The sequence below is a fragment of the Hyperoodon ampullatus genome (assembly GCF_949752795.1).
Source record: "Hyperoodon ampullatus genome assembly, chromosome: 12".
NCBI lineage: Eukaryota > Metazoa > Chordata > Mammalia > Artiodactyla > Ziphiidae > Hyperoodon > Hyperoodon ampullatus.
The window spans coordinates 50642453-50714541 of NC_136925.1; positions in this window are offsets into that span (position 1 = coordinate 50642453).

Sequence of the window (72089 nt, forward strand, 5' to 3'; positions counted from 1 at the left end):
GTATTATTGTTTTTGGACTTTTTTGGGGTTTGAACTGGACTGTTTTTTTGGATTTGCATCACTGTTTGCTATATTATTAGTTGTATGACCTGAAGAAAGTTACTTAATCTCTGGGTATGAGTTTCTTCTCATGTAAAATGGGAAAGATAACGTCTTTCTCATAGTACTGTCCTGAAAATTAAACGAGAACATGCCTCTTGAAAACATATGGCATATAGTTATGACTTCAAAAAAAGTTAGTCCTCCCTTTCCACTAGAAAGCTCTAGAAAGGCATGCCTTTGAAAGGCAGATCATCCTGTTGTGAATTCTAGCTTCTTCTCATACTACTAGCTATATGGCTTTGGGTTTAACTCTCTAATCTTGTTTTCTTTTAATAAAAGAGAGATAATAGGGCTTCCCTGGTGGTGCAGTGGTTGAGAGTCCGCCTGCCGATTCAGGGGACGCGGGTTCGTGCCCCGGTCCGGGAAGATCCCACGTGCCATGGAGTGGCTGGGCCCGTGAGCCATGGCCGATGAGCCTGCGTGTCTGGAGCCTGTGCTCCGCAACGGGAGAGGCCACAGCAGTGAGAGGCCTGCATACCGCAAAAAAAAAAAAAAGATAATAAATCCAATCTCAGAAAGTTGTATCGATTAGATAAATGGCACCTCTTCCACTGCCTTGCAGTTATAGATTCTCCTCCCCTGAATATTCTCTCAGTACCTAAGAGTACGTGCTGATGACTGCATAAAGATGCTCACAGTCCTACTCTTAAGGTTACAGTCTAGTGGGAGGAAAGGAAGGATCCCATGTACCAAGTGCAATACACAGTACATAGTTTCTTTTATCTTTATAACAACCTTGGAAATAAAGTAGGTATCAGTATCCACATTATTATACAAGGCCAGCTGAGTTTCACAGTGGTTAAGAACTTGTCCAAGGACACCAAAAAATAGAGGTGGAGTAATCTTCAAATAATGTTTGTGTTTACTTCAGAAAATCAGTTGCGTGTTTCATCAGTCTGCAGCTCTTTCCTATGTAATAGCACTGTACATTTATATATGCTATACTGCACTGCCTCCAGCTTTAGGGATTGCTCATACTTCTTTGAGGAAACTATCTCATTATCTCCTGAACTGCATGGTTTAGCAACATGGCACAGAAATTCAGGCTAATCTACAGTGGAAAATCGTTTGTCTAGCTCCTGAAGTCAATTTAGGAGTATATTCAACATACGTATCTTATAATGATCAGAATAGCCTCTGAAGCAACTTTCAACCCCATAAAATGGAATCAGAGCTCTTTCCAGCCTTGAGTTCATCCCATCATTAATATTTCAGGATTTTACTAAACAGTGAGAATTCCAATACTCTAACAAGCCAACAAACTCTTTTGAAACCTTGTAGCAATATTCAAATAACCTACTTTACAAAAGAAACAAGCTTTAATCTTATGTCTGAACAACAACATAAAAAGTAAGTCTATGAATTAACAAGTCTCAGAATAACATACTTAAACATTACTGCAAAACACAGTGCTGTTCTTTTCTTTTTTTTTTTTTTTTTTTTTTATAAATTTATTTATTTATTTATTTATTTTAGGCTGTGTTGGGTTTTCATTTCTGTGCGAGGGCTTTCTCTAGTTGTGGCAAGCGGGGGCCACTCTTCATCGCGCTGCGCGGGCCTCTCAGTGTCGCGGCCTCTCGTTGCGGAACACAGGCTCCAGACGCGCAGGCTCAGTAGTTGTGGCTCACGGGCCCAGCCGCTCCGCGGCATGTGGGATCTTCCCAGAGCAGGGCTCGAACCGGTGTCCCCTGCATTGGCAGGCAGACTCCCAACCACTGTGCCACCAGGGAAGCCCCACAGTGCTGTTCTTGGCCATCAAAGTTTAAATAGAAGATTCTACATGCCATGATTATGTTACAAATGTTGATAAGGGGCATTTTATAGCATTGTTTTTTAGATAGAATACATTCATAAACATGGTATCAACTGAGAAATGACTAGTCATAAATCTATTTCTGAGCAGTGGGTAATTAAGAGAAACATATGAAATAAGTAGAATTATCCTCTTCATCTTTTTTTTTTCTGTGAAAGGCCCAAATCTGGTTCCGATCAATGGGAAGATCTTTGCAAACTCTACCTTTGCAAGACTGATTAGAAAATTTTTTTAAATCCCACAAAACAACAACAAAAGTGAAATCTGTTGAATAATATAAGTTTTTCTCCAAATTATTTTTCCAAATTCTCTGCCAAAGCAAACACATGGTACGTGTTAGTCAGCTAGGTCTGCATCAATTCATCAGTTGTATGAACTGCACTGATTTTGTTGCCAAACCTATTACACTAAATCCCACTGTTTTTAAAACCTGACTCCAAACATCCTCTAAGCTTGTAGAACATTCTAAATGTAGCTTAAATGTACACTATTTTTAAATTACTTTTTTAAAGCAAACTTTGGGAATATTCCTCTTGGATAGATCCCACATTATAAATTCTTTTTGTACCTGCTAACAGAAATGTACAATATAAACTTTTGTTCTTTTGGCACAAAGTATAGAGAAAGGGAAAAGTTTGTTTTCTCTATTTTTGTTAAGATTTTATTTAAACATTCCCAAAAGTAATAGAAGCTGTTAGAATAGTTTGACAAGAAATGTTATCAGATAGTTGGAATTGAGAATTTTAATATACAAATGTGTATTTTATTCTTTCTCCCACAGACTCATGTCACTGAAAAGGTCACTTACTCTATCACAAAATAGAAATTATTCATTCACCCTATGATGATCTTAACCCTCATGTAAAGAACATTATATTTATTGCTGTCCCTGATCTTCAAAGATAAGGTTGATAATGAGGATTACCATCTCCTTGTTTCTGAAGAAAAAAGACCTAGAAGAGAACAATAGCTCTTTCCATGAATAAGCATAAATTTTTATTATAGCAATAAAAAAGTAACTATTTAACAGACAATGTGAATCTGCTACAATTTTCAAAAGGTTTTATTCTCAGTTTATGCCACATTCTAGTCTTTAATTTTAATTTTTTTTTTTTTTTTTTTTTTGCGTTATGTGGGCCTCTCACTGTTGTGGCCTCTCCCGTTGCGGAGCACAGGCTCCGGACGCACAGGCCCAGCGGCCATGGCTCACGGGCCGAGCTGCTCCGCGGCATGTGGGATCTTCCCAGACCGGGGCACGAACCCGTGTCCCCTGCATCGGCAGGCGGACTCTCAACCACTGCGCCACCAGGGAAGCCCTTTAATTTTAAATTTTAAATTGAGTAAGTCTGCAATTCAAGATACCTGAGATTTATCTACCTAATCTGAATATTATATAATTTAAGGTAACATTATATGCCAACATCTCAGTGAGTAAAAAACTCAGAAGAAAACATCCACAAATCTTCACCACTTCATCCCTCAGATACTTGAATCTGTTCCCACCTACTCTTTCTTCCCACTGGTTAAAATGGATGAACTCTTTGTTCATCCCTTGCTCTTAGCAAATGCCAGCTCCTCCATTTGCTTTCTAATATCTACTCTCTCCAACACAAGAACACTGCTTCCACAATACTCACTTCTCTCTCCTACATCATCCATTTTCTCCCCCATCTGAATTGTTCCATCAACATATAAAAATGTTGTTCTCCTCACTAAAGAAAAGGCCTCTCGCCATCATTACTCATTTCCTCCTTCAGTAAACACTCCATATACTTCTTTCCCTTTAGAGGAAAACTCCTCAGAAGACTGTCTCTGCGAATTCTGTCTCAAATCCACTCTGTTCAAGATTTTCTCCCACTACCCGCTGAAGCTGTTGCTGTTGATAACCTTCATGCCGGTCAATTCAATGGCCACTTCTCAGTTCTTGTATTACTTGATCCCTCAGCAGCTTTCCACACAACTGGTCACACTCACTCTGCTTGTAAACATTTTCTTTGCTTCCAGGTCACTACAATCCCAGTTATCTTCCTTCTTTTTGGCCCTACTTTTTACTCTGAAGTTTCCTCTTCATCTCTCCAACAACTGCTGAATGTTGAAATACCCAAGGCTCAATCCTTGTATATCTTTTGTGTCCTCACTAATTCCCTTTCATCCAGTCTCTATTACAACTCATGTTTCCCAGTATGGCCTGAACTTCTCCCCTATGCCTCAGGTCCAACTACACAACATATCTCCACATGGATGTCTAAGAGACATTTCAGTTTACCATATTCAAAACTGACCTCCTCATCTCTATCCTCTCTGCAAACCTGCTCTTCCCATGTCTGTTAAGGGCAACTCCATAACTTGTAGTAGTTCAGAGAAAATGCTTTACAAAGTTTTCTCCCACAATTCATGCTGAAACCACAGCAAATACCATTAGCTCTACCTTCCAGATACATCTAGAATCAACTACTTCCCACTATTTCCCCCATTAGTCACTATTCCAAGGCCCCTGAATTATTGCCACTAGCCTCCTCTGGTTTCTCTGCTTCCACCCTTTCTCCCCTTTAGGTTCTTCTCAACACTGATAAAATATGTCAGATCATGCACAATTCTCAAAATCCTCCAGTAGCCCTTTATCTCACTCAGAGACAAGTCTAAGTAATTGCAACAGCTACAAGTTCCTATGAAGTTTGGCTCCCTGTGCTTTTGTGATCTTATCTTCTACAATCCCATGTATTTACTGGGCTCTAGTCACACTGGCCCCCTTTATGTGGCTTGAGTTTGCTAGGCATTCTCCCACTTCAGGGCCTTCATAATTGCTATTTTCTTTCCTGGAATCCTCATTTGCTACGTAACCCCATGGCAAGTTTCCTTCAGCTCCTCCCAGTTTTAACTCATATATTATTTTCTCAGAGTGTTCTTCCCTGAGCATCCTATTTAAAATTGCAATACTCCCCCTGAACACACTCTGTCCCCTTCCCTTGGTTTATTTCTCTTTAGCATCATTATAATTTAACATACTGCATAATTTACTTAGTTTAGTTTCATTTCTGTCTCCCACACTTCACTTTGCAAGTTCCAAGAGGGCGAGTTTCTTAGTGTTATTTACTCCTATCGACCTGATGCCCAGAGAGTTGTTTCAAATATTATAGGGGTTCAATAAATATTTGTGACATAATTATATAAGTAAGGAGTAGAGTCCATGGCGATTAAAAGCACAGATTTCAGCGTTAGGAAGACCTGGATATGAATTCCTGCTCTGCCTCTTACTAAGTAACTTACCTTGAACAAGTAATTTTTCTTAGCCCCAGTTTACTCATTATAAAATGGATATAATGATACTTAGCACTCAAAATTATTTTTATAAGCTTCAAAGGAAATAATACAATTTAAGCAAAATAAAAGAGAAAACATCACTTTTACAGTGATTCATAGTCACTATCAATAATGAGTAATAAAATGAGATTGTCCAAATATATATGATAAATTGTAATTGCTTTAATTGACCACTAAGTTAATTATTTTAATCATTTCAAATTTACTCAAAAATTATTTTTCACTTTATAGTGCCATTTGATACTCATTAAAAGATGATTAAGAAAATTACAGTACATTTCTCACAAGTTTTGAATTATAAAATGTAGTTTTATAAATAAAAGTTTTTTAGATATACTTTCCATAAAGAGTTCCATGTTCAATTTTAAAATGTAATTATAGTATTCAACAAGGACATTTTAAAATAATAAAATAAATGTAGATGTTAATCATTTTGGTTAGCTCCAAACTTACAATGAGCTTTATTTTATTTTATTTTATTTTATTTTATTTTTTGCGGTACGCGGGCCTCTCACTGTTGTGGCCTCTCCCGTTGCGGAGCACAGGCTCAGCGGCCATGGCTCACGGGTCCAGCCGCTCCACGGCACATGGGATCTTCCCGGACCGGGGCACGAACCCGTGTCCCCTGCATCGGCAGGCGGACTCTCAACCACTGCGCCACCAGGAAAGCCTACAGTGAGCTTTATTTTAAAGTTGGTCCTCATTTTGTCTGATGGTCCAAGGCTGTTGATCTTACAGCAGAAATTTCTCCCACCATTCTACTTACCCATAGGATTTTCCCACCAACCTACCTTCATTTCCATTATAAAGAGATTGCACTTGACAAAACCCAATACTGGCTCTGTTCCCAGATACATGGATTTCTACTTTTCTTAAATTTCTCTGTCTCCTTACCTCCCAGTATTCACAATTCACCAACTTAAGCTCCAGGAAACTCAAATAGAACTCTATTCCACAAAAACATTGAGGCCCCTTGATCTGGTCTACTCCTCTTATTAGATAATTGGAAAAATAAAGCACAGACATATCAAGTGGTTCAAGTTCACAAAGCTAGTCTATGAAAAAGTTGGACCTTGAATCCATTTTGCCCAATAGCCAACCACCTGCTTTGTTTGGAGATTTTTTTTTTTTTACTTTACTATATAGCCTCAACTATCTTCTCAGCTTTACTCTAAAGCCAAACATCTTAACTGTTATCTTAACACATATATGTATGGTTCTAACAAACATTTTACTGTTGTTGAATAAGGTGATTGGAACATTCCATGTGCGACTGAATATTGCTTTCTGGCTATCTATCTTATAGTTTTAAGTTATTGGTATGGAAAAAGCCTGGGAAATGTAAATGCGCTTCAGTTATTAAGCACTTTAACTTACATTTTAAATTGTAATGTAAAAATAAGTTGGATGTCCAACAATTAGTTGTTTGAATTTTTTAATAATTATTATTTTTATGGGGTATCTTATATTTGCCAACCAATGTTCTAAGAACAAAAATACATGCTCTGGACCAGATCCCAACAGAACATGAACTTGAATGGAGGTCTAACTCCAGCTCTTTCCATTTGCTGCAGTAATACTTAACTTGTTTACTTACCAGGAAGAACATTGTCTACTTTCTATGTGAAGAAGGATTTTAAGATGCAATCAAATATATTCATTCCTCTCTTCCCTTTGTGCCTCAAAATACTGAACTCATAGCTCACCTCTAAACAAACTTTTTCCAAGATTTCTGGTTCAGATTATGTTGGATGGTCTCACAATTTGAAAGAGAAGTCTTTTTAAAAAATACTATTGTAACTTTTACCCTAAAGTACATGATATTTGTGTCTAATTTTGACTCCAAGCAAAACAGTTTGTTCATAAGTAATGCTGCCAGTTATGTAAACTGTTAACTAGACATCAGAGGATCTGCGTATTCAGCAATAGTACCTTTGTGGAAGAGAAAGTAACCTTCCATCTCTTTTTGTACCAATACTGGTACAGTAAATATATTAAAATTGGCTGGTGTTGGTCTCTATTTCAAATAAAGTTTGTTATGCAGAAATGACTAGGTGGACATTACAAACAGCAATCATATCTTTCTGATTCTCTATTAAAATATGCAACTAAATAATATCATTGATTAGGTAATCCTCTGAGAGCAACATCAAAAGTTTTTTTTAAAGTTTGCATATTTAAAATATTAATGGAAATTTTAATATCCTTATGGGAAAAATAAGTCAGAAATGTAAATTTTAGTCACTGAGGAAGACCTTTCAGTGAGCATGCAGCTCTTAACTCCAAACGGAATGTGATACTTAATGCATGATTATATATCTGCTTAGGCAACATTGGAATAGATAAAAATAATCATAGAAGAATCTTAATAATGAAAAATAATGTCTTAACAGCTTAAATTTCTGAAATCCACCCCTCCTTGCCTATGTCAGAAATGTTCTACCTGCTTTTGGCTCACAGTTTAGGGTTACATATATGGAGAGTTCTGAGTTGTTCAGAATCTACCAGGAGTCATGAATTGATTTTGTCTTCACTTCTATCTTACCAACTGTGTAAGATGATTTTTTTCATCATATTTTAAGAACTTTATGGTTTCTTTGATAATAATTCAATAGCATTCCTCTTGTTAAACCACCTTGATTCAATTTTAATATTTTAATGTAAAACAAGATTTTTATCTCTTAATGAATTAATCATTTTTATCTCATGATTAATAGCATAATCAATGCTATTTATACAATGGATGGGATTAAATGTCCACAGTATGTTTATAGTCAGAGAGCATTTTGAGAAGAGAGTAAAGCAGGAAATGATACTAACTCATAGCAGTAGTAATGGCTAACAGAAGTTCATACTGTGTAGCAGGCAGTACACTTCATGTTTTTAATGTTTTAGTTAATGCAATCTGTTTCAGAATATTATGAAGTACATGCTTCATTGTATCCATTTTGGAGATAGGGAAACTCAAATACAGAGAGGTTAAACAACTGGCCCAAGTGGTAGAGAGACAATTAGAACCGAGGCAGTTGCAAACCAAAGACTGTTCTCTTAACTACCATGCTCTACTGCCTCTGGGGTCTTTGGAAAGAACATGAAACACAGATTCTTCTAAAATAGGAGAGAAGAAACTAATGGGTGATATCATAAGTGTGTACAGAAGTGGAGGGGAGAGAAGTTAAGTACTCACTTGATACCTTGCATTTTCTCTGTAAAGTAAAAGGCAATATCATCTGTGTATGATTAGGTATTTGGATGTACAGCAGAAAGTTTAAGGACCATAGTACACTCTTAGAGACACCAGACCAGGCAGCTTAAGTACAATTGTGACCATTAATTAGCAACCTATTCCCCAAATCACCTTCCCTACATTATCTTAAATCCTTACAGAAAACTTTACAAGGTAAGAATTAAATGGAAACTGAGGATCAAAGAGGTTAATAGTTTGTTCAAGATCGCTCAGATAGTAAGTGCTGAAGTTGGGTTATGAATCAAGGTCTGTCACCAATGTCCATGCTCTTCCACTCTGCCACACTGCTTCAGAAAATAACGGAAAAGGGGACCACTGGAGGCAAGTAGAAGTAATATTGAGAAGTACTGAGGGCACAGCTTAGAATGAAAGTCATAAACTGTTGTATAACATCAATATGCATATGTAAGCAATGTTCCACACCAACATGGGTAGTTTTTGAACCCAAATTGGAAACCGATGTAACTGCTTTCAATTGTGGCAGGAAAATAACTGGTTAGGTGAGGACAGTGAAAGCACGAGGAGTAGAAGAAAAAAGTAGAGCCAGGAAAGAACTGTTTAATTGAGAGAAAGTGGAGAGGTTGTGGCCATGAGGACAAATGTCAGGTTGAGAAGAAGAAACAATGGGAGACAAATGGAAGCAGAACAGGTATTGAAGAGAGAGTGAGATCTCTGAATCTAAGATATTTGCACATGGAGGAGTTCAATAAGGTTTGACTGGAAGCAGAGATATGCAAATTCTTAAGCAACCATTTAATGGTTTTCACACGTTTGTGCATACCTAGAGACTGTGGCTTGCTTACTTTAGTTCATTCTAGTGCCACTACTAAGACTTCATGAAAGATTATTTCAGTTTTTATAAGTTAAGAGCCTTATAGAATGATCGTTTGCTCTCCTTGAGTACTGATGTTTCAAACTATGAAATTTTTTTAAATTCCAACTTTTTGATGTTTTAGAACTTTATTAAAGGTGGGCAGTTCTTCATCTGCATTTGAAATTCTATCAAATATACTGAGCTTCCATTCAGTGGCTACAAAGTCCAAAGTGAAGGCAGTCAATCACCCTGTTTGGCTGGATCAATCATCATCACTGGACTTGGACAGTGTAGACCACAAACAGTAAGTTTCTACTGCTAGAACTTGGCTGACAACACAGCTTCTGGTAAAAAAATAATAATTCAAGATTACAAGTGTCATATTACAAATAATCATTTTTAACCCCATAATCCAAGTTGTTGCATCCAAGCAACTTCTTTGAGAACATCATTCTAATACCTATCTCAATTTACCAACAAATTAATGTGCAAAATTTATTCTAGTTAACTGTAACTGCCAATGAAATAGAGACACAGGTGTAGAGAACCAACGTATGGACACCAAGGGGGGAAAGCAGGGGGTGGGGATGTGTGATGAATTGGGAGATTGCAATTGACATATATACACTAATATGTATAAAATAGATAACTAATAAGAACCTGCCGTATAGCACAGGGGACTCCACTTCGCTGTACAGTAAAAATGAACGCAACATTGTAAAACAACTATACCCCAATTAAAACAGAAAACAAAAAACTGTAACTGGCAAGACCTAAATAGTTACTCAGTTGAAACTTCTGTCCTGATTACTTAAGGTCTCTGAAGCAATAGAAGATCTTGACATTACTGCTTGATTGACCTCCTGATCAGTTTATAGAGAACAACCTGTCTTGATTTGACTCAAAAAACGTAAGTACAGGGGCATAGCAGTTCCTTGTGGGTTTAAACTAAAACAAATCACTAGCAGGATTTTCCACTGAGTGTGTATTTTTTAAATGATTGTCTAAAATGATGTATCTATTCCAGAAAATGGTGTGTCATATAAGGAAATGTCATTAATGATTATCAGAAATGCACTCCCGTACAATGAGACAATGGTTCTATACCCAAGCTCTACTGTAAGAGGCAAACTTTTATACTGAAAAATATTTTAAGAGCTGTAGTTTTTCCTCACCTCCTTTCCTCTACAAGCATAATAAGCAGTAAAACTTGGTGAAGGCTAAAATAGGTATCTCAGGCTTTACGTTCCATATCCCTGAGTATACCAGATAATCTTTTAACACTGATTTCATAATGTTCTGCCTTGCCTGGTTTTTAAATATTATAAAGAAGTATGTTACTACTACTCTTCTTGGAAGATTAATTCTCCTTCAATCCTTAATGCTATATCCAATCCTTAAAACATCCATGTAAATTCTTTCTCACAGTGAAAATTTTACTTGTTGAACTTTCTTCTATTACAGTGTAATAGAACTTTATATCTTGAAATAAAAATATATACCCTCCACAACAGGGTTAACTACTTAACCTGGTAATATCTTACATACATGAGTACATGACTTCAGCTATTCAAAAAGCAATGGTAATTCATTACCACACCCTCCTTAACAACCGAAAAGATGAAGCAAAAATAATCTTTAAAAGTAAAATCACAGGTTTAAAAAATAGCAACTGTTTTTCGTGCTGTATAACATGGAGGTAAATGTGACCTATTTAGAAACTTTTTTAAAAAAACAGATTCTCGGGCTTCCCTGGTGGCGCAGTGGTTGAGAGTCCGCCTGCCGATGCAGGGCACACGGGTTCGTGCCCCGGTCCGGGAGGATCCCACATGCCGCAGAGTGGCTGCCCGTGAGCCATGGCCGCTGAGCCTGCGCGTCCGGAGCCTGTGCTCCGCAACGGGAGAGGCCACAACAGTGAGAGGCCCGCGTACCGGAAAAAAAAAAAAAAAAAAAAGACCAGCCCCCAGAACGTTTGCTTTGAAGGCCAGCCTTGCGTACTTTCAAGGGACGCAGAGAGCTATAGGAAACAGACTCCACTCTTAAAGGGTGCACGCAAAATCTCACATGCTCTGGGACCCAGGTCTGAAGCGGTAATTTGAAAGGAACCTGGGGCTTCCCTGGTGGCGCAGTGGTTGAGAGTCTGCCTGCCGATGCAGGGCACACGGGTTCGTGCCCCGGTCCGGGAAGATCCCACATGCCGCTGAGCCTGCGCGTCTGGAGCCTGCCTGTGCTCCACAACGGGAGAGGCCACAACAGTGAGAGGCCCGCGTACCGCAAAATAAATAAATAAATAAATAAAAGGAACCTGGGTCAGACCCACCTGCTGGTCTAGGAGAGTCTCCTGGATAGGCGAGAGGCAATTGGAGCTCACCCTGAGGCCACAGATGCTGACAGTAGCCATTTTGGGGAGCTCGTTGTACCACAAGCACACCGGCGCTGGCCAGCGCCATTTTGGAGTCCTCCCTAGAAGCGGGAACCTGGCCCCGCCCACCAGCCTGTAGGCGCCAGAACTGGGATACTTCAGGCCATGTCACTCACCCGACAGGCCACCTGCATTAGGAACCCCTGACCTCCCAGCCACCTGAGAACACAGCCACCACACGAGAGGGCCCGGGACCGGCCCCTCCCACCAGTGCACCGGCACTAGCCCCAGGACACCCGGAACCTTCAGGTAGCCGCCAGGATCTGCGTCCACCGCCAGCAGGGCAACTCCAATTCCAGGAACCCCAGGGAATTACAGCCAGAGACCTTGGGACCCTGCTCCACCCACCAGGGGGCCGGCACTAGGCCCTGGACCAGCCTCACCCACCAGCGGACCAGCACCAGCTCAGGAGCCCCGGGACCTGGCTCTGCCCACCACAAGGCTGGCACTCTCCTCAGGTTCCCGCCTTACTCACCAGTGTGTGGACCCCAGCCCAAGGATCCCTGGGCCCCATCCCCAACTTACCAGTAAGCAGGACCATGGCAGCTCTGTGGCCCGCCAGAGCTCGGTCCTGGAGTCTCTGACTACAGGGCCCTCAGGGTCCTGAGTCTGTGCACTGGCACGTGGGGCTGGGTCCTGGGCCCTCTGGTGGGTGGAGCCACGCCCAGGGGTGCCTGTGGGTTCTGAGGGTCTTAAGGCAGCCCATTCTGCTGGTGGATGGGGCTGCATCTCTGCCCAGTTAGTTGCCTGACAAGCATCCCAGTACTAGCACCGAAAGGCTGTTTGCTGGGGTGAGGCTGTGTCCCTGTGCTAATAGGCAGGAAACTCTCCAGATCAGCTAGGTCTGACCCAGTCTCCTTTCAAATTACTGTTTCGGACCTGGGTCTTAGAACATGTGAGGTTTTGTGTGCTACATTTAAGAGAGGAATCTCGATTTCCCCCAGCCCTCTGGGACTCCAGAAAGTAAGCGCTGCTGGCCTTTGCAGCCAAACGTTCTGGGGGCTCATCTTCTTGGTGCAGAAACCCCAGGCTGGGGCACCCGATGTGGGACTCAGACCCCTCACACCTTTGGGAGAACCTCTGTAATTTTAATTATTCTCCCGTTTATGGGTCACCCACTTGTGGTTATGGAACTTAACTATATCAAACTCTGCCACACCTACCCATGTCCCTGTGGTTCCTACTTTATATCCTCATTTTTCATCCATGGTTTTTCTGTAAATAGTTGTAAATTTGCTGTGACCATGCAAAGAGGTGAGCTTATGGTCTTTCATCCAGTTCAAAATAGGGTTTTAAGTTTTTCCGGGTACACATAGCATCACAGGCAAAATTTTGCCTTTAGTACAGAAAAAAAGTTAACTGTAGACAGTCATACATTCTCAATTTTATTTTCTCGTTAAATAAGTCAAGTTTTGAATGTTAACTATTATCTAGTTTCTCTGAAATATTTTAGGAAATACAAAGATGCATACAGTAGGGTTCCTGCCTTCAGAGACCTAACCAAACAGTTGAGGAGACTAAAAGATACGAAACAGAGAATAATAAAAGATAAAATAACAAAGTAGTAAATTAAGTTCAGTTAGTAGGACTTCAGTGAATGCCATATAAAATCTTTCCATTGATTTTATTAAGTAAATATATTTTATTAAGTATATTTTCTCCTATGAGATGAATATGTCTGAACCTTCAATCTATATGATGGGGGTTGTCTTTCAATCCTTATTTGCCTAGATTCTGTAGTTAGTATTATATTTCTCCATCAGTATATAAATATCACTGAATGACCTCAGGCCTGTTGAATTTTTTATTGCCCTCTTCCAGATCAGATTAAAAGGAAAAAAAATTCAAATAAATATTTTATCACTGTAAGCACTCTATTTAGTGTAATAAATTACATTCTGCATCTTGCTATCAAAACTCTATTTTCTGAAGTTTCTTTAAACTCAACTCTTGTATCCTCAAGCCATTTAAGAAAAGATGCAGGATTTAAACAAATATGAATAAAAATAAGCTCATTTCAAGTAGAGAATCTATAGAGTAATAAATTTTAATATTGTTTAAAATTTACAAGTGAGAGATGAAAGAATTAAATTCTCCAGTTTTCAAAGGAATGTAAGACCACGTAATAAGAATAAGATGGAGCTCTAAAATCTGGGCAGGTGTTGAAGAATACAACCCCAGACAGGAAAGCTGTTTGATATGGTACAGGTGATTGTGAAAATGCTTTCACACACACGCACACGCACACACACCCACTTATTTTCTGTGAATTACTGCAACTGATTCATTACAAACAACATCAATAGCTATGCATAACTACTCTGAAAAGTTTAAAACCACTGAAAAAGAGAAAGAGAATTAGCTGTCTGATCCCAAAAGCATTCATCTTCTGCTCCACTGCAAATAGCATACTTTGACAAGTCTGTGTGCTCTGTGGGCTAAAACACATGAAAGATTTTGAAAATGTAAATAATTAAAGAAACCCAAAATGTATTCTTATTAAATTATTTAAGGGTAAACATTCCAAGAGATCCAATTTCTCTCATATTACAAGTGTCTTTATAGAAACAGAAGATACATGCAGGCCATATTTGGGGTTTGAGGGAACCTCAAATTCTTTAAAAACCACTTTGAAACTTCAAATCAAACACAATCAGCCAAGCTAGAATCCAGGCACATCTCTAAAAGAGCAACCATTGTCAAATTCTCTCAGATGATTCTTGGAAATCACGTCAAAGGAAACTAAAACAAAGAAAAATTCAAAAGATGATTAAAATTAAGATCCAGCTGTTGAGCTGATCTTTTCCAAGTGGCAAAAACATAAAAAAAAAATCAAAACTGAATGGGAACACCCTAATCATTAGGATATTTTAATTCACTCTGAAAAAAAATCTTGCCCATCAGTAATGTATTAGGAGTCTAAGGGTATGATTTAAGGATACTAGAAACTGGTGAGAGAGAAAGAAAGAGAGAGGGAGAGAAAGCTGATGATTTTATTAAAAATTGGTTACATAAGCCAGTGGACATGAATCTCTTTAATGTAATTGAAATAGAGCAGAAAGGGATTAGCAGGCCAAACCGAAACCCACTAAAAAGACATCTGTAATTGTCTTTTAAAATCTGTTACAGGCAAGAAACAGAAAAACCACTTCTACTTCCTGGCCACTAAAGCATAGAAAGCTGCATCTGAAATACGTGAAAAAAGACAGAATCCTGAAAGTAGTTCCTATCTTAATTAGCCTTAAGTATCCTCTGTTATTATAGGAAAAAGTGAAATCATTAGTGTTTAACCAACATATATAAACACCCACTAACATTAAAAATTATCCCACTAATTGAGCTAACTCCCAATCTAGGTATGGAAAATTGCAATACTTTTTCATTTTACAAAGAGAAATTCAAAGATCAAGGTTCAAACTCCAATAGTTTAAGCAAATTTCATAAGGAACTGAAACATTTGTGTAAAATAAGGTAGGGTCTAAAGAACAATGAAAGAGTTGCATCATTTCAGTTGCTTAAAAATATTAAAATATATTTTTGGCAGGCTGTTTTGTTCCTTATTTAGTTTTAAAGGTTCTATAGATAATTTTGAAACTATCTCATCACTTGAAATATAAGAGTTTACTCTTGGTATTTAAATTGTTTTACTACAAAATGTAAGACGGGACATAGTTTCAACAGTTTAAAATACAAGACTGGAAAAGCTTACCAGTGATCTTGATAACTAAGATGTTATACTTTATTAACTAAGGGCAATATTGCCAATTATAAAATGTTTATTTGGTACCTGTGTAAGACAAGTCTGGAAAACCATACCTTTTAACTTCCCAAACCTTAGCATTCTAGTAAGGAAGACAGAACTGTACCTAAAGCATGAATCAACAGCCTTAACTGGCCCTCGCCCCTGGCCTGCCAAGGTGTTTTTCTAGTCAGATCATTATTCACGACCATTTTTAATTTCCTCTATTCTAATCAAGTCTCCAATTTTCTCCATAACCTGTACCAGGTTTCCCATTTAATTATCAACAAGTGACTGTGTCTCCTGCCTAGCAAAGAAGTACAAGCCCTGAGACATGGACTGCAACTCCCCACAAGGAATCTGGAAACCTGCTTCTATCTGTGCCCATCCTCTCCTCCTGGCCTACGGATAAAATAAGGAAAGGAAAGGGGCCTCACCTCTTATCAAGACCAATACCTAACCTGTGTGCTAAAGCCCCTTCTCTGCTGCTTTACCAAGAACTCTTACTTTTTGTATTCTCCACTTGCCCCATTTTTCTATCAGTATTATAAACAGTCTTAAATGTCTCTCATCTTCACAACCTTCCCTCAAGTCCCCTTTAGCTACTGTCCTATTTCCCTTCACGGCAAAATTTCCCAGGAGTGTGGCTTTATATTCATTATTACCCTTCTGCAGTCTGAGTTCTATTCCCAAATATTCCCTTATATCAAACATCCACTAGAGTAATCAGTGTACTCCATATTGCTAAATACAGTAGCTACTTTTCCGTTTTCATTCTGTTTGAGTTTTCAGCAGTAAAAGCCAAAACAGTTCACCACTCCTCTTGGAAACAATTTTTCTTTAGCTTTTGTGATACTGTACTCTCTTAGATTTCCTCCCACCTCCCTGCACTCTGCTTTTAGGACTCTCTGTCGACAACTCAATCGTTTTTGCCCAGGCTTTCAAAGACGGAGTTAAGACAAGGTCTTAGCCCTCTTCTTCTGTAAATCCACGGAGGGGATTACTTTGTCTTTTATAATAACACATTTCTAATAATAAATGGGATAATGGAATTAATTTTTTACAGATGAAAAAACTGAGGCTCGGGAGGCCTTCAAGATGGCGGAGGAGTGAGACGTGGAGATCGCCTTCCTCCCCACAAATACATCAGAAATACAGCTACATGTGGAGCAACTCCTACAGAACACCTACTGAACGCTGGCAGAAGACCTCAGACCTCCCAAAAGGCAAGAACCCCCCCCCCCCCCACGTACCTGGGTAGGGCGAAAGAAAAAAGAAAAAACAGAGACAAAGAATAGGGACGGTACCTGCACCAGTGGGAGGGAGCCGTGAAGGAGGAAAGGTCTCCACACACTAGGAAGCCCCTTCCCGGGCGGAGATGGGGGGAGGCAGGGAAGCTTCAGAGCCACGGAGGAGAGCGCAGCCACAGGGGTGCAGAGGGTAAAGCGGAGAGATTCCCGCACAGAGGAACGGTGCCGGCCAGCACTCACCAGCCCAAGAGGCTTGTCTGCTCACCCTCCAGGGCGGGCGGGGCTGGGAGCTGAGGCTCGGGCTTCGGAGGTTGGATCCCAGGGAGAGGGCTGGCGTTGGCTTTATGAACACAGCCTGAAGGGGGCTAGTGCGCCACAGCTAGCCGGGAGGGGGTCCTGGAAAAGGTCTGGAGCTGCCAAGAGGCAAGAGACCATTGCTTCAGGGTGCGCGCGAGGAGATGGGATTAACAGGGCCTCTTAAAGGAGCTCCAGACACGGGCGCAAGCCGCGACTATCAGCGCGAACCCCAGAGACGGGAATGAGACGCTAAGGCTGCTGCTGCCGCCACCAAGAAGCCTGTATGCGAGCACAGGTCACGCTCCACACCTCCCCTCCCGGGAGCCTGTGCAGCCCGCCACTGCCAGGGTCCCGTGATCCAGGGAAAACTTACCTGGGAGAACACATGGCGCGCCTCAGGCTGATGCAACGTCTCGCAGGCCTCTGCCGCCGCAGACTCGCCCCACATCCCTACCCCTCCCTCCCCCTTGCCTGAGTGAGCCAGAGCCCCCGAATCAGCTGCTACTTTAACCCCGTCCAGCCTGAGCCGGAACAGACGCCCTCAGGCGACCTACACGCAGAGGCGTGGCCAAATCCAAAGGTGAACCCCAGCAGCTGTGCGAACAAAGAAGCGAAAGGGAAATCTCTCCAGCAGCCTCAGGAGCAGCAGATTAAATCTCCACAATCAGCTTGATGTACGCTGCATCTGTGGAATACCCGCACTACTTTGTGTGACTTTTTTCTGTATAGCTTTGCTTTTACCATTTGTCCTAGGGTTCTGTCTGTCCGATTTTTTTTGTTTTTTTAAGTATAGTTTTTAGCGCATCTTATCATTGGTGGATTTATATTTTGGTTGGAATGCACTCTTTCTTTTTTTTTTTTTCTTTTTATTACTTTTTAATTTTTTTATTTTTAATATTTATTTTTTATTTTAATAACTATATTATATTTTATTTTTCTTTCTTTTCTTTTTTCTGCCTTTCCTTCTGAGCCGTGTGTCTGACAGGGTCTTGGTGCTCCAGACGGGTGTCAGGCCTGTGCCTCTGAGGTGGGAGAGCCGAGTTCAGGACATTGGTCCACCAGAGACCTCCGGCTCCATGTAATATTAAATGGTGAAAGCTCTCCCAGAGATCTCCATCTCAACGCTAAGACCCAGCTCCACTCAACTAGCAGCAAACTACAGTGTTGGACACCCTACCAAACAACTAGCAAGACAGGAACACAACCCCACCCATTAGCAGAGAGGCTGCCTAAAATCATAATAAGGTCACAAGCACCACAAAACACACCACCGGAGGCGAACACAGGCATAGCCTCATCCTACATAACACAGGCACCAGTCCCCTCCACCAGGAAGCCTACACAACCCACTGAACCAACCTTACCCACTGGGGGCAGACATCAAAAACAACGGGATCTACGAACCTACAGCCTGCAAAAAGGAGATCCCAAACACAGTAAGTTAAGCAAAATGAGAAGACAGAGAAACACACAGCAGATGAAGGACCAAGGTAAAAACCCACCAGACCAAACAAATGAAGAGGAAGTAGGTAGTCGACCTGAAAAAGAATTCAGAGTAATGATAGTAAAGATGATCCAAAATCTTGCAAACAGAATGGAGAAAATACAAGAAACGTTTAACAAGGACCTAGAAGAACTAAAGAGCAAACAAACAATGATGAACAACACAATAAATGAAATTTAAAATTGTCTAGAAGGAATCAATAGCAGAATAACTGAAGCAGAAGAACAGATAAGTGACCTGGAAGATAAAATAGTGGAAAAACTACCACAGAGCAGAATAAAGAAAAAAGAATGAAGAGAATTGAGAACAGTCTCAGAGACCTCTGGGACAACATTAAATGCACCAACATTTGAATTATAGGGGAAAGAAAGGGACTGAGAAAACATTTGAAGAGATTATAGTTGAAAATTTCCCTAACATGGGAAAGGAAATAGTTAATGAACTCCAGGAAGCACAGAGAATCCCATAGAGGATAAATCCAAGCAGAAACATGTCAAGACACATGTTAATCAAACTGTCAAAAATTAAATACAAAGAACAAATATTAAAAGCAGCAAGGGAAAAATAACAAATAACATACAAGGGAATCCCCATAAGGTTAACAGCAGATCTTTCAGCAGAAACTCTGCAAGAAAGAAGGGAGTAGCAGGAAAGATTTAAAGTGATGAAAGGGAAAAACCCACAATCAAGATTACTCTATCCAACAAGGATCTCATTCAGATTTGATGGAGAAATTAAAACCTTTACAGACAAGCAAAAGCTAAGAGAATTCAGTACCACCAAACCAACTTTACAACAAATGCTAAAGGAACTTTTCTAGGCAGGAAACACAAGACAAGGAAAAGACCTACAATAACAAACCCCAAACAATTAAGTAATATGAACATACATATCAATAATTACCTTAAATCTAAATGGATTAAATGCTCCAACCAAAAGACACAGACTGGCTGAATGGATACAAAAACAAGACCCATATATATGCTGTCTTCAAGAGACCCATATCAGACTTAGGGAAAAATACAGACTGAAAGTGAGGGAATGGAAAAAGGTATTCCATGAAAATGGAAATCAAAAGAAAGCTGGAGTAGCAATTCTCATATCAGAAAAAATAGACTTTAAAATAAAGACAATTACTGGAGACAAAGAAGGACACTACATAATGATCAAGGGTCAATCCAACAAGAAGATATTAACAATTGTAAATATTTATGCACCCAACATAGGAGCACCTCAATACATAAGGCAAATGCTAATAGCAATAAAAGGGGAAATTGACAGTAACACACTCATAGTAGGGGACTTTAACACCACACTTTCACCAATGGACAGATCATCCAAAATGAAAATAAATAAGGAAACAGAAGCTTTATATGACACATTAAACAAGATGGACTTAATTGACATTTATAGGAGATTCCATCCAAAAACAAGGCAATACATTTTCTTCTCAAGTGCTCATGGAACCTTCTACAGGACAGATCATATCTTTTATAACAAATCAAGCCTTGGTAAATTTAAGAAAATTAAAATGGTGTCAAGTATCTTTTGCAACGATCACACTATGAGACTAGATATCAATTACAGAAAAAATTCTGTAAAAAATACAAATACGTGGAGGCTAAACAATACACTACTTAATAACCAAGAGATCACTGAAGAAATCAAAAAGTACCTAGAAACAAACGACAATGAAAACATGATGACCCAGAACCTATGGGATGCAGCAAAAGCAATTCTAAGAGGGAAGGTTATAACAATACAATCCTACCTACAGAAACAAGAAACATCTCAAATAAACAACCTAACCTTAGACCTAAAGCAATAAGGGAAAGAAGAACAAAAAACCCCAAAGTTAGCAGAAGGAAAGAAATCATAAAGATCAGATCAGAAATAAATAAAAAAGAAATGAAGGAAACAATAGCAAAGATCAATAAAACTAAAAGCTGTTTCTTTGAGAAGATAACCAAAATTTATAAACCATTAGCCAGATTCATCAAGAAAAAAAGGGAGAAGACTCAAATCAATAGAATTAGAAATGAAAAAGGAAAAGTAACAACTGACACTGCAGAAATACAAAGCATCATTGGAGATTACTATAAGAAACTATATGCCAATAAAATGGACAGCCTGAAATAAATGGACACATTCTTAGAAAAGCACACCTTCCGAGACTGAACCAGGAAGAAGTAGAAAATATGAACAGACCAATCACAAGTAATGAAATTGAAACTGTGATTAAAAATCTTCCAACAAACAAAAGCCCAGGACCAGATGGCTTCACAGACAAATTCTATCAAAAATTTAGAGAAGAGCTAACACCTATCCCTCTCAAACTCTTTCCAAAATATAGCACAGGGAGGAACACTCCCAAACTCATTCTACAAGGCCACCATCACCCTGATACCAAAACCAGGAAAAGATGTCACAAAGAAAGAAAATGGCAGGCCAATATCACTGATGAACATATATGCAAAAATCCTCAACAAAATACTAGCAAACAGAATCCAACAGCACATTAAAAGGATCATACACCATGATCGAGTGGGGTTTATCCCAGGGATGCAAGGATTTGTCGATATATGCAAATCAATCAATATGATACACCATATTAACAAACTGAAAGATAAAAACCATATGATCATCTCAGTAGATGCAGACAAAGCTTTCGACAAAATTTAACACCCATTTATGATTAAAAAAAAAAGAAACCCTCCAGAAAGTAGGCATAGAGGGAACTTAACTCAACATAATAATGGCCATATATGACAAACCCACAGCCAACATCATTCTCAATGGTGAAAAACTGAAACCATTTCCACTCTGCTCAGGAACAAGACAAGGTTGCCCACTCTCACCACTATTATTCAACATAGTTTTGGAAGTTTTAGCCACAGCAATCAGAAAAGAAAAAGAACTAAAAGGAATCCAAATTGGGAAAGAAGAAGTAAAGCTCTCACTGTCTGTAGTTGACATGATACTATACATAGAGAATCCTAAAGATGCTACCAGAAAACTACTAGACCTAATCAATGAATTTGGTAAAGTAGCGGGATACAAAATTAACACAGAGAAATCTCTTGCATTCCTATGCACTAATCATGAAAAATATGAAAGAGAAATTAAGGAAACACTCCCATTTACCATTGCAACAAAAAGAATAAAATACCTAGGAATAAACCTACCTAAGGAGACAAAAAACCTGTATGCAGAAAACTCTAAGACACTGATGAAAGAAATTAAAGATGATACAAGCAGATGGAGAGATATACCATGATCTTGGATTGGAAGAATTGATATTGTGAAAATGAATATACTACCCAAAGCACTCTACAGATTCAATGCAATCCCTCTCAAACTACCAATGGCATTTTTCACAGAATTAGAACAAAAAATTTCACAGTTTGTATAGAAACACAAAAGACCCTGAATAGCCAAAACAATCTTGAGAAAGAAAATCGGAGCTGGAGGAATCAAGTTCCTGGACTTCAGACTATACTACAAAGCTACAGTAATCAAGACACTATGGTACTGGCACAAAAACAAAAATATAGATCCGTGGAACAGGATAGAAAGCCCAAAGATTAACCCATGCACATACAGTCACCTTGTCTTTGATAAAGGAGGCAAGAATATACAACTGATGGAGAAAAGGCAGCCTCTTCAATAAGTAGTGCTGGGAAAACTGGACAGCTACATGTAAAAGAATGAAATTAGAACACTCCCTAACACCATACACAAAAATAAACTTATAATGTATTGAAGACCTAAATGTAAGGCCAGGTACTGTCAAACTCTTAGAGGAAAACATAAGCAGAACACTCTATGACATAAATCACAGCAAGATCCTTTTTCACCCACCTCCTAAAGAAATGGAAATAAAACCAAAAATAAACAAATGGGACCTAATGAAACTTAAAAGCTTTTGCACAGCAAAGGAGACCATAAACAATATGAAAAGACAACCCTCAGAAAGGGAGAAAATTTTTGCAAACGAAGCAAGTGACAAAGGATTAATCTCCAAAATGTACAAGCAGCCCATGCATCTCAATATCAAAAAACCAAACAACCCAATCAAAAAATGAACAGAAGACCTAAATAGAAATTCCTCCAAAGAAGACATACAGATTGCCAACAAACACATGAAAAGATGCTCCGTATCACTAATCATTAGAGAAATGAAAATCAAAACTACAATGCGGTATCACCTCACACCAGTCAGAATGGTCATCATCAAAAAATCTACAAACAATAAATGCTGGAGAGGGTGTGGATGAAAAGGAACCCTCTTGCACTGTTGTTGAGAATGTAAATTGATACAACAACTATGGAGAACAGTGTGGAGGTTCCCTAAAAATCTAGGAATAGAACTACCATATGACCCAGCAAACCCACTACTGGGCATATACCCAGAGAAAACCATAATTAAAAAATGTCATGTACCACAATGTTCATTGCAGGTCTATTTACAGTAGCCAGGACATGGAAGCCACCTAAGTGTCCAACCACAGATGAATGGATAGAGAAGATGTGGCACATATATACAATGGAATATTACTCAGCCATAAAAAGAAACGAAATTGAGTTCTTTGTAGTGAGGTCCATGGACCTAGAGACTGTCATGCAGAGTGAAATAATTCAGAAAGAGAAAAACAAATACCGTATGCTAACACATATATATGGAATCTAAATAAAAAGGAAAAAAATGATTCTGATGAACCTAGGGCCAGGACAGGAATAAAGACACAGACGTAGAGAATGGACTTGAGGACACAGGGAGGGGGAAGGGTAAGGTGGGACAGAGTGAGAGAGTAGCATTGACACATATACACTACCAAATGTAAAATAGATAGCTAGTGGGAAGCAGCTGCATCACACAGGGAGATCAGCTCGGTGATGTGTTACCACCTAGAGGGGTGGGATAGGGAGGGTGGGAGGGAGATGCAAGACAGAGGGTACATGTGGATATATGTATACATATAGCTGATTCACTTTGTTATACAGCAGAAACTAATACAACAATGTAAAGCAATTATATTCCAATAAAGATGTTAAAAAAACCAAAAGAGATACATACTACTATGTATAAAATAGAGAAGCAACAAGAATATATTGTACAGAACAGGGAAATATAACCATTGTTTCATAATAACTTTAAATGACTTTAGCTTTAAATATCTTTAAACCATAATAATTTTATAATCTATAAAATATTGAATAGTGATTCAATATTGTGCACCTGAAGCTAATATAATATTGTAAATCAACTATACTTCAATAAAAATATGAGCTGTTAGAAAGAAATAAAGAAGAAAGAGAAGTGGACTTTAAAGTTTTAAAAGGTAAAGTAGCATAATAAATGGACTTTCAAGTTATTTAGAATATTTTTTCAGAAAAACTATATGCATGTTTACAATATATGGATATATATGAGAGAACAAAGAAAATATGGTAAAATATTAAAAATAGGTAAATTTGAATAGAAAGCTTCTGGGAGTTATTTGTACTATATTTGTAACTTTTCTATAGTTCTGAGATTATTTCAAAATAAAAATTTTTTAAACACCAGATAGATAAATTAGAATCAAAAATTTTTCATTGAATAATACTTTCATATTTCCTTGATAAAATCAATATCAATTTTCAGAATACATTCACAAACATTTTTTAACTTGCTCTTACAACCATCTCACAAATAGAATATTAAAGATGATTGTTTCTATAGTGTAGATAAAGCAGTGATAATCAGAGTGGTTAGTGCTCTTGCCTTGGGCCTCATAGCTGTGAGTGACAAAGTCAACAGTAGAACACGTGTATTTTGATCCATTGTCCAGTGTTTTCTCTACCACATTGTTCCTTAACATCTGACAAAATAAAGGAATTTTCCGAATCACCTCAAATGTATAAGAACATTAAAATTTGGGGTTAAGAAAATATGAAAAATGTATTCAGTCAATGCAAATATTTCTTTACTTCAGAGAATTTCAAAGACCAATATATGCATAAAGCTAGGTCAATCATATGTTTTAAAAAGGTAAATGAAACATGACTCAGAAAAGGGGCCTATGCCACCACCATGCAATATTCATAATTTTATTAATAGTCAGTCATGCATATCAGAATTGTGATTTTATTCACATTGTACTCAGATATGCAAATAAATGTATTGCCTCAATTACTAGAGGTAACATAATCTTCCTAAGCCCTCTTGTAACAAGGAACCTTGCAATTGTTGATTAAAAAAATCTCAGTCTCTTCTACATTAAACAGTCTCCTTCAGCTCAAATACTTGGACTATTTGAAGTTTAGCTCTGTGTTTAGCCTAGTTTAAATGCATCTTTTGGATGGCTTAGAGCTTTAGGAAAATGATCAGTCTTTGAGAATTTGGGCACCTCACCCTTCTCTGTTCAGAAGACATCTGACTGGGTGAGGGAATGTGTACCATCCCCACAGAGGTCTGGGGTGGGCACTGGTGCAGCAGAAAGAGACCTGGGGCTCCTGCCTGGTCTCTGCTGGGGTGAGACTCCTCTGGTCTGCTCCTGCATGGGTGACTGATCTGGCTTTTGGGAGTTCTCCTTTGAAAGTGCAGCTCTCCCTAGTCTTTTTAGAGAAAGAAATTCACTCTCCCTGGTCTTCTTAGAGACCTTGTATATGTGTCCAGATGTTTCTACAAGCCCCTACCCCTCCCTGAGGATGGATTTTGAGGGTGAGAGGCTTCAAACTGGGTGAGGAACATGGCAAAAGGACACTGCCACCTGATCTTGCTAACCCTATGCCCTCCTCCCCCTCAATCCACTAAAGAAGTGCACTTTTCTTTTATTTCCCTATCCTTTTTTGCCAAAATTTCCCTCTCACGTCCCTTCTCAGATTACAGATTCATGATTCAATCCCAGGACCAAACACAGGGAAAAATACCCAATAATGTAATGTAATGGAGGCATAAAAAATCTAGTGTACCCATTACAGATATATAAGCATTTAAGTATGTCTCCCAAGTGGGTATGATTCCAGGACTGAGATAGGCTGTGTTCTGACAGTATTATTCTCAAAAGACAACTCTTCCATCCTGCTGGTATTTGAAGGAAAAGGAAAGGCATTAGTTTTCTTATGAGTATTTGATATTTTAGCCACCAGGCCCCTCTCAGTGGTCAAAAGCATTTAAGTTCAGTCAAAGTTCACTGAAATCTAACTGAGCAAACAAACAAACAGAGAGGCAGATCACTCCACCCCCACCATCACACCATTCTGGCAAATAGAACATGATCACATGTGATAAACACGTGCATGGGAGACATCTTGACTTCGTCATCCAGGATATAAAGTGATTAAACAGTAGCAAATTTCTTTGCTCCCGAGTTTGACTCTCCTGCAGCCTGAAGATTCCATATGTTCATTTATACAAACAAGTCCCATTTGGTATTTACTATCATACATTTTAAGCATGAATTATATACCATATTCATTAATTCCATAATTCATAATTAGAAACTGAAAGTTATTTGACCATATGCAGATATCCTTACAAACCGAAATTGAGTTAGAGAAAGGCCCATATGCCCAAAGCAGCATCATGCTGTTATCTTTTCACACCCTTAAATTCCATCTCTTCTAACATTCTCTTCCCTGCGCATAAACAAAATTGAGGCCAAAGAGTAATTATTATTTCACAGTAATTTGGTAAGACTTTTCAGAGTCAAAAAAGAAAGCAAAATATTAGTTAAACTAATTATCATAAAGTCAAATCATGCAAATAGAACAAAGATCAGATAAACTATTGGAAAATTTGTTTGAAGCAAAGAAAGACATTGCATAGTTGAAACACAGTGAGAAAGAGGAAAGAAAATTTCAGGTAGTTATGAGCTTATATCCTAATATAATCTTTGACTTACTGGACATGATATTGAGTCTTTATCCAATTAAATATCTGCAGCGCACAGGTTGAAAGAGAGCCTTAAACTTTAAATAGTAAAATATGTTTCTAAGAAGTTCTGGTCTGTTGGAAGGAGGAAAGCCATGCTATGCTCACCCTTAACCATAAAAGGCAGTTGCACTTTGTGGTATGAATAGTTCTGAAAGATGATTTAACTGCAGGATCAATTATCAACATCTCTAGGCTATTATTTTCTTTGCTGGATTTTTTTACTTTGGGAGAACACTTTTAAAGTATTTCAAGGAAGTACTTATTCTCATATATCCTGGATAAAATTAAGGCAGTTACAGAATGCAAATTAATTGTCTTAGTTAGTTTAGGCTGCCATAACAAAATACCATAGACTGAGTGGTTTAAACAACTGAAATTTGTTTTCTCACAGCTCTAGATGCTGGAAAGTCCAAGATCAAGGTCCAGTAGGATTCAGTTTCTGGTAAGATCTGTCTTCCTATCTTTCAGATGGCTGCCTTCCCATTGTGTTCTCACATACAGGACACACACACACACACACAGATCTTCCTCTTCTTATAAGGCCACAGTCTTATCAGACTAGGGTCCCATCCTTATCAACTCATTTAACTTTAATTATCTCCAAAAACTTTATTTCGTGGGACTTCCCTGGCGGTCCAGTTGTTAAGACATCACCTTCCAATGCAGGGGAAGCAGGTTCAATCTCTGGTTGGGGAGCTGAGATCCCACATGCCTCGCAGCCAAATAACAAAACATAAAAACAGAAGCAATATTGTAACAAATTCAATAAAGACTTTAAAAATGGTCCACATAAAAAAAATCTTTAAAAAAAAAGACTCTATCTCTGTAAGTAACATTAGTGGTCAAGACTTCAATGTATATATTTCAGAAGGATACAATTTAGTCAATAGCATAAATCAATCATTTCTTAGAAATGATCTTTAGAATTATACAATACTATTTTCTACTAATACCTCTTTATCCAAGTAAAAAATAAATTAATTAATGTCTTGATTGAAAATGATGAAGGCTGGAAATGTGCAGTTTTACTGTTGACCCCAAGGTTGAGAAGCAAATGTTAGTAATTTTCTAGGCCTGAAGGATTTGTTCCTAAATATTTGGACCATGACCGTTAGTTAACAGGTTGTTGCTAATATAATTTTGAGGTCTCCACATCTGAAAGTTGAATGTCAAAATATGTGTTTTCTTTTCCTCTGCTGTGTTTTTAATCCAAGGTTTAAATCTCTGTGTCTTAACAGAAAACCTACCAAGTTTATCTTAATATTTTTTCTTAACGAGTCAGTTTTCCTCACCATGAAGTCCATTAGGTTTATGGGGGTGCTAGCAATCATCAAAGTCACAGAGCCAAGGAATGAACTGGCAGAAAGCCTGTTATGAAATTTTTGGGTAAAATCCACTAATAAAAGAAGACCAATAAAAACAAACTCGTGTTCCTTTTTGTCCTTATTCTTACTTTGACTGTTACATTATCTTTTTGATCTTTACCTCTAGGACTGAACAATATCTGATTTGGCTTTCAGACTGATAAGCTGTTTTCTAAAATATCTGAAACAAAGAGCAGGTATTTTCCTCTTGTGCTTTGATATCTATTTGCTGAGAGCAATAGATGTCAGAAAGTAATGTTCCTGTCTTTCTGCCCTCTGCATGCCAGACCCTGAACAGATTCATATAACAAACTGAAGTTCCCCATGAAGTTATTTCTATGGCATATTTGAAGATGCAGGTGAAACAGTTAAAAGCATACTGTAAGATATATTTTATTTGTTAAGAACACGTTTTTGATTGAGGATCTGACTACATAAGAATTTTTAAAGCAATTTTAAGCAATATTTATGAAAACATAATTTGTTATTTTTAAATAGTTATCGATTGTCCATTAAAATGGAGACAATGGTTAAAATGCTTTAACCAAATCCCACAATTATCATCCAAATGACACTCTATTTGTTTTAAACTAATTTTTAAAAATCAGTACCTGAAAAAAATCAGAATATCAGATTTAGTTTTTTATTTTCTTATAACCACACATCTTCTGAGGGTGCATGAACGAGCATTGTCACTGTCAAACAGAAAGAGAGAGAAGAGAAAAAGGGCTTAGATGATCAGCCCCGTCTAATTGATGTGGTTGTCTCAGCCATCTGATAGAAGATGGCAAATAGGAATAGTTTAAAAAAAAAAAAAAAAGGACATGGGAGAAATTAGAAAGTCAAAACTATCTTCATGGAAAACAATCCAGTGTCAATCTATTGTTTCACCAATTTGTTATACATTATGGTCATCTCATGGTCCTGTCTCTTCCTTGCAGGTCCTGTCAAACCCCTTAAGTACATCATGGATTTATGGCAATTTGCAAAATGAAATTATGGTTGTATCTGGCTCACCAATAAACAAAGGAAAGGGCAATGTAAAAACTAGATAGCATTATGTGATCTATTAAATTATAAATCCACATTTAATGAATTAGAACTGTAAAAAACACGTTTTGGATTGTGCAAAAAATATAGTAGTTCAAAGTGTAATTATAAGTTTAATTCAATAAATCAATTGAAAGCAAATTAGGGAGGAATTAGATAATATGACAATTATATTTAGTATAAATTTTGAAAATTCAAGGGGGATTTCTATTTCTCTGTAATAGAATAACAAACAATAAGAAAACTACACAGATTAGGGGTTGGAAAACTTCTTTTGTGAAAGTTCAGATAGTACACATTTTAGGCTTTGCAAGCCACATATAGTCTCAGTCTCCTCTTTTTCAACTTCTTTTATCTCTTATCCTTCTTGTTTTTCTTGCATCTTGTTTTTCTTTTTTCACAACCTTTTAAAAATTTAAAAACAATTCTTAGCTCACTGGTCATACAAAACCAGGCTGCAAGTTGGATGTGGCTCATGGTTGTGTTTGCCAACCTCAGATATAGATAAACCAAACAAGGCTAGTATCTTTATAGTTTTCTAATATATCATAATCTCACTACACATTTTCTATTTTCATGCCTTTGAACTTGCTGTTTTTCTCATCCAGACTGCCCATCCCTCTTTCTTGCCTAATTCAAGTCACATATCATTTAATATAAAATTTATATTCTACTTCCTCCAAGAAACTTATCTGATCAACATGGTATAACTAATATTTTTGTTATGAATATAACCATAGAAATATATGAAATGTCACATAATTCATTATTTGCATTAACAATTCCAGGTACCAATAGCCAGTTTTCTTATGTACAACTCTATAATTTTATTGACCATATTTCAATATTGTAATTATTTTAAAGTTATGCTTAGTACTCTTTAAGTCTCAAATTTAGTGAACTATGTTTTATTGCTTTTCTGCTAAGATTAATTCTACTAAGTTAATGCATCTGTTCTGCTAACAGCCTGCTTTAAAACAACTATAGGGACTCAGGGAGGTTCTGCATCTGCTTAGGATTCAGAAAACCACAAGAGAATGTTGCTATCATCCTAACAACAAGAAAAAAATTCAAAATCTACATTTTCTTTACTCCGTAGGAGAGCTGAAGTTGCAGGGCAAGCAAATGCTCTGAGTTCCAAAGAGTGACAAGCTCTCTGAGGAGAAACAGCACACACAAACTTTCACCTTTGGCAAGGCATGAGAGGATGAGATGATCACCATAGAAGTGGGTAAGAATAAATCACACTAAACTTTAACAAATTCTTAAAGGCTGAGAATGGACTAGCATATAAGTTTGGAAAAACTGAAACCCCTCGAAACAAGTATATTTTACACTCACTCACAAACGTTTTTCCATGAGCCAATTCCATGAAAATTGAAGGTCATGGTAGAAAACTGGAGAGAGCTTCCCTCAGGAACATCACTATGCCGGTGTTCAGCTACGCCTGGGGAACAGATACAAAACTTTGTATTTTCTCAGATCCTTCTCTTATAAAAAGTAAAAGCATTAAGTTGCTGGAATAGAGACAGGAAGTGCTACGTCCCTAGGATCCAGGCAAAAATCCTGTTTCTAGGGGAGGGGTAGAGGCTTAACCCATCTGCTTCTGGGAGTGATTAGGAAGTCCTAATCACTTCCACTGTTTCTGGGGGATGAGTAGAAATGGAAGAAGGAAAATCTTTCTGCTCATGAAAGAGGGCAGGTAAAACTCTTGGACCTGAGATACTACACTGATACAAAGCAGAGGTCTGCTACCAGTGGGGAAGAAGCAGGAAACACTCTCCCACCCAAGACGTGTGAAATATACAAGGCAGGGTTTGGCTGGCATGAGTTAGAAAGTCTGGACTATGAAAACTCTACTCCCAAGGCCCAGGAGCAGAGATCCTACCTAAAAATGAGGCTAGACCAGGATAATATAGCACTTTCTTCCCCTAACATGAGTAGCAATCAACAGCAATCTGGGGTGAGGTAAGAACATTGAGAGATATCCTCTCTGTAGCATAGGCATGGAGGACTGCTGAAAGGTGAATGTGGAACAAGAATACTGAGAAAAACCCTCCAACACTCCAGACATCACTCCTAGCACAAGATAACAACAGCCCACCACAATAGGAATTTAAAGCCTGTAATGAATAAAGGTTTAAGTAGCAACAGCCGAATCCAAACCCAGCTCAAGTACTGACAAGATTTACTCAACCCTCCATATTAACAACCTGACAGGAGAGATGGGCTGATTTCTGAGAGGAAATAATTTTTACCTCAGTCTCAACTGTTCTATACATAATATCCAGCATTTAGACAAAAATTATGAGGCATTCAACAAGCAAAGGAAAAATTATTGTCGAGATAAATCAGTCCATAAAATCATACTCAGAGTTGTTCCATATGTTGGCACTATCAGACAGCAACTTTATAATAACTGCAATTAACATGTTAACAGATCTTCTAGAAAAGATGAACTATATACAATATAAGATAGGAATTTTCAGCAGTGTTATTGAAACTGTAAAACAAGAGTCAAATAGAAATGTCATACATTTTAAAAGCACAGTATCAGAGATGAAGAATTCCTTTGACATGCTTATCAACATACTGGCTATAGCTATGGAAAAAAATCATTGAACTTGAAGATAGGACAATGGAAATTATCCAAGCTAAAAATAGAAAGAAAAGAGAAAGCAGAGAGAATACCCAAGAGGGGGAAGACAATATTAAATGCACTAATATACAGGAAATTTGAGTCCCCAAGGAAGAAATTAAAAACTGTATAGAAGAAATATTTGAAGATAACCAACATTACAAGGAGGAATAAAGATAAAAATTTACAGCAGACTTCTCATCAAAGACTATACAAACCAAAAGATAATGAAATGACATTTTAAAAATATTGATAGAAAAAAGGCTCCTTAGAATTGTATACCCAGCAAAAAAAGAAACAAAATCTTTTAAAGGTTAAGATAAAATTAAAAATATTTCTCAGACAAGAAAATAGGGGGAATTCATTGACAGCAGACCTGCACTACTTTTCTGTTAAAGGAAAGTGTTCATTCATCAGGAACATGAAACCAGGTGGAAATTTGAACTTATACAAAGGAAGGCAAAGTGCCAGAAATAGTAAAAATGAAGGTAAACATAAAGATTTTTTTCCTTATGCTTACTCACTTTAAAAAGCTAGAAGACTGTCCAAACTGAAAATACCAGTAATGTATTGTGGGATTTATATCATATGTAGAAGTGAAATGTATGACAATGATAACATAAAAGGTGAGATGGAGGAAATGGCATAAACTATATTCGAAGGTAAATTATAATAAGTTAAGCTGCAATAGCAAACTCTAGGTCAACCACTTAAAAAAAAGAGGTAGGGCTAATAAGCCAATAAAGGAGATAAAATAAAATCATAAAAAATAATCAGTTAGTCTAAAAAAGAGCCGTGAAAGAAAAACAAGAGGGACAAACTGATGGGACAATAGAAAACAAGTAGCAAGATGGTAGATATACACCAGTCCTATCATTAAAGTAATAATTACATTAAATGCAAATGGTTTAAACACTTCAATTAAAAGGCAGATATTGTCAAGTTGGATGAAAAAGAAATAGCTAAATGTATGTTCTCTACAAGAAACACTTATTTGGGTTCATTTAGCAGAGTGGATCTCACAATTTGATGTATATCAGAAGAGCTGAGGAACATGTTATACCACACAGTGACTGTGACTGGCTTATTTTGCTCATTAATGTCCTCCAGGTTCATCCATGTTGTCACAAATGGCAGTTTCCTTCTTTTGGAGGGCTGAATAGTATTCCATTTTCTTTGCCACTCATCTGTCAGTGGACACATGGGCTATTTTCGTGTCTTGACTATTGTGAATAATGTTGCAGTGAACATGGGAATGCAGAAAGCTCCTCGATATTCTTTTGGACATGTACCCATTGAGTCCACTTACTTGGGAATCTAAAATAGTCAAACTCATAGAAACATAGAATATAATACTGTTTACCATAGGTAATGTGTTGAGGGAAATTGGGAGTTGTTTTTCCATAGGTATAAAGTTTTAGTTATACTTGGTGAATAATTTCTAGAGATCTGCTATACAACATCATGCCTATAGTTACAATAAATTGTGCACTTGAGAATTTGTTAAGAGGGTAACTCATGTTGTGTTTTTACTCAAAAACAAACAAACAAGGAAAAAGCAAAGACACGGGAAACTCTGGGAGGTGCTAAATATGTCTATTGCCTTGACTGTGGTGATGGTATCATAGGTGTTTGCATATTTCAAAATTCATCAAATTGTACACATTAAATATGTACATTTCTTTTTATAAATTAATTATACCTCAATAAAGCTGTTAAAAATTTTAAAAAAGAAACCCCTTTGACTAAAACACAAATAAATTAGAAATAAAAATAAGGAAAACATATACTATTCAACACTGATCAAAACTAACTTGAAATGATTAAAATCATATCAAAGTAAACTTCAGAATAAGAAATATTACCAGGGAAAAGAAAGATATTACATAATGATATAGAAGTCAATTCATCAAGAATATATGTTAATCTTAAATTATATACACTCAATGACAGAGCTCTAAAATATAAAAATCAAAAATTGATAAAATTAAAAAGAGAAAGATACATTTATCATTGGAGATTTCAACAAATTCTCTTTGAATCATTGTTAGTACCAGAAAAGAGAATATCAGTAAAGATTAAAAAATTGGAACAACACTATAAACCAACTTGACCTAATTGACATTTATACAACATTCCACCTCAAAACAAAAGAATATATATAGTCTTTTCAAATGCCCATGGAGCATCTACAAAGATATGTTGGGACATAAAGCAAACATTAAAAATTTTTAAAATTTTAAGTCATGCAAAGTATGTTTTATGATCACAATGGAACTAAGCTAGAAATCAATATTAGAAAGATGTCTGGAAACTCCCCAAATGTTCATAATTTAAGCAACACTTTTAAGAAACTATGGGCCAATGAAGAAAGCATAAAGGAAGTCATAAAATATTTTGCACTGAGTAAAAAAAGAAAACACAACATATCAAATTTATGAAATGAATCTAAATCAATACCTAAAGGGTAATTTTTGGCATTAAACACTTAAATTAAAACAAAACACAAAGGTCTCAAATCAATATTTTAAGCTTCCACCTGAAAAAGCTAAAATAGAAGACCAAACCAAAGCCAAAACAAGCAGATGGAAATAATAAAATAATATACAATATATTTCTAGAGTATCTATGGTAAGAAAATGTGGGATTTGTTTCAAATTATTTACTTTACTCTCAAATATAGATTTTCTTTAAGCTTATCAGCATTCAAAACGTTAAGAGACAAACAGAATTGACAGAATTTCTATAATAAAAGCTAATTGTCAAAAAAGTTGTACTTTTTATTTTTTTTTTTTTTACAGTTTATTTGAATTTTATTTTATTTATTTTTTATATAGCAGGTTCTTATTAGTTATCTATTTTATACATATTAGTGTATATATGTCAGTCCCAATCTCCCAATTCATCCCACCACCACCATCCCACCCCTGGCAAAAAGTTGGACTTTTTAATATGATACATCTTTATGAGGATGGAAATGTATCTTAAATATTGCTCAGCCAACTAAATACACAAGGTCAAATTTGGTTACTTCCTCTTGGAAAACAAACCTTCATAAAGCTTTCATAATGTTTCAAATAGCCCATATTTTTCTCACATAGATTACTTCGAGACCTGGATTATTCCATAGAGAATCAAAAAGCTGTCCAATTTTAGACTGGTATTTAATAAATTCTAAAATCTGTGATGTATGAGTTTATTTGGCTTTAAGAAATAAGATCCAAATGAAATTCCAAATCAAAGTTTATAGAGTTATATTTAGTTTTTTAAATTACTTGCTATTGTACATAGACTTTATTCTAGTTTATAAAAAATGAGAGCTATATTAATAAACACAAGTTACAGTTTGACACATTTTATGACTGAAAAATAATCTAATCATGGCTAAAAATCTCTTAAGCTTGGCTCAGATATTTTGGCATTGAAAAATGAAAGATTTTCATTAGATACTAATTAACATAAACTTTTCTGGCAATGTAAGTCTCCTTTTTGTCATTTTAATTTCTAGAACCTCTGTTTAACTAAAGTAAAAGACTAATATAGCTAGTTAAAAATCATTATAGCCTCTATTAATGACAGATGTTTTAGGCCATACAAAATTGTTTGTTTCAACTTGTATTTCTTATGGAATTAAGTAATACATTTTTCATACTGGGATTCTTATTACTTGACACTTTAATAAATATAGTTGTAAGAATCTCAGGACTGTATCATTCTCAATTCAGTGAGCATTTATGATACAGGTATATATTCTCGACTTTTTATCATTAATAACTAATGGGTTATTACCACCAGCCAACATTTGTTAAATTTACTCATAAGTAAGGTGATTTATCATTAGATTCTCTAGCTGCAAAAACTTTTAAAATAGTAAGCTTCGGGAAATGGAAAGAGAGAAAATATAACACACATTAATCCAACCTTTCTAAAGAGCACAGTGTGCACTGAAAATCAGAACTAGATCATTCATAAAAGTTCCCTGCAAGAAGCAACAAGAGAAGCATAATAATTAAATTAACTAAGGAAACCCCCCCCAAATACAGAAATCAGAGAAGAATTAAATGTAAAAGTGTAGTTGTAAATAAAACTAAATTTGAAATAAGATTTTCTGTCATTATTGATTCAATCTGAATGCACCTCTTAAAATACCACAGTTAGTTCTGTTTCCAAGAATGACAGCTGATATTTTTCATACTCACATGCTCAATTCTAGTTGAAGTATGTGCTGACCAACTTTGCCATCTTTGACCTTTCCTCTTCATCTAATCTATCAATATAAGAAAAAGTCAACAAGTATAAACTGAAGTTGAACATATTTTCAGCACCAAGCAGTTTTAGAATGGTATAACATCATTTAAAGCTGTGGAACCAGAACACTCTAACTGGTCAGTTTTACCTTTTCTCAGTTTAGATAAGCTTTACAACAATTTTTTTTAATAAAAGTATAGTTGATGTACAATATTATGTAAGTTACAGGTGTACAATATAGTGAATCACAATTTTCAAAGGTTATACTCTGTTTATAGTTATTATAAAATATTGGCTATATTCCCTGTGTTGTACAATATATACTTGTAGCTTATTTTATACATAATAGTTTGTACTTCTTAATCACCTACCTCTATGTTGCCCCTCCCCCATCCCCTCTCTCCACTAGTAACCACTAGTTTGTTCCCTATATCTGGGAGTCTGCTTCTTTTTATATTATATTCTCTAGTGTGTTGTATTTTTTAGATTCCACGTATAAACGATATCATACAGTATTTGTCTTTCTCTGTCTGACTTATTTCACTTAGCATAACTCTCCCAAGTCCATCCATGTTGCTGTAACATGACTGAGTCATATGCCATTGCGTGTGTGTGTGTGTGTGTGTGTGTGTGTGTGTGTGTATTCACCACATCCTCTTTATCCATTTATCTGTTGATGGACACTTAGGTTGCTTCCATATCTAAACAATTGTAAAGAAAGCTGCTATGAACACTGGGGTGCATGTATCTTTTCAAATTAGTGTTTTTGGTTTTTTCAGATATATACCCAGGAGTGGAATTGCTGAGTCATATGGTAGTTCAATTTTTAGTTTTGAGAAACTTCCATATGGTTTTCCACAGTGGCTGTATCAATTTATATCCCCACCAACAGTGTACAAGGGTTCCCTTTCCTCCACATCCTCACCAGCATTTGTTATTTGTGTTCTTTTTCATGATAGTCATTTTGACGGGTGTGGGGTGATATCTCATTGTAGTTTTAATTTGCATTTCCCTGATGATTAGCGATGTTGAGCATCTTTTCATATGCCTGTTGGCCATCTGCATGTCCTCTTTGGGAAAATGTCTTTTCAGTTCTTCTGCCCATTTTTCAATGGGGCACAACCATTTATTTTTGAAAGGTATCTAATGTTATCAAAGACAAAAGCCTCAGGAACCCCAAAACCAGATAGACCAGAGAAACATTCTACATTACTTCTTATTCCTTCCTATATATGGGACACCATACTAAGATCCTCTTGATGGAAATAATACATTGTATTTACTCTAAAGCAACATAAGAAGAGGGTAACTTCCCTCCTTTTACGGCATGGTTTTTATATAACTTGTTTTCATTTATTCAACAAATATTAAATGTCTATTATTTATTAAGTACCAATGTAGTCCTTGGTACATAATTTCTAAAATATTAACTCATCTTCTTGCCTGAAGGGTTTCTTTCAAGTTTTACAATTAATTTAAAAGTTAATAATCTTGGGTTTTGGTTATGTTATTGTTTTGTAAATCTTAACAGGGCCCATGGTTAAAAACAATAAATCTTTTACCTGACATGAAAATGAACTCAAGTGGGTTTGTAGGACAATCAGGAAGTCAGCCTGACCACAACAGCTGAAATTGAAAGGAAAAGTACTAGAAATTTATTACATGATGGAAATTAAAGGATAGGAGTACCAAGACATGCGTAATCAATAAAGATAAATGCAAGAGAGAAACCAAAGAGAGTAAAGTAACAAAGGAAATTCCTGGATCTAAAAAGTATATTATGGATAGTATTCATGAGAAAAATTTCAGAAGAGAGGACTACTTGAAAAGAAGTTCATTTATTTGACCAGAGGAGTTGTCATAGTTACATTTATCACACATAATGATTCACTATTACAACCTAATCATCCAGTGGTTCCTCTGAATATAGTGTATCCTCTTTTTTTCTTTTTAAAAATAGCTTAATAATATATATCCTGTTACTTTTAGACACATCATTTTGTAATTAAGATCACTTGAACAAAAATATATTTATTCTAATCTGACAATTTCTTAAGTTTCACTTCAATTCCTTTAACTATACCTTAATTCAAGTGAAAGTGAATTAAATACTTTTATATTACAAATAGAAAATATATTATGATCTATTTTTCTAAAATAGTTCTCATTCATATTTCTTTATCTGAATGAAATAGCTTTATTATTTCATCTAATTATATCAATAATATTTACATAACATAAAACTTTGAAAAGAGACACACAAATATAAAGAAAGTAAAAATCACCAGAATGGGAAAACTTTTATTCATATTATGGTGTCTATATCTTCATGCATTTCTTTAACTTTTTTCATTTATCTTTAATAGTGGCTTAATGTTGTCATGTATATGTCTCTTGTCATATGGATATTAAGTAACCATAAGGATTGGAAGAATCTGCCAAGGAATACTTCACGGATCTTTAAAGTAGCTTAAGTAATTATATAAACCATGCCTTTTCCATTTATGTAGACACCTTGTGAAAACAGTTTTTCCAAAAGTTGATAAAGGAAACATACTTTCTGTTTGATAGTTTTGAATAGTTAAACACAGTGTATTAAATACAAAAGCTAAATCCATATCTCGTAATAAACACAAAAGCTAAAAGCTGCACAATAGATGCAGCTTTTATTATCTGTTTCTACTGATAAGGGAAAAGAACTTGAAAACTGAGTAGGAAAGTTCAGTGGGAACCAACCATTATTAAAGATCTGCAACATGTCAGGAACTTTAACATCTCATTAATCTTCACAAAAATCCTCTTCCTTATGAAGAAATAAATAAAAGTTTATTTGATTAATATGAAAGTAGACAACACAATCTGGTGCCCACAGGATGAATCTCAGCCAAAGATGTATTTTTAGAATATTTTAATTACTTGCCAAACTTAAAAACCAGAGGATTGAACACAGAAATACATATATCCACCTTCTCTTGGAAATCAAAAGATCTAGTAACACTGAGCATGGAAACAAGTGACTTCCAGTTTGGATGAGGCGCAGACACTCCAGATCACCAAGTCCCCATCCTGCCAATTTCTCATTTCAGTTTTGCTGGGTCATTGTAGGCTTTTAAGTTTGTGATCTGGCTTTGAGAAAATTATCCGGCTTTATATTTTTAGTAAGGCACAAGGTTAAAAATCAAAGCCAGGTCTGTTTCTCTCCGAAGGCCTTGCTCTCATTTATGGCTCTGGTTTAAGTCTTTTTGTGTATAAAGAAATACATTGAGATTTTCCATAAATGATTCTGATTTGTCCCCTGCTTCAATCCCACTCCTGGGTATATATCCAAAAAAACCCACAAACTCTAATTTTAAAAGATACATGCACCCCAATGTTCATAGCAGCATTATTTACAATAGCCAAGATACAGAAACAACCTAAGTGTCCATCAACAGATAAATGGATGTAGAAGATGTGGTATATATTTACAGTGGAATACTACTCAGCCATAAAAAGAAAAATGAAATTTTGCCATTTGCAGCAACATGGATGGATTTGGAGGGTATTATGCTAAGTGAAATAAGCCAGAGAAAGACAAATACTGCATGATATCACTTATATGTGGAATCTAAAAAATACAGCACACTAGTGAATATAACAAAAAAGAAGCAGACTCACAGATACAGAGAATAAACTAGTGGTTACCAGTAAGGAGAGGGAAGTAGGGAAGGACAGTATAGGGGTAGGTGATTAAGAGGTACAAACTATTATGTATAAAATAAAACAAAAAAATATTGTACAACACGGGGAATATAGCCAATATTTTATAATAATTATAAATGGAGCATAACCTTTAAAAATTGTGAATCACTATATTGTACACCTGTTAACATATAATATTGTACATCAGCTGTACTTCAATTAAAAAAGAGGAAAAAAGCTTTTTTAGAATTCTAGCTTTAGAAATTTTTCCCAAGAAAAATCATTAAGCCTTCCTTTTATTTTAGATTATTCAATTTGTATGAATATATAAATCTTCTTAAAAAAACACTACTGTAAGCAACATTTTCCTGAACACCAAAGTTTTATCATAACCATTTTAGCTCAGTTGTTTACTTTTCCCATATATTGTCAGAATATAATTTTGACTCAAGTCAAAATAAAATTGGAGAATCATAAGTTGATATCAATATTGTTCTACCTCATTTAGGTATACCTTGTAATTCTATGAAATGCACAGGTAATTAAACAGGTAAATTAAAAACTTTAATTTCAGTGAAAGCTGTAAATGATCCACTTTGCGTACAGATTCCCCTTACGTATCAGTATAATAAACCAAATCTTTATAGTGTTTAAACTTTTTATTAAAACTAACTCAGTTTGCCATGTCACCTCCAAGCACCTTTATGATTTAAGAGAACTTCCAACAGTACCCACACTTAACATCTAAATATTACTGACAAAATGGATAAATATTTCAATATGCATACATTCAACATTGAGCATTATAGATGTAAGTGCAAAGAGTAGATTTTCAGACGGTCATGGGTAGAGAGATAGGCTCTTCAGCTTAAAGAGAGTATCCTTGTCAAGATAAGCAGTTTAAACAAATTTATCCCAAATAACCTGGGAACTCCTACATTATCGCTGAGGCACTTTGAAAGAGCTGGTCCCATAGTGAGCCATAACAGTTTTTACAAATACTTCTACAAACAAAGTTGGTTTGGCTACTATTTAAATACAGATGAACCAAGAAAATGAATGAAAATTACTTTGGTTGGCTTTAATTCTTCTATAGCTTCTATGAGCACTCTGCTTTTAAAACGAGTCCCGGATGGCTGGCTTTCTCAGGTTTATGCTGGCAAACATATATCTTCTTGTACTTAAATAAATTAAAGTCATATTACTACTAGGAAAAGCTACTAGTTTACAAAACAAATGAAATATATCAAATAACATTTTCATCAGGAATAATCATAAAATATTACGGCTGACCTCACAAAGAGGCAGACCTCACAATGTTGAAATACAATTATAGGCACTAAGTAGTAACATTGACCTCTCAAATATGTTTTAGAAAAATCAAAGAATAGAGGTTCAAGTAAAAAAAAAATCTCCATAGTAAAATCAGTTTAATGAATTCTAAATTATTTTAGAAAGCCACATAAGCCCAGAACACTCTAATATGCTACATCATAAAGCTATACTTCAAATGTTTTCCATGTATGTTTTCAACAATATATCATTAGTTTCATTTAAAACAGTTAAAATATATACAGATTTTTTAATTTTTTAAATATTTTGAGGAAAAATCTCAATATCAATTAGAGTAAAATGTAAACTTTAAATCTTTCTGAATGTTCTGTAGTTCCAGGATTATGACTATCTTGATAAAGTAGAAGCCTCTTTCAACTTCTTGTCTTTTTATTTCCTGTAGGTAGCCTGTAGCCTGTGTCTTCCTTAACAGAGTCTACCTATAGTAACCACAAACTGTGTAAAAACAATGACCAAATAGCATATACCAAAATACTTTCTTCATGAAACATTTATATAAAATCAATCAGTGTTCAGAAAAGGAGATTAAAAGGTAATTTGTTTACAACCTTTATTTTTAGATGACATTTAAAATCTTTTTCTAGCAATCCAATTGAAAACATTTATATAATTGAGTAGCTGGAATTACATGTCTTCTGAGTTTCTTTCATCCCAATATTGTGAATAAGATAGATTTAAACTGCTTTAATTGGTATACTTAACTTTCTTATGTATATCTAATCATTAATAAACTTCTCTATTTTACCTATTAAAAGACTCTCAAAATAAAATTGCTTCTATGACATAATTTCCATTTAAAAAAAACAACTTAGCAAAGTATAAAACAAATGTATTTACTGAAAAGCCCTTTAAACAACAAATAATGTATCTTTCTGTTTTCAGTTAATGATAAAAGATAACACTTCTAATTTCTTCCTTCTCCTCATAAATGGTTGATGCTCATTCATGGATGAATTATAGAGAAGGAAATGCCAACATCTTTCTCCTTCAAGGACTGAAATCTTAATTCTTTGGGTAATAACGTGGTGGTACCAGTGATGTTGAAAACATAATACCAATAAATTCCAGCTCCCAGATTGTCATAACAATAAATCAGAAACTATTTTAAGGGTACTGGAAGCTTGGGTACCTCACAAATTATTCAAATGCCATAGTCCGATCTGATAATGTATGTCATAAACATTAATTGCAAAAATTCTTGGACCAATGAACTATTATAATTTATTTTGTAGGCTACAGAATGCTGAATGAATAAACATAAGAGGAGTTCAAAAACTGGTCACACTCTTAGATCACAATATGAAAAAAGGATTGAAAGGATCTCCTTGAAATTTCCTAATAAGTATAGGAAGAAATGAATGTCCCATTAGTGACTAAATCATTACAATATATCTGTAATAAATATGAGAATCTGGAAAACATGCATGGCTGTTTAGTAATAATTTTGTCTAGAGTATTTGAAAGTGTGTGACCCTGACTTGGCACACACAAGAATGTAATGGCTTTTGTTTTCATTTTCTTTTTCAGGTAGAATCCAAAGATAGTCTGAGAGCAATCAAAGGTTGTGGTGAGGAACATGGATGTTGAAATGGTGGAAACATGGGTATGACAGCCGATTCTGCCCCTCACTAGCTCTGTAATTTGCGTAAGTTAATCAGCCTTACTAGATTTGGTTCAGTTGAAGTAACATGAAATCATTTGATAATTATTGAACATCCATTTGTACTCGGCACCATTCTAGGTGCTAGAAATTCAGCAATGAACAAGACAGACAAGATCTATGATATCATGGGGCTTAAATTACAGTTGTCAGGGCAGGGAAAACAATAACAAGTAAGCAACTAAGATAATTTTGTGTATTTATATGATAGGTAATAAGAAATAAAAGTAAATAATGTGTTAAGGAGAGCCTGGGACACTCTTCAGATGAGATATTGTGGAAGCTTCTCTGAGGAGGAGATATTTGAGGCGAAACCAGAGGAAAATCCTCCTGTGTGACAATCAGGAGGCAGAATGTTCCAAACTGAGGAAATATACATTTCATTAGAAATCTATGAGGATTAAAAAAATGATTGTACAAAGGGCTTAACATAGTAGCTGATACATAGAAAATATTCTACAGGGCTTCCCTGGTGGCGCAGTGGTTGAGAGTCTGCCTGCCAATGCAGGGGACACGGGTTCAAGCCCTGGTCTGGGAAGATCCCACATGCCGTGGAGCAGCTAGGCTCGTGAGCCACAACTACTGAGCCTGCATGTCTGGAGCCTCTGCTCCGCAACAAGAGAGCCCGCGACAGTGAGAGGCCCGCGAACCGCGATGAAGAGTGGCCCCCGCTCACCGCAACTAGAGAAAGCCCTCGCACAGAAACGAAGACCCAACGCAGCAAAAATAAATAAATTAATTAAAAAAATTCTACAATCAGTAACTCTAATCAAAAGGAAAATATTTGCTTATCAATGATCTCTACAACATATATAATTTCTATATGGAATATCTTTGAACATAAAAATCACATAGTATATAATTTACATCCTTATGCTCATCTCTTTGAGATGGATTATTAAGAACTGAACAATATATAATATTGATGGCATTCTTGAAATTCTGGCTGTTAATCCCAGAAAACAATATATGGGTAAAAAACCCATATGACTAGAAAGGCAAAGATTGAAGAGGCAAAGAGAAAAAGAAATATCAAGGAAAGGAAAAGGAAAAAAGGAGGAAATGGTTCTAGATCAGGAGAGAAATAAGAAAGAGGATTTTAGGAATTGCGGTCAAAAGAGGATCCATGAGGCAGAGTCCAGTCCATGTTTATCCACTAACTCACTCTATGTGAAAAGAAGGAAGAAAAGTAAAAGGCGTGTGTTTGTGTATGTGTGTATAGCCTAATATGGCCAGATATTTTTAGTATATTATCTGATTTATCACTTACAACAGTCTTATTTGAACTACTTGTACTCCATTTAACAACTGAGCTTACATAATTAAAGGACCTTAGAAAACTCATTTTCCTAACATGTATAACTAAAATTGATTAGATGATCTCAAATCTTCCCATATAGTTCTAAAAGTCCATGGTTCTGATAATAGGAAAAGAAAATTATCTATATATAAAGATGATGAATATAAAGGTTCTAAAAAATAATTGGTCATATGACCTGTCAATCTTTATAAAGACAGGCTTCAAGAATATTTAACTAGGAACTGCAGTCCTAAAAACATGAAATTCAGTCTCTTGGGAGATGGGTGAAGAATGAAATATTCTGACAAGGAAGACCTGGAAAGAGGCCCTAGGAGATTTGGGGGAATATCTGAATAGCCATCCAAACTAATCAAGTTTTATCCAAACCAAATATCCAGGACTTTTGAAGTTTGCCAGTTACTAATCAAAAACCCACTAAGCACTTAGTATCTCAGTTTTAAATAACATCAAACCAACTATCATGTAATATAACAAATAAAGCCAAATATGGATTTTCTCTTAGAGCTGCACAGACACACAAAAATTTGTCTGAAGTAGCTCTAGTCAAGTAAGAGTTTAAGATAATTTTAATTGCTCTTATGTTATTGTACTCTTGAAAACATCCCACTGATTTTTTAAAGGGTTAAGAAAACCAGCTTTCCATAAAAACTGAATTATTAATGATAACTATCTGGAAAATTAATAGTTAAGACTTTGCAAGTATTGTTTAACACTCTATTGCAAACAATATAAAAATAAATTAAGGTTTACTAATGATGAAATGAAAGCCTCAATTGTCCAAGATTCTTATGTCTTGTAGGACTAGGTAAACAAATTTTGAATCTGAAGTAAATTAATAGTACTGCTTTGATCTTAATGCATTTCATTCTCTCAAAATTATAATATTTTGTCACAATCGGAAGCTGTGATATCAATCAGCATTCTGCAACTATGGTGTAAATCAGCTGTTGGCCAACTTTCTTGAAAAAAATCTTCAAAATCTCAACAAAATTATGGAAGTATTACAAGATAATCTTAACATCTTTTATTGATTTAATTTGACATGAAATAAATATATTACCACAATATGCTACTACTATCATTTTTTCCACTTTCAGTCGACTCATTTTTTTTCTTTGAAGCAAAATTAATGAAATGTCAAAGTGGAAAAACATTCAGTTCTGCTGAAGGAAAAAAAATTAATCTTACTGAAACACACATGTTCTCTTTTCCCCAATGCAAGTTCCATATGTACATTATGTTAAAATGAGAAAAAATAAATAAAAATCTGTACATGTGTCTGTGTAAACTTATCTAGAAAGGCAAAGGGAAAAGCATTGGGAATTATGAGGAGATGGTGACCGTGCCTTTATCAAGAGGCACCTGCCAGAGCATGGAAGATGGCAGAACTCAAATAATACTTCTAAGAAGCCTCCCAGTCACTTGCTATTATATTTTACTATTTGATTTCTCTACACAGTATTTATCTAATATTTTCTTGTATATTAAGTGATTACTTATTGTTGGTTGGTTGATAATCTGTCAGCCTCCACCAGAATATAAAGTTCATGACAGCAAACACCTTAACTCTCTTGTTCACCATGTACCCTCAATGGTGAGAATATAATTGACCTATAATTTGGCAATGAATGAATGCACTATACCAACAAATTTGACAGCCATGAAACTTCAAATATGTAAGAAGGAAAAAAGAATTAACTAAAACTTGATCAAACCAGAAAATTTTTAAGTAAACAAAATAACAGCAAAAATAAAATGAGATAGAAGAAATATAAGCAAGCTTTTCAACCATTTCAATAAATAGTAAAAGGTTGCTTTCTCCTACCAAAAGACAGATAATCAAACTGTTTTATTTTTAAAGCACCTCTTTGTTGTTTTTGAAAACTACATCCAAATCAGTGACAATGGACTATCAAAACTAAAAAACGGGTAAATGCAAACAGATTTAAAAGATTAGATATTTAATATTTGATATTCATAATTAATATTGGATAAAGTAAAATTTAAAGCTAATGACATTGAAATAGAAAAGGGGGACATTGTAACATATTGGCAAAGGATATAATTCATCAAAAAGATAAAATGGTAATACTTTTTAAGCAACAAGCAACATGAAAATTTTAAAAAATTAAGAACTGGGATAAAAAGATTAACTAGATTAAAATATAATTATAGGAAAATATTATATCTTATTCAGAATTTTACAGAGTGAGCAGTTAAAATATCAAGAATATTAATTATTTAATTAATTCAATTAACTGATTGAATATATATGTATATATAAAACAGTACATTAAAAACAGAGAACACATATTCTTATGTTCATAGAAAAATATACATCAATTTTACATAACATTTTAAAAAGTCTAAAAGTTTTAAAAAGGATGTATTTCATGTCTCATTCTTTAAATATAACCCAATAAAAGCTTATATTAAAGGATAAAAATTTTATAAATTAAAATTTTTTCAAAAAACAATGGTTCTGAAAAACCTAGGGGCAGGACAGAAATAAAGATGCAGATGTAGAGATGAACTTGAGGACACAGGGAGGGGGACAGGTAAGCTGGGACAAAGTGAGAGAGTGGCATGGGCATATATTTGGTAGTGACCAAATGTAAAATAGATAGCTAGTGGGAAGGAGCCACATAGCACAGGGAGATCAGCTCAGTGCTTTGTGACCACCTAGAGGGGTGGGATAGGGAGGGTGAGAGGGAGACTCAAGAGGGAGGAGATATGGGGATATATGTACATGTATAGCTGATTCGCTTTGTTATAAAGCAGAAACTAACACACCATTATAAAGCAATTATACTCCAATAAAGATGTTAAAAAATTTTTTTAACTAAAAATTTTCAATAATCCAAGAGAAAAACAAATTATAAATTATTTCAAAAGTACTTAGAAACATTACACTAGTTCATATGGCACAACTAAAATGAGACTCAGATGATAGCTGAAAAGCCTTTATTATCAAATAAAGACAACTTAATGTGAAATAGATATTCACTTTGAGGAACAGTTAAAAAATTATAATAAACCAAAATAAGAAAAATAATGGCATCAATAAAAAGAAAGTTGAAATTATTGAAAAAGAAAAGACAGACGTAGAAGGATGAACATAAGAAACTGACTTAAGAAAAATGAGAAAATCTGGCCAAACTAATAATCACAGAGGATTTTAGAAAAATAAAATCTTTTTACCAATTCAAATAGTTTTCATGGCTGTATTGTATATCACCTTAAAGAACAAATACTTCATATTTATTAAACTACTCTGAATTATAGAAAAAGAAAAGTCCTCTAGTCTATTTTACTAGGTAGCAAACCTTGATTCTAAAATCCAATAAAAGATAATCCAAAAGGAAAGGAGAGAAGAAGCAAAAAAGGAAGAGAGAGTGGGAGGGACCAAGGAATGGAGGAAGGAAGGGTAGGGGGTACTGGCATAAAAATAGATATATTGATTTATTGAAAAACTACCATACTGTTACCAAAGGACTTCACCATTTAACATTCCTATCAACAATGCATGAGGCTTCCGATTTCTCCACATCTGTATCAACACCTGTTATTTTCCATTTTCTATTATAACCATCTGAACAAATGCAGAGTGGTATCTTATTGTGGTTTTGATATGCATTTAACTAATGACTAATGATTTTGAGCATTTTAATGTACTTATGGACATTTTTGTATCTTTTTGGAGAAAAATATTTCTCACATTTTTAAAATAAATTACATTTGTTTCATTGAGTTGTAAGAAGTCTTTGTATATCATGGATACTAGTTCCAAATGATAAAGCTCAATTTATCTATTTTTTTGTCGTTGCTTGCGCATTTGATATCATATCTAAAAAACTGTTGCCTAATCCAAGGTCACAAATATTTTTGCCTCTGTTTTCTTCTAAGAGTTTCATCATTTTAGCTCTTACATTTAGGTCTATGAAGCACATTGAGTTAATTTTTGTATATGGTGTATCATAAGAGTCCAAATTCATTCATTTGCAACTGGATATCCTTGCACAATTTGTGGAAAAGACTGTTCTTTCCTCATTGAGTTATGTTAGCACCTTTGTCAAAAGCAATTGACTATAAACTTAAGGGTTTATTTCTAAACTGTTGATTCTATTCCATTAAGCAATATGAATACACTTATGCCAGTACCACACTGTCTTAATTACTGTAGCTTTATAGTAGGTTTTGAAATTGGAAGTGTGAGTCCTCCAACTTTATTTTTCTTTTTCAGTATTGTTTTGGATATTCTAGTTCTCTTGAGTTTCCCTATGAGTTTTAGGATCAACTTGTCAATTTCTGCAAAAAAGGCAGCTAGGATTTTGATAGAAAGTATACTTAGATAATCATGTGATTTTTGTTCTGTATTATATTCACATAATGTATTACATTGATTGACTTTTGTGTATTAAAACAACCTTGCATTCCTGGACTAAATCTCACTTGGTCATTGTGTATAATCCTCTTGTGTTACTGGATTCAGTTTTCTAGTATTTTCCTGAGGAATTTTGCATCTATATTCATAAGGGATATTTGTCTGTAGTTTGTCTTTCTTGTGATGTCTTTCTTTGTCTGGTTTTGGTATGAGGGTTAATACTGGCCTCAAGGAATGAGTTAAGAAATATTACCTCCTCTGCTATTTTTTGGATATGTCTGTGAGTATTGGTTTTAATTTCTATTTAAATAATTGGTAAAATTCACCAGTGAAGCCACTTGGGCCTGTACTTTTCTTGTGAGAATTGTTTGTTGACGAATTAATTTTTTCGTGTTATCAGCCCATTAAGATTTTCTATTTCTTCTTGCATTAGTTTCAGTAGTTTATTTCGTTCTAAGAATTTGTTCATTTCATCTAGATTATCTCATTTGTTGACATACAAGTATTCATAGTATTCATTTATAATTCTCTCTATTTCTGTAAGGTGAATAGCATTTGTTTTTAATTCTTGATTTTAGTAATTTGAGTCATCTCTCTATTTCTTGCTCAGATGAGCTAAATGTTTGTCAAATTCATTGATCTTTTCAAAGAATCAACTTTTGGTTTTGTTGATTTTTTTTTTTTTTTTTTTGCAGTACGCAAGCCTCTCACTGTTGTGGCCTCTCCCGTTGCGGAGCACAGGCTCTGAACGCGCAGGCTCAGCAGCCATGGCTCACGGGCCCAGCCACTCCACGACATGTGGGATCTTCCTGGCCCGGGGCATGAACCCATGTCCCCTGCATCGGCAGGCAGACTCTCAACCACTGCGCCACCAGGGAAGCCCGGTTTTGTTGATTTTCTCTTCTGTTTTTCAATTCTCTGTTTCATTTGTTTCTGTTCTAATCTTTATTATTTCCCTCCCTTCTGCTTTATTTGGTTTAGCTTCCTCTTCTTTGCTTTAGTTTCTTAAGAAGAAAGATTAGGTTATTGATTGAAGATCATTCTTTTTCCTTGCTGTAGGTAATTATAGATATATATTTCCCTCTAAGGACTGTTTAAGCTGAATCCCATAAGTTTTTGTATGTTGTAGAACTGTTATGAGGTATAAACTGGGGTTCTTTTCAGGAGGTAGTTGTCAGGTAATAAAAATTCAAGGGGGTCTGTGTTTAAACTGGCATCAATCTTGTCACTCAATAAGTCTAATATTGTCACTAAAGAAATATGCAGATTTAAAATGGTCAGTATTCATTTCTCCAGATTAACATCTCATTCACATGGAATATTCCTACACATTCCTACAGTCTTATAGTTCATACTGCTACTGTCTCCTAAACAGGGAGAAGAAGATAGGGGAACATTTTTGACAAATATCTCCACTTCCAGAGTCAGCTAAAAAAATTTTTTTTTGATCTTTCATTCCATTTTGGAGTTTTAAAATGGATCTCTTATTATTTTATGTATATAATTTTCTCATGAATCCCTCAAATTTACTGCTTTTTGTCCTGGCTCATACCGCTTGGGGATATAGTATAGTATGTTAAGAATAAAACATGTGACTTGTTCCAAGAAGGATTTGTATTCATAGTCTCAGAAAAAGATGACTTTCAAAATGTCCAATTGTTTTTCACTATATCTGGAAAGACACTGATAAGATATCCTAAAAGTAATCAAAATTGAAGTTGCCAAGACTGCTTCATTTACAAGTATTTTTTTACTCTTACTACTGAACACTGGGTCCTCCTCTAAACCACAATGTTATTATCTGCAAGTTATGGTGGCAGTTTAAGACACTAGGAGAATTACTTAGAAGAATATTCTAACAGCCACATAGGTCACTGTCTTTATATTTAACTGAAAAATGTGCAGAAAAATCTACCAGACATTTTTTTATTCATCATTCCCACTGGATTTCTGAGACTTTCCTCTTGAATATCCTACTTATGTCTTGGAAACATTTTTCTTTTCTAATGTGCTTAACTTCTTTTGAGGTTTCACATTTTTAGTGGGCTTTGTCTTTCTCTTTAATTCTCAATAACACTTTTCTGGCCATGATTTACCTATTATCTTGTAAGAGTTCACTTGGTTTTCATTCAGTCTAAATAACCTCTTTTTTATACCAAGGAATTTGATCAATTAGAATATCAGTTTCAAAATTTATGAAACTTGGAACTTTTTCTTGCTTAGTCTTTTCTTTCTAGCAACTGGCTATTCTCTTGGGTTTTAGTAATCTGTATATCAGGAGGAAAATGTATACTTTCATTTCTCTCACTGAGTCCAATTTGGCTCCCAGAGCCAGGACTCTTTCCCATAGAAGACAAACTCAAACTTTTAATTTCCTTTACCTCATTCCGTGACCCAAATGAAAACAATACTGTAGTTGTTTAACTCCTACAAACTTATTATACCTAATATTTGACCTGCAAAAATATAAAGTTTTTTTCATAAGCAAAAGAAGACACAGGACCCATATCTTGCCATGGAATTTGTTTCTGATTCATTAGAACTTTATACATTCTTCAATTCTTATGTCTAGCCCCAAACACTTTGACAGTGTTTACCTAGACTTCCTTACAATATATAGCTGTAGATTAAAAATGGTAGAAAGCCAAATAATCCTGATGTTCTTTTAACATCTTTATTGGAGTATAATTGCTTTACAATGGTGTGTTAGTTTCTGCTTTAAAAAAAGGCAATCAGCTATACACATACACATATCCCCACAGATCCTCCCTCTTGCATCTCCCTCCCACCCTCCCTATCCCACCGCTCTAGGTGGTCACAAAGCACCAAGCTGATCTCCCTGTGTTATGCAGCTGCTTCCCACTAGCTATCTATTTTATATTTGGTAGTATATATAAGTCCATGCCACTCTCTCACTTCGTCCCAGCTTACACTTCCCCCTCCCCATGTCCTCAAGTCCGTTCTCTACAAGTGCATCTTTATTCCTGTCCTGCCCCTATGTTCTTCAGAATCTTTTTTTTTTTTTTTTAGATTCCATATATATGTGTTAGCATACAGTATTTGTTTTTCTCTTTCTGACTTACTTCACTCTGTGTGACAGACTCTAGGTCCATCCACCTCACTACAAGTAACCCAGTTTCATTTCTTTTTATGGCTGAGTAATATTCCATTCTATATATGTGCCATATCTTCTTTACATATTCATCTGTCGATGGACACTTAGGTTGCTTCCATGTCCTGGATATTGTAAATAGACCTGCAACGAACACTGTGGTACATGACTCTCTTTGAATTATGGTTTTCTCGTGGTATATGCCCAGTAGTGGGATTGCTGGGTCATATGGTAGTTTTATTTTTAGTTTTTTAAGGAACCTCCATACTGTTCTCCATAGTGGCCGTATCAATTTACATTCCCACAAACAGTGCAAGAGAGTTCCCTTTTCTCCACACCCTCTCCATCGTTCATGGTTTGTAGATTTTTTGATGATGGCCATTCTGACTGGCATGAGGTGATACCTCATTGTAATTTTGATTTGCATTTCTCTAATGATGAGTGATGTTGAACATCCTTTCATGTGTTTATTGGCAATCTGTACATCTTCTTTGCAGAAATGCCTATTTAGGTCTTCTGCCCATTTTTGAATTGGGTTGGTTTATTTTGATGTTGAGCTGCATGAGCTGCTTGTATATTTTGGAGATTAATCCTTTGTCAGTTGCTACGTTTGCATATTTTCTCCCATTCTGAGGGTTGTCTTTTCATCTTGTTTATGGTCTCCTTTGCTGTGCAAAAGCTTTTAAATTTCATTAGGTCCCATTTGTTTATTTATTTATTTATTTATTTCTCTAGGAGGTGGGTCAAACAGGATGTTGCTGTGGTTTATGTCATAGAGGGCTCTGCCTATGTTTTCATCTAAGAGTTTTATAGTGTCTGGCCTAACATTTAGGTCTTTAACCCATTTTGAATTTGTTTTTGTGTATGGCGTTAGGGAGTGTTCTAATTTCATTCTTTTATATGTAGCTATCCAGTTTTCCCAGCACCACTTATTGAAGAGGCAGTCTTTTGTCCATTGTATATTCTTGCCTCCTTCAACAAAAATAAGGAGACCATATGTGTGTGGGTTTATCTCTGGGCTTTCTCTCCTCTTCCATTGATCTATATTTCTGTTTTTGTGCCAGTACCATAGTGTCTTGATTAGTGTAGCTCTGTCGTATAGTCTGAAGACGAGAAGCCTGATTCCTCTAGCTCCGTTTTTCTTTCTCAAAATTGCTTTGGCGATTCGGGGTCTTTTGTGTTTCCATACAAATTGTGAAATTTTTTCTTCTAATTCTGTGAAAAATGCCATTGGTAGTTTGAGAGGGATTGCACTGAATCTGTAGGCTGCTTTGGGTAGTATAGTCATTTTCACAATGTTGATTCTTCCAATCCAAGTACATGGTATGTCTCTCCATCTGTTTGTATCATCTTTAATTTCTTCAGTGCTTATAGTTTTCTGCCTGCAGGTCTTTTGTCTCCTTAGCTGGGTTTATTTCTAGGTATTTTATTCTTTTTGTTGCAATGGTAAGTGGGAGTGTTTCCTTAATTTCTCTTTCAGATTTTTCATCATTACTGTATAGGTATGTAAGAGATTTCTGTGCATTAATTTTGTATCCTGCTACTTTACCAAATTCATTGATTAGCTCTAGGAGTTTTCTGGTAGCATCTTTAGGATTCTCTATGTATAGTATCATGTCAGCTGCAAACAATAACAGCTTTACTTCTTCTTTCCCAATTTGGATTCCTTTTATTTATTTTTCTCCCCTGAATGCTATGGCAAAAACTTCCAAAACTTTGTTGAATAATAGTAGTGAGAGTGGGCAACCTTGTCTTGTTTCTTATCTTAGAGGAAATGGTTTCAGTTTCTCACCATTGAGAATGATGTTGGCCGTGGGTTTGTCATATATGGCCTTTATTATGTTGAGGTAAGTTCCCTCTATGCCTACTTTCTGGAGGATTTTTATCATAAATGGATGTTGAATTTTCTCAAAAACTTTTTCTGCACCTATTGTGATGATCATATGGTTTTTCTCCTTCAATTTTTTAAATACGGTTTACCACATTGATTGACTTGTGTATATTGATGAATCCTTGCATCCCTGGGATAAACCCCACTTGATCATGGTGTATGATCCTTTTAATGTGCTGTTGGATTCTGTTTGCTAGTATTTTGTTGAGGATTTTTGCATCTATGTTCATCAGTGATATTGGCCTGCCATTTTCTTCCTTTGTGACATCTTTGTCTGGTTTTGGTATCAGGGTGATGGTGGCCTCGTAGAATCAGTTTGGGAGTGCTCCTCTCTCTGCTATATCTTGGAAGAGCTTGAGAAGCATAGGTGTTAGCTGTACTCTAAATGTTTGCTAGAATTCGCCTGTGAAGCCATCTGGTGCTGAGCTTTTGTTTGTTGGAAGATTTTTAATCACAGTCTCAATTTCAGTGCTTGTGATTGGTCTGTTTATATTTTCTACTTCTTCCTGGTTCAGTCTCAGAAGGTTGTGGTTTTCTAAGAATGTGTCCATTTCTTCCAGGTTGTCCATTTTATTGGCATATAGTTGCTTGTAGTAATCTCTCATGATCCATTTTTTTCTTCAGTGTCAGTTGTAACTTCTCCTTTTTCATTTCCAATTCTATTGATTTGAATCTTATCCATTTTTTTCGATGAGTCTTTCTAAAGGTTTATCAATTTTTTTAATCTCAGAGAACTGGCTTTTAGTTTTATTAATCTTTGCTATCATTTCCTTCATTTCCTTTCCATTTATTTCTGATCTGATCTTTATGATTTCTTTCCTTCTGCTAACTTTGGGGGTTTTTTGTTCTTCTTTCTCTAATTGCTTTAGATGTAAGGTTATGTTGTTTATTTGAGATGTTTCTTGTTTCTTGAGGTAGGATTGTAATGGTATAAACTTCCCTCTTGGAACTGCTTTTGCTGCATCCATTAAGTTTTGGGTCATCATCTTTTCATTGTCATTTGTTTCTACGTATTATTTTGTTTCCTCTTTGACTTCTTCAGTGATCTCTTGGTTATTAAATAGTGTATTGTTTAGCCTCCATTTGTTTGGAATTTTTACAGATTTTTTCCTGTAATTGATATCTAGTCTTGTAGCATTGTAGTTGAAAAAGGTACTTGACACGATTTCAATTTTCTTAAATTTACCAAGGCTTGATTTGTGACCAAAGATATGATCTATCCTGGAGAATGTTCCAGGAGCACTTGAGAAGAAAGTGTATTCTGCTGTTTTTGGATGGACTGTCCTATAATATCAATTAAGTCCATCTTCTCTAATGTGTCATTTAAAGCTTGTACTTCCTTCTTTATTTTCATTTTGGATTATCTGTCCATTGGTGAAAGTGGGGTGTTAAAATACCCTTCTATGATTGTGTTACTGTCGATTTCCCCTTTTATGGCTGTTAGCATATGCTTTATGTATTGAGGTACTCCTATTTTGGGTGCATAAATATTTAAAATTGTTATATCTTCTTCTTGGATTGATCCCTTCAACATTATGTAGTGTCCTTCTTTGTCTCTTGTAATAGTCTTTATTTTAAAGTCTCTTGTCTCATATGAGAATTGCTACTCCAGCTTTCTTTTGATTTCCAATTGCCTGGAATATCTTTTTCCATCCCCTCAGTTTCAGTCTGTATGTGTCCCTATGTCTGAAGTGGGTCTCTTGTAGACAGCATATATACGGGTCTTGTTTTTGTATCCATTCAGCCAGTCTATGTCTTTTGGTTGGAGCATTTAATCCACTTACATTTAATGTAATTATTGATATGTATGTTCCTATGACCATTTTCTTAATTGTTTTGGGTTGCTCTTTTCCTTCTCTTGTGTTTCCTGCCTAGAAAAGTTCCTTTAGCATTTGTTGTAAAGCTGCTTTGGTCTTACTGAATTCTCTTAGCTTTTGCTTGTCTGTAAAGGTTTTACCATTGAATCTGAATGAGATCCTTGCTGGGTACAATAATCTTGGTTGTAGGGTTTTCCCTATCATCACTTTAAGTATGTCCTGCCACTCCCTTCTTGCTTGCAGAGTTTCTGCTGAAAGATCAGCTGTTATCCTTATGGGGATACCCTTGTATGTTATTTGTTGCTTTTCCCTTGCTGCTTTTAATATTTTTTCTTTGTATTTAATTTTTGATAGCTTGATTAATATGTGTCTTGGCATGTTTCTCCTTGGATTTATCCTGTATGGGACACTCTGCGCTTCCTGGACTGGACTGACTATTTCCTTTCCCATGTTAGGGAAGTTTTCAAGTATAATCCCTTCAAATATCTTCTCAGTCCTGTTCTTTTTCTCTTCTTCTTCTGGGACCCCTATAATTCGAATGTTGGTGTGTTTAATGTTGTCCCATAAGTCTCTAAGACTGTCCTCAGTTTTTTTCATTCTTTTTTCTGTATTCTTCTCTGTGGTAGTTATTTCCACTATTTTATCTTTCATGTCACTTATGCATTCTTCTGCCTCAGTTATTCTGCTATTGATTCCTTTTAGAGAATTTTTAATTTCATTTATTGTGTTGTTCGTCATTGTTTGTTTGCTCTTTAGTTCTTCTAGGTCCTTGTTAAATATTTTTTTTATTTTCTCCATTCTATTTCCAAGATTTTGGATCATCTTTACTATCATTACCCTGAATTCTTTTTCAGGCAGACTGCCTATTTCCTCTTCATTTTTTGGTCTGGTGGGTTTTTACCTTGCTCCTTCATCCACTGTGTGTTTCTCTCTCTTCTCATTTTGCTTAACTTACTGTGTTTGGAGTCTCCTTTTCACAGGCTGCAGGTTCGTAGTTCCTATTGTTTTTGGGGTCTGCCCTCAGTGGTTAAGGTTGGTTCAGTGGGTTGTGTAGGCTTCCTGTTGCGGGGGGACTGTTGCCTGTGTTCTGGTGGATGAGGCTGGATCTTGTCTTTCTGGTGGGCAGAACCACGTCCGGTGGTGTGTTTTTTGGTGTCTGTGACCTTATTGTGATTTTAGGAAGCCTCTCTGTTAATGGGTAGAGCTGTGTTCCTGTCTTGCTAGTTTTCTGGCATAGGATGTCTAGCACTGTTGCTTGCTGGTCATTGAGTGGAGCTGGGTCTCAGTGTTGAGATGGTGATCTCTGGGAGAGCTTTCACTGTTTGATATTATGTGGAGCCGAGAGGTCTCTGGTGGACCAATGTCCTGAACTTGGCTCTCCCACCTCAGAGGCACAGGCCTGACACCCAGCCAGAGCACCAAGACCCTGTCAGCCAGACAGCTCAGAAGAAAAAGAGAAAAAAAATAAATAAAGAAAGAAAATATATATATATATATAATAAAGTTATTAAAATAAAAATAAAATTTAAAAAATTATTAAAAATAAAAAATAAAGAGTAGTAAAAAAAGAAAGAAGAGAGCACCCAAACCAACGAACAAATCCACCAATGATAACAGTGTTAAAAACTTTACTAAAAGAAAAAAAAAAAATAAGACAGACAGAACCCTAGGACAAATGGTAAAAGCAAAGCTGTACAGACAAAAATCACACAAAGAAACATACACATACACACTCACAAAAAGAGAAAAAGGAAAAATATATATACATCTACATATATATAAAAAAAAGAAAGACAGCAACCAAATCATTAAACAAATGTACCAATGACAATAAACTCTAAATACTAAACTAAGATAAACATAAAACCAGAAACAAATTAGATGCAGAAAGCAAACCCCAAGTCTCCAGTTACTCCCAAACTCCACCGCCTCAATTTTAGGATGATTCATTGTCTATTCAGGTATTCCAGAGATGCAGGGTACATCAAGTTGATTGTGGAGATTTAATCTGCTGCTCCTGAGGCTGCTGGGAGAGATTTCCCTTTCTCTTCTTTGTTCGCACAGCTCCTGCGGTTCAGCTTTGGATTTGGCCCCACCTCTGCATGTAGGTCGCCTGAGGACATCTGTTCCCTCCCAGACAGGACAGGGTTAAAGAGCAGCTGATTAGGGGGCTCTAGCTCACTGAGGCCAGGGGCAGGGAAGGGTACAGAATGCGGGGTGAGCCTGGTGGCAGAGGTCGACGTGACATTGCAACAGCCTGAGGCGCGTGTGTGTTCTCCTGGGAAATTGTCCCTTGATCATGGGACCCTGGCAGTGGTGGGCTGCACACCCTCCTGGGAGGGGAGGTGTGGGTAATGACCTGTACTTGCACACAGGCTTCTTGGTGGCTGCACCAGCAGCCTTAGCGTTTCATGCCCGTCTCTGGGTTCCGTGCTGATAGCAGCAACCCGTGCCCGTCTCTGGAGCTCACTTAGGCAGTGCCCTGAATCCCCTCTCCTCGCGCACCCTGAAGCAATGGTCTCTTGTCTCTTAGGCAGTTCCAGACTTGTTCCCGGACTCCCTCCCAGCTAGCTGTGGTGCACTAGCCCCCTTCAGGCTGTGTTCACGCCACGAGTCCTCTCCCTGGGATCCGACCGAAGCCGGAGCCTCAGCTCCCAGCCCCCGCCCGTCCCAGCAGACGAGCAGACAAGCCTCTCTGGCTGATGAGTGTAGGTCAGCACCGATCCTCTGTGCGGGAATTTCTCCACTTTACCCTCTGCACCCCTGTTGCTGCACTCTCCTCCATGGCTCTGAAGCTTTGCCCCCACCACCCACCCATTTCCACCAGTGAAGGGTCTTCCTAATGTGTGGAAACATTTCCTCCTTCACAGCTCCCTCCCAGAGCTGCAGGTCCCGTCCCTATTCTTTTGTCTCTGTTTATTCTTTTTTCTTTTACCCTACCCAGGTATGTGGGGAGCATCTTGCCTTTTGGGAAGTGTGAGGCCTTCTGCCAGCGTTCAGTAGGTGTTCTGTAGGAGTTGTTCCACATGTAGATGTATTTTTGATGTATTTGTTGGGAGGAGCGTGATCTCCATGTCTTATTCCTCTGCCATCTTGAAGTTCTCCCCAGTCCTGATATTTTTAAGAGTAACGGTCACTCATTTTTTTAATTCATAAATTATAGATTGTTTAATGTTCTTGTTATCTGTCTCAAAGAAAGATATAGAGATGAATCTTTTTATAAATAATTATTTGCTTCTGTTAAGTACAATTAAGGATCATAGAGTTAAAGGCAGGCAAATTGGTGAAGCATCATTCAAAACTCACTCATATTTGCAAGTTACACCGAAATATTCAAAGGCTTTCTCTTAGTATCTTCCAGATAACTAAAAATTATTTTTCTTATGCCATACTCAGACTTTCATACTAATATTGAAATGTCAGCAACTCTAAATCATGAGAAATTTAAATGGAACTTTCAAACAAAAAGAGACCTTAGAAATCCAATTGAACACTTTTAAATGAATAAATGGAGGTGCAAAAGTCCAAAGACTTGTCAAGATCACACATAGTTAGTGGAAGATATCTGATTCAAACATAAGTCACTAAAATCCTAGCGTTGTTCTTTCTCACCAAGCTTCCTATTGAACAATGAAGTGTCTCTTAACCTTAGAATATATTTCACACACAAGAAAGCATGAAGACATAAGGAAGAAGACAACTCCAATGGAAACTCCTAGCTATTAAATCATAGGTTTATGAATTTTGCTAGGATGAAAATACTCAACACAAGTAAGAAATATATACTCGTAAAATCACAGATATTTCTAACTCTAAATAAAATACGTTTTAAAGAATCTTAAATCCTGTTTCTTAATATTTAACAGACTCTTTTCAAAGTTAACTAAACAAAATTAGATAGGTCAACGTTCTATTTCTTTGCATGCCTCTCTCCTTTTGAAATACAAATTATAAAAATCTTTCCCATGGCCTGAAATACAACAACTCAAATGTTGTCTTATGTTAACTATAACTCCATAATTATGCACTACCTATAGTGCTCATGTGTTGTACAGTATGTATTTTTTTTTCAAGTCAACAATTCTCCATTGAAAGGAAAATATCTCTTATTCTGGGGCTTTTTAGAAAAATTATTTTTCCCCACAGTAGTTCCACAATTTTGCCTGACTACTATTTTGGCTTAAACTTGGAACCACAAGGTTAAAGTCTAATGTGTATAGTCTTTTCATTTTAATTTTATTTCTCTGGACTGCCTATAATCCCTTCTAATCATTTCAGCTCTGGCAATTTTACCTACTGTGATAATGCCTGCTCCAACATTCAGGTTTTATGTGTGTAGCTATGTTATTCCACTGGTTTGGCATGTTTGTGTCACATTATCAAGTCTGAGTTTTCTCAGTGGGCCTTCTTTTAGCTTTGTAGTCATTATTTTGAAGTACTGCTTCTTGCCGAAATGTTGGTTCTGTTCGAACAGTCCACTGTAATCTTGTTCTATGCATTATTATTCTCCTTTATCAGACAAAAATTTTAAATATGAATGAAACAAGCCACCATTTGCCTTTGCCTTTCAACTTTATATCTAAGAGAAAGTATAAACATAGTTCCGTACTATTAAGTAATATTTATTATAAAGCCATACTTTTTAATATAAAGATATACTAGACAAGACCTATCAAATAAGTAAAAGCATGTTAGATATTTCTAAATCAAAAACAGGGTAGGGGGCTTCACTGGTGGCGCAGTGGTTGAGAGTCCACCTGCCGATGCAGGGGACACGGGTTCGTGACCCGGTCCGGGAGGATCCCACATGCCTTGGAGCGGCTGGGCCCGTGAGCCATGGCTGCTGGGCCTGCGCGTCCAGAGCCTGTGCTCCACAACGGGAGAGGCCACAACAATGAGAGGCCCACGTACCGCAAAAAAAAACAAAAACAAAAACAAAAAAACCCAAAAAAACACCAGGGTAAAAGCTCTTCTAGAAGAATATTTATCAAACCAAGAAACTCAACAAAGTACTTCAGTTTCAACTTAGGAAATAAAAGTAAAAAATTAAACTATGAGCAGAAAAACCATGGAAGCATCTAAGCTTCATGTTTCAATAAAGACCTTGAGGTTTAAAATGCTAAAACATTTAAAATACTAATAGCAACTGCTATTCAAGATTGGCTTATAATTTCAAAAAAAATATTTCACAAGCTACCAGAGCCTATTACTTCATTTTGCAAAATTCATACATGAACTGCCACACTTGTAACTTCAGAGAAATTGTAGAATGATTCTGAAGAAAGAGACAGGATGGTCTGAAAATGGACTAGTGAGGATTTTCCAGGTTGCTACTCTTTCACTCTTCTCATGGGATTCAAAGTGGCACTGCCCTGACTGATATTAATGTGTCATTTTCAAGTGCCATTGTGGCCCACTGCATCTGATATCTTTCCAGGTAATAGAATTCTGGAGACCTAGTTCAATGAGCATTAGGAAGACACGGAATTAGACTAAAATACTGAATGCCTCAGGGACACATGCTTGGTAGGAAGCTCAAAATCCAGGAGCTTTAAAGAAGACTATTTTGGAGTATCACACAGGTTCAAAATGTTTTTGAAGTTCCTGACCAGAAGACTCTGGTCAAATTACGGGAAATTAAACATTGTCAAGATGATAACTGCAATAATTTAAATCTGTAAAATAGCCTTGAATGCAATTATTAATAGAATGACAATGAAATAAATGTTTCTCATATTCTGTAGAAATCAACCATCATCAAATGAAGAAATATATTCATATAATGCTAAATGATCAATAATAACTATGCAGTAGTTTCTCTTAATCTTCCTCAACTCTTCTGAATTTGTATAAAAGAACACTTCAAAATCAAAGTTTTTTAAAATTTTTGTTTTATATTGTAGTATATAGTTGATTAACAAACAATGTTGTATTAGTTTCAGGTGTACAGGAGATTATCAAAGTTATTTTTAATGACTGAGCAGCTAATTAAGCATTAACAAAGGCCATTGCCATTTACATGACAAAATCCAGAAGTCCTTCAGGACTAATTAGGTGACATCAACCCTCAATTCTCCCTAATGAGGCCTTTGTAAGTCTTAGAACTATTTAACTTTTTAAGCTTGAAAGCTATATAGATCTGTCAGAGTTTGTCCTTTTAATTGAAATAATATTTTATATTTTGCCTTTAAAGAGTTAAGAAAAGTCTCTGACGTTAAAAATTCAGTGTCAGTGTAAGTTAATAAGGAACTTTATGAAAGACCCTAAAGCAGTTCTCCAACTCATAGAAGATAAGAATAGCCTACGAAGATTCAAGGGAATGTTTCAATTATTCATTCTTTTATTTGATACCTTTTTAATTATTTAACTCCAAAAATCCAAGTCCATTTCTAGACCACATTCATTCAACTACATGTTTTTCATCCTGTTTTTACAAAGTGACTCAAACTCTATTTATTTTTTTAAATGATTATAACATATGTGGAAATGTGGTCACCTGTGATTCATCCTGTGCCTGTATTGGCACTGACCATGTGGAAGTGAATCAGAGGTTGGACTCTATCCTCATCATGACTGATCAACTTGGTAGTATGTTCATTTTCACGCTGAAACAAGCAATGTGAAATCAGAGAACAATGCTAAGGAAAAAACATTTGTTTTGAATCCCTTAATCAGAAAAAGCTAAAATTTCATAATAACAAGTATGAATGTTTCATTTTAAGAGCTAAAGCCATATCTACGTATGGGATTTGTTGTGAAAGACTTTCAATTTTCTCTCTGAATGCATTTGTGTGGACAAGACAAAACATTAGGTCATCTCTGAAGAGAAATAATTGAAAAGGTTCTATGCTCAGGCCCATGTTACCAAAAGCAACTAAATCTTGAATGCTTTGAATTTGTTATGACCAATGTATAGGTTATAATGCTGTACATTGACTGGGCAACATTTAATATTTTAAATTTTGAGGAACTCACCTTTCATATACTTTTTCTCTTCTTTCCCCCTCATGAAAAAATTTAGTAAAAAATCAGTATTAAAAGTTTTTCTTTTGAAACCCTAAAGGCAATAATGGCATCAATGTAGGTATAAGTTAGTACTGGTTTATTTTCATATTTAGGTGCTAAATGGTAAAATTTGGAGGGGAAATACCAAAAAGAAGCAGCTAGGAATGGTCCTGCTTTGTGGTTTGGCTTGCATGGTGCAAGACCCCCATAAGCACAGGAAGACAATATAGCTAGCACTATAAAATACAGAGAGGAAAACTTAAACACTGGACAGTAGTTGATAAATCTAGTAAATAATGACATCACTATTAACATAGTAGCAATCCATACTCACTTCTCCCCAACTTTCACCACACTTCCAGGGCAGAAGAACAAATAGAACTTGTCTGTGTCTTCAGAGTGAAGAGTGAGCTACAACGGTCTCAACAAGTTTGAAGCAGTGTAAATTATCAGGGCCCAAAAGAGAATCAGAAAATAAGAACTTGATTTTTAAAAAGAAAAATGTATAAAATAAAGCACAGGCAAGACTCAGGAAGCAGTTCAGAGGCAGAACTTTCTGAGACGCCCTAAAGCAATGGGACACAGCAAGAGGGATCCTTTATAGTATGCCTATGGCTGAGAGCCTGGATGGGAGGATGTGTTAGGATGCTGACTAAAAAAAATTTCCCAATAGTTTTTCCATGTAAACACGTACCTGCAGGAGTTTTACTTAAATTTTCTCTTTAAAGAGTAATAAGATGGAAGCAGCCCTACCTTATATTAAAACATACTATAAAGGTACTATAATTAAAAGAGTTTGGTGTTGCTATAAGGACAGAAATAATCAATAAAACAGAAGAAATACTATGAATACTTAATATTAATTTTAATAATATATTACATAAGGAGGTCAAATGAACAAGGAAAGAAAATCACTTTCAATAAATGGCTCTGAGACAATTAGCTATTTTGGCTACAAATCACTTTAGATCATGTTTTCATATAAACCAAAATAAATTTCAAGTGATAAAAACGATGTTAAGATAAAATGCTAGAATAAAATAGTGACTTTTTATAGCCCCTAAATAAGAAGGACACTCTAAGTTTAAATTAGTGAGATAAATCATAAAGGAGCAATATATTTGACTTCAGAGAAAGGTCGAATTTCGGTGCACAAAAAATAGCAAAAACAAATGTAAAGTGAATTAATTCTTTGAAGGGATTGATGTATTGTCATCCAACACAGAGTAGATTAAGCATTCTTCCAAAAATGACAGTTTCAACTTTTTCATGTCACCAAGCCTTGTTCTCAGCTGCTGGGACATAAGAGTTCTAGTTCCCTATTTACAACTTCCAACTTTTTCTGCTGCTAGAGAATGTACAAATAAAAATAGTAATGTAGAGATAAAACTCGATTAGGTACTAGCATAATATAACATTTTAAGAAAAATATTGTATAAGCTACTATTTTAGCTTATACAGTCAATTTTCACCAGATACTGTCTATTACAATATAAATTATTCAACTGTTGTAACAGTTCACATCCTCAAGTCAGGAGCCTTGGAATTCCCAGAAGAAATCATTTTAGTTTTCATTTCTCTTCCTTGGGGAAGAACACCTTTTGTATTCTCTATTTTGTATATATATTTTTTGTTTATATATATTTGTGTATATTTTGTGTATATATATGTTCATATATATATGATAGAGAACTTTTTTTTGAAGATTTTTTTTGATGTGAACCACTTTTTAAAGTCTTTACTGAATTTGTTACAACATTGCTTCTGTTTTATGTTTTGGTTTTTTGGCTGCCAGGCATGTGGGATCTTAGCTCCCCGACCAGGGATTGAACCTGCACCCCCTGCACTGGAAGATGCAGTCTTAACCACTGGACCACCAGGGAAGTCCCTGATAGGGAACTTTTTCATTTAAGGGGAAAATTATTTCTTTAACTATATAAGGGATTTTATAATTAGGGAAAAATTGTTCTTTTTGCATACAATTTTGTCACATGAAATCAGATTAAGGGTATCCACCTGACATTGTTTTATAAAGCCATGCAAATTTAAAACATGTTAGATCAAAGATGATCAAAGCACTCTTCATAATAAATGATGCTTTGCTTTTACTTTTACCTGGATTTCAAGTCCAGAGTGTAAATTAGACTTCAGGTTTATGAAACAGCTTGATTAGCAACTATTCTAGGAATTCATGAATCTATAATAAGAATAATCACTAATCAAGTATGCAACTGTGTGGCAGGCACAGTGCTTAAGAGTTAACCGAACTTTAATCTTTACCATAATCACATGAATTAAGGACTTTCATTATTAGCATTATAGGGAAAAATTTCTAAATAAGGATATAAATTTGTAGATTTAGTCTAAATATTGGGATCAAATTTTGGAAGACACTTAAAAACCATTCAGTTGCAGGAAAATTATCAATCGTTTGGGTTTTTGCGATTATTCTTTTATTCAATTACTAGAAATTTTTCTATGAATATATGATGTTTAGTTATTAATTATTACTCTTTCACTCACAGAATTTTAATTTTTTTTTTTTTTTTTTTTTTTTTTTGCAGTACGTGGGCCTCTCACTGCTGTGGCCTCTCCCGTTGCGGAGCACAGGCTCCGGACGCGCAGGCTCAGCGGCCACGGCTCACGGGCCCAGCCGCTCCATGGCACGTGAGATCCCCCTGGACCGGGACGCGAACCTGTGTCCCCTGCATCGGCAGGCGGACTCTCAACCACTGCGCCACCAGGGAAGCCCAGAATTTTGATTTTAAGTGAAGAAATTCCATATGCAATTTCCTTTGTAGCATACCACGGTATCTCACATAACTTCATTTAGGTAAAAACAGCAGGATATTAACCCTTTAGAAATAAAGATTTGTTTTCATTTAGGAAAACAAAGTTCTCCTTTTAATAAAAAGCCCCCCAAAAAGTGATCCCTAAACATAAAAAATTTATTTTAGAAATTATTATGCATCTGCAGAATTATTTCCTCTACATATCTATCATCTGATGCCAGTATACTTTTTCAGCAGTTACCACCTGTTAGAATTCATGTTTTTGGATGAGTGATCAATTGTTTCATGTTGATTTTCCCCAGCAAGCTATAGGTTCACCTCAGCTGCAAAAATTTTCTAAACTGAGCAAAGCCTCCATAGGAGAAGTCAGGATATGATCTTTCAAACACAGTGTAACTCTATAGGAGTCTATTCAGGAATTTGAGAAAGAAACTGTGAGAGAGTAAGTTTGTAGCATTTACGCTATTTGCAAACCTGACCTTAAAAAGTGATTAAAATCCACATATAAATGACTATATTAACTCTTATATAGGACCTCTGATTTACTAAGTTTAGTTAATTTACCAAAATTTATCCTAGACTAAATACATATTACTAGCTATCCTACAAAAGAAATTAAGTCAGAAGCTTGGAACAAGTTGTTCAAGGGGCACCCTACGTGAGTGCCAAGTTGGATATACAGCTTTTATATTCTCCTAACCAAAAGTCAATAATACTGTGGGTATCCCTATAGTCAAATATTGATAACACATAGATTTCCCCCAATAGATTGGATTTATTCTGTGTCTTCTTTCCAAAAGGGATTGAAGTTGAATGTTTAAGAATTTGAACAGACAATTTGATATATGTTTGCATAACTATCATCCCCTCAGAGAAGTCTGATGAAAATAAAACCAAATTTTTGTTAGATTCTGCAGGGACTTAACCAGTTGCTCCCTAAACTACCAGAAAATACAAATCAAAGTGGAACTTGTATTCCACACATGACTCAAAGGGGCTCTGCATCAAGATGATATCAACATCAGAACTCCATTGCTCTCCATTCATAACAATCATGCTACAAAGTAAGTAAAAATTCTATCTCCCTCTTACATATGTCTTTCATTTGTCCTCAGCCAAAGGCCCCTCATTTATTCCATTAATCTAACATAAAAGCATTTCCTGCATTGCAAAATGAAACTTCATTACACAAATGGGTTTACATTCAGTGGCAGAGACTTTATCCTCTAGTTTCCTTTCTCTTATCCTTCCTTTTAGGAACACTCTTCTCCTCCTCAAGATATGAGCACCCAACTAGAGTTCCCAGCCTTCCTTGCAGCCTCATGTGACCATGTGATTTGTCTCTTGCTAATGGTAATTAAGCAAGAGTAATGTGGGCAACTTCAGCCTTCTATCTTTAAAAGGGAAAAATCACTTGCCCTCTAATTCTCTTTCCACATCTCACAGTAGATAAAGCAAACAGTGGTGAGCCAGTGTCCACCAAGCAATTGAAGACAACTTTAGGGAATAGCAAAGCAACAATATAGAAAGAACCTGGGTTCCTAAATGACTCAGCAGCCTCCCTCTAGTTAGTTACATTAAACATCTACTTTGTTTGAGCCACTGTTTTAGGATTTCCTTGTCACAGCCTCTTATCTGTATCCCCAAATACAATTATTCAAATTAGAACTCCTTTCATCTCATTTTTACTATTGACACTTTTGTCTGTGTTGAAACATTGCTGCTGGTGATAGTTTCACCCAAGTATGTAGCAAAAGACTATTATGGGGTCAGTATTGCTTCTCTTTTTGGACGAACATGCTTATTTTGTACTATATACCTGAGCCACTGGGTTTATACAAACTTGGGGCATCCAGGCTGCTACCCTTTAGCCCCATGATATTTGTTTTAAATCATTTTATTATAACATCAATGCTGTTTGAAGTTTTTCTTCACTGTGTTCTTGTAATGAACCTTATTTCTGCCTTTTTGATTATCATCATAGAACATTTATTTGTGTGTCTGTTTATAATCCATAATCTGCATGTGTATGACCTAGGACAATCTGGCAATAGTATTTATTTCACTGATAATCACCAAATTTCCTGATAGATTCTCTCAAGCTCTCCCATTGGACTAATGCTGGATATACAAGACCTATAGCAACAGTGTTACTGCAGGTGTTAGTCCAAGTTACTGTGGCCCCAGTATACACATATTCATGATGCAAGCTTTGTTGATAACGTTCTACAACGTGGATTTACTACAAACAAAAAGATAGTTATTCTCTTTTGTTCTTTAATCCTTTTTTTTTAAGGCAAATGTTAAAGTCTCAATGAAATGACGCACAACTGTATTGAAAATGACTTACATAGTATATGTTATTTTTCATCTTTCTTACAGCTAGAAAAACAAATGCCTAATGCCTTTCCTTTCATTTTTGGGCTCACAAATTAGAGTATTTTCAAAGAGAAAAGAACCTTAAGGACTTCTTTTCTAGGAGTTTTTAAACTGTGTCCCTGGCACCCTAGGACTCCAGAGCAGTATCTTAAAGTATGCCTGAAGAGCGGTTGGTGGAGGAGGCTGAGTGGTAGGGACCAGAGGCTCCCACCCTGCTTCAGATGAAGCAGTTTTCTTTAATCTTTAAGATGTGAAGGTTCCGTTTGAGATTTCATTTTTTAAATGTGTTTTCTAATATTTGAAAAGTGCTAATCTAGTCCAAACCAAATGAGGGAACTAAGAGCTCAAGGGAATAAGATTTACTCATGAAGTGAGAGCAGATTTGTGGTGAAGTTAAGATGGGATCCTAGTCTTTTGACACCTTTCAACATCATTAGATTGAAATAGAATTTTTATACCAAAGCTACAGAGATGATTTAATAAAATGTGGGCATTCAACCACACACAGTTAAAGTGACATAGCTATTCTGGTATTCATGTGACTTATAGGAGTTTCAACAATAACTTCAAATTTCCCTGTATTTTTCATCTGGCTTTTAGTTCAGAATAGTGCTAAATGTTTTGATTTCTCTATCCAGCAATTAAGATTAGTATTAATATTTTTCTACTTTAGAAAAAGCAACTTTTTTAATTTAAAAAATTATGACTGCTCTAAAAAATTTTTTTAAAGAAGGAAATTATGACATAGCAGAATGCACAGGACTCTAATAGGAAACATGATTCTAAATACTGCTCTGCCATCAAAGAAACAGCTTTGTGCCCTTTCTTTGCCAATCACGTCATCTTGACAGACCTCAAATTTCTTAGTTTTTAATATGATTAGTCTATACAGCTTATAAGGTTTCTTCCAGATCTAAAAATCTAGAACTCTCTTTTCTAGGTTAATCCTGTCCGTCTGCAGATCAAGCAATAAAGTGTATAATTATTCAGTTTATATCTCTGTGCATAATGTATGTATGTATGTTTTAGCATATGCCTACAGATCAAGGAATCTTCAAGCTTTTAATTTTATGGCACTATTTTATGTTTTTTTTCCATTTTTAAAAATATACTGTTATTTGCATTCAGTAAAGTCACCCTTTTAAGTGTAGAGTTCTGTGAGTTTTTATGAACATTTACAGTTACATAATCACCAACAAAATCAAGACATATAACAATTCCATCATGCCAAAAAATTCCCACCTCCCTTTAGAGTCAACTCCACACCATCCTTATTCCCTAACAGCTACAGCTCTGTTTTCTGTCATTGTAGTTTCACCTTTGCTTCTTTATGTATTTTTTTTAATCTTGAGAGTTCTTACTTTTCTACTTTCATCTGTAGTTCTGAAAGTTAAATAGTATACACTGCACCTACTCTGATGGTTGCCTTATATCTTGTTTAATTTTAACAACAAAATTGACAATAATTCTGAGATGAAGACATCACTACACTGACTTTATATATGAGGAAACTGAGACTCGTAAGAAGAAGTAATTTTCCAAGGTAACACAGCTAGTAAACAAAGAACCCCAGCTCTTTAATGACCACAGCACCACGATACACACCCTGATATAGCCGCTCTCCAGACTTCTTGTACGTGAGAGCAAAATAAACTTTTATTTGTTTGAGCCTCTGTTATTTTGAGTTTTCTGCTACATGAAGCCAAATCTAACCTCATTTGTTTTGGATCCTCCTTTTTGAGCATCCTTTTCTCAGGACATGTGCTAATCTCTCCAGCAAGGTTACCAGGGCCAGGGAGAGATCATAGTTTAATTACATTTTCAGAGCCTTAAATGTGGCCACAGATAAAAGTGCTATTTCAAATTCTTATTTTTAAAAGCTTCATCTATTGGAATCTAAGTCTGTATTTCAATTAGTTCCAAACCCAGAGGAGGACAGGGATGATATTTATTGGAGCTCCTAAACGCCAACATTTATTTTCATTTTTAATTTGCCAGATGATTGCCCATTCTCCAATTTGTGTTATGTATAATTTTTTAAAACTGCTTAGTCTTCATTTTAGATGCATATTAAAAATACACTTTGCATCATACTCATATTCACAGAGGTGAGTTTGCTTTAGCAGAAGCAACCCTGATGCTCAGATCGGACAAATCTACTTCATACTCACAGATGCAAGATCCGCAGGCCAATATTCTCTCCCTTTAACCCCCTTAGAATATCATGTACAGTGGAACACAGCTCCCTGAACCAGCTTTCTTAATCTTAAGGCTATTGACATAAGAAAAATAGTGTCTCCTACAGGGAAGAAGGCTACACTGGTCTGTAAATTTTAAAAAGATATTATATGGGAAGAACTGAGGACTACATTTTAAAACAGTGTGCCTTCACATGAGCATTTATGTTAAACAATCTGATGAAAGTTCATAAATATTTACTTCACATTGCAATCTGCATACATATTTTCATATCAGATATAGGAAGAATACAATTAAAACATCAAACCCTTACATACACAGTACACAAGCAAGTTACTTGAATGAGTAGGTTAAAAAAATAAGGTAGATTGTTAGGTTTTTTTAGTGCTGGAATCAGTAACTTAAGAAAGGGAAAATAATGTTATCTGGTATTATTAGATGATAGCATAACTAATCTTGTAGAAATGGGAAAGAAGTCATACTATGTACATTTCTCATGGAAGAAACTTTTTCCTACTCTCAGTATGAGTACGTACTCTGGGGGACCAGTGGTTTTATTTTTTGCCTATGGACTTTCTCATTGTTGGACCTCACAGTGTTTTGCTCTTTTTTTTCGACTGCTAAAGCTAACGGACATATTTATGTAGCCCTTCCAGGAAGCAGATATAAATTCATGACCTATGTTTTATATTCTAACATCATTCCAGAGGTCATCTTTTCTTTCTAATCTTATTTTCCTTTTGTTTATTTTAAATCATTTATCTTTTTAAATATAGATATTCCTGTACTATTTCTTTCTTTTTTTTTTTTTTTTGCGGTACGCAGGCCTCTCACTGTTATGGCCTCTCCTGTTGTGGAGCACAGGCTCCGGACGCCCAGGCTCAGCAGCCATGGCTCACGGGCCCAGCTGCTCCGCGGCATGTGGGATCTTCCCAGACGGGGCACGAACCCGTGTCCCCTGAATCAGCAGGCAGACTCTCAACCACTGCACCACCAGGGAAGCCCTGTACTATTTCTTAAATCATTCATGGAAAAACACAAATTCTAAATTAATTAACTAGTAAACTATGCTAATATTGGTATTTTTTAGTTACCCGCTTAAGACGCCTAAAATAATCAAGTATTAGAATAGAATGTGAATGATACTTATATTATCATCTTACCTCTATAAGATCAATAATCAGAGGATGTTAACAGAGTCCTTCACTCTCAATGGTATAAATTCTATTTAATTCATAGGGAAATAAAGACATGAGAAAGCAAATAAGTCTAATGGTTCAAAAATTAGAAACCTGATATTAATGCACTGTTACTGACTCCATGTTCAGATTAATATGTCAGTTATTCATCAACAGAATGAAAGTTAAAGTCAATCAGCTTTATTATGTTTAAAGTGTAGATATATTTAAATGTAACCATACGAATGTGTTTTGATTGGTTCAATTTCTTATTACAGATGAACTCGAGTTAAGAGAAAAATATATCTGCTAAAATATTTGTGCAGATATATGATTCACTATAGCAATATTTTACATAGAGTAAAATAAATCAAAAATGTTTTATGCTGATATCGTTTTTACTAACAGTTCAGGAGGAAAGGGAAGAGAAAACATCTATTCTTTTTAGAATCTTTTGCCTTTATTAGGTGCCCAGGCAATTTGTCTCTAAACCTTTCTGTCTTGTGCAAACATTCAACATCATTAGATTGAAATAGTTTAACTGAGGGAATTCCAATTTATACCTCTTCTAGATCAATTATTATATATTAGTTGTTTTAAGTGCCTCCTCTCACTTTCCAAGGTGTCCTGATTTGAGAGGCATTATGTGGTAACCCTAAATATGATGGATTTCAGTAGCTCTCAGGAATGATAGATAGCAATAAGGTGCTTACTTCTAAAAGGCCATGATTCTGTCTCTGGGAGACAAAGATCTCTGAAAACCATGGCTAAACATTTTTATGAATTGTCACTTAAATTATCTAGTCTTAGAGCATATTTAGGGATTTCTGTACAAAGTGTATAAAAATAATTCTAGATCAAAGATTTGAGAGGTTAAGTGACTCTCCCAAGGCCACACATTTACTAAGTGAGAGAGCTAGGATGCTATCCCAGATTTGTTGGATTTGTTGGATTAAAGACAGTGACTTTAACTAGCTATGCTACAATAACACCCCCTACCTTAGTCCATAATTTTTGTCCAACTCACAGTTTGTTAGAACTCCACCATACAAGTGCTGGCACACTGCTCCCTCACTGCCCAATTCAACACCTCCCATAACCCCCATCGTGAGATCATGCCAACTCTAGTTTCTAATACTTCTATTCTTCTCTGCCAAACCAAAATTAACATTTTTTTCTCATGACCTAACCTGAAGTTTGTAACAACAAGTGATAATAGGTAATCAGATAAATTAATCATTACTAATGGGTTGATATCGAATGTGCAATGTCTTCTCAGGGAAAGTTGTATTCTAACCATTTAAAATAAGTATTACAATATGGTAATTAAGGGGCAGTATAAATATTGCAAACTAAACATATGTCAGTCGGGTTAGAGGCATGAGAGTCAGCAGAAGGGCAGTATTTTGGGTCAACTGCATTCTGACATCTGTCAAAACTACTGCATAATCTTTTCAGCCCACTGCTATGTAAGTCAGATCTAGCTATTGTCAGTCCATCATTAACAATATGTATGAAATTGCTCAAGTAGAATAATAGAGACAAAACCTTCAGTGTACTTCCCCCAAAAGTATAAAAATAGCAATA